General features: G+C 46.6%; 2 protein-coding genes across 4 annotated transcripts; one reads left to right on the top strand and one right to left on the bottom strand.

Moving 5' to 3' along the window:
* The first annotated feature begins 1,375 nt into the window (after positions 1–1,375).
* On the top strand, positions 1,376–27,615 carry Aldh3a2 (aldehyde dehydrogenase 3 family member A2). Of its 3 annotated transcripts, none has more exons than XR_009057395.1 (11): positions 1,376–1,769; positions 3,320–3,551; positions 4,262–4,347; positions 6,282–6,490; positions 8,496–8,613; positions 9,660–9,801; positions 10,597–10,763; positions 12,804–12,903; positions 14,164–14,399; positions 26,890–27,086; positions 27,562–27,615. XR_009057395.1 is itself a non-coding variant. In XM_057774371.1 (11 exons), exons 1-10 carry the CDS (start codon positions 1,617–1,619, stop codon positions 15,334–15,336), a joined length of 1,527 nt encoding a protein of 508 aa, XP_057630354.1. In that variant the 5' UTR covers positions 1,376–1,616; the 3' UTR covers positions 15,337–15,365; positions 17,562–19,097. The 3 variants fall into 3 exon arrangements, 2 of the variants coding, with proteins under 2 accessions (XP_057630354.1, XP_057630355.1); XM_057774371.1 differs by lacking the exons at positions 26,890–27,086; positions 27,562–27,615 and adding exons at positions 15,253–15,365; positions 17,562–19,097; XM_057774372.1 differs by lacking the exons at positions 26,890–27,086; positions 27,562–27,615 and adding an exon at positions 17,562–19,097 and having other exon boundaries at positions 1,377–1,769.
* An 8,425-nt stretch (positions 27,616–36,040) lies between these two features.
* On the bottom strand, positions 36,041–45,626 carry Aldh3a1 (aldehyde dehydrogenase 3 family member A1). Its single transcript, XM_057775135.1, has 11 exons — positions 45,409–45,626; positions 41,839–42,005; positions 40,471–40,702; positions 39,896–39,981; positions 39,428–39,636; positions 38,545–38,662; positions 38,127–38,268; positions 37,169–37,335; positions 36,633–36,732; positions 36,251–36,381; positions 36,041–36,153 (listed from the first exon to the last, which is right to left on the bottom strand). The coding sequence occupies exons 2-11, from the start codon at positions 41,998–42,000 to the stop codon at positions 36,139–36,141; spliced, it is 1,362 nt and encodes a 453-aa protein (XP_057631118.1). The 5' UTR covers positions 42,001–42,005; positions 45,409–45,626; the 3' UTR covers positions 36,041–36,138.
* Positions 45,627–51,706: the final 6,080 nt, after the last annotated feature.

Raw genomic sequence — 51,706 nt, 5'->3', positions numbered from 1 at the left:
GTAAACACCAGCAGCAGGAAGAACCAGGTGGTCTCAAAGACCAGGAACATCGGAAGGTTCTCAGCTGCATCTCATCACTCCTGGAGGCAGGAATACACTTATCTCCCCTTCCACCACAGACATGCCAGCATGTGCCACACTACTGAATACAAAGAGAAACAGAAATTTTGATTTTCCTGGTGGTCCTTCCTTCCGGTAGGACTTCCTGAGAGGTTGAGAAGGGAGGAGAACCTCTTATGGGCCCTACACTACAGAGTAGTGTAGGATTAAGAAGTAACATTATCCAAACAATCAAGCAGGGAGTCTATTAGGATGCTGTTGCTAGACAGACAGACAGACAGATACATAGACACACAGATTGATACATAGAGATAGATAGATATAGTAGATATTGTTAGGAATATTTCCTGACACGAGCTCCCTGCCAACGCAAAAATTCCCAATCGAGCCAAATCAAAACAAGCCGAATTAAGAAATATCCAGGTTTAATGGGAGTTCTGCACTCTCGGGTGGCCCCGAGGGGGAACCGGAAAGCTGGGGAAATGTGACCCTGGGGAAGAAGAAAGGGAGACCTTGTGTTCCTCTTTTGGGAGATCACTTAAATACCCTGGGGAGTGGTCCTGACCCCATCCCTAGGGAGGGGTCAGGACCTGGCCTGCTGGGATTTGGAGTCCAGACCAGGCCTGGGGGCTGGGATAGATGCGAGGGGGTGGGGCCTATGCTCCCAACTTGACATATATATTATGGTTTGAACCATTAATTATTGGATTCAACATATATTCTGAAGTTAAGGTTAAAGAGATAGGGAACACTGAAGGATGTATGTTTGGTGAAGAATAAATCAAAAGTTCTAATGAACTTAACGGTAAGGAAGGCGCCCATTCGAAGTCTAAACAGAGAACAACATTTAGTCATTCTATTAGATGGGAAGGACAACCCTAAATGGCCACCACTGCTGTGCAGCTCCAGACGGGTCCGGATGTCCACCATTACTAATCAGTCCGGAGAGGAAATTTGGGGAAACCTGGGTGTGGGTTCCCTTTCTGGAGCAGTTCTGCCAGACAGGGGAACAGAAACACTGGAGAATTAAAAACCAGCGATGACAAAGCTGGCGTGTGTACACTGGATCCATCTCCGCTGCGTCGCGTCACCCGGGCCAGCCGCCTGGCTTGCTCCACCTTCGCATCCGGCCCGAGACTTTGCCTTTGAGTCTGAGACGCTGGGGGCGGGTGGGGGCGAAAGGAGTCCGCTACCGGCCTGGCGAGCACGCCCCCGGGGCCTCAGTTCCTCCTCCGAGAGGTCGTTCCGCCCTTTTCTGAAGCCAGAGCCCTCCTTCCGCGCGTCGGCCGGTCACAAGACGCACGCCCTCTCCGGGCGCCCGCGGACAGGGTCCAGCGGCTCTGATAGTGGTCGGGGGCGGGGCCTCGCAGTCACGTGCGGCGGCCCGGCCAATGAGCGCGCATCGCGTCGTTAGCGGCGGAACTGTGGGGCTGGCTTACCTGGAGGCCTGGTCTGGGCAGGTAGGTGGGTGGCCAGGGTGAGCCCGGGTGCAGTCCGCGCGTCGCCGGGACTGTGCGGCCACACCTACCCCGCTCCGCGTTCTCAGCAGCCCGGCCATGGAGCGTCAGGTCCAGCGGCTTCGTCAGGCGTTCAGGTCCGGCCGATCGCGGCCGCTACGCTTCCGACAGCAGCAACTCGAGGCCCTGCGGAGGATGGTGCAGGAGCGCGAGGAGGACATCTTGGCAGCCATCGCGGCGGACCTGAGCAAGGTGAGCGTCCGCGGGGTGGGAGGGACCGGGCACGAGCCCTTATTCCCCGTGCTGTAGCAGGTTGTTTTGTTTATCCAGCAGTGAAGAGGGAGCAGAGTTACTCCGGACTCCAACCCTGCTTAGAGCCCTGAACGTTGTGTTTGCACACGTTGAAGTGTTTGCTTTACCTGGTGCTTGCAGTTTCTCTACTGCGAATGCTCTTTATAAGCTTGCCCGTTTCTACTGCATTTATAGGCTCTTTCCTTACAATGTGCTCTTAACTCTCTGGGTATTCTGAGTGTCAGTAGTTTGTTCGCTTGGTAAAGTTCAGATATTTCACTCGCTGTCTTATTTCTTAACTTTTTCTTTAATAGGTTCTTCTTGTAGACAATATTGTTTTTTAAGTAATCTTCAACACTCATATTTTCCTTAATAACTTTGTGTATCATTAGATATATGTTGCTTAAACGCTAGTACACTGACAATCACTCCGGGGACTTTTAAAATACAAATCTTGATTCAGTCCGTCTGAGACAGTGTCTGAGATTTCTAATGAGGTCCCAGGCGATATCACATGGCCTCTTTAGAAGCAAGCTTTGGATACCGAGGTTTTAAGTAGTGTTGGAGGCATAACTATATTCTCCTGTACTCTCTAGTAATATTTTTTTCTTTTTACTTTCTGTATTCCAGGCCTAGTATGACCTTTATTTTTAGATTTATAATCCACCGTTCCCCAAAGACCATTGCAAAAAGTGGTGACTGCTGTAGTAGCTATGAGAGTAGCAGGCACAAGCCCTCCTTCAGAGTACTTTGGTAAAGAGGGGCTGTGGTGGTAAACAAAGATAAGATAATGAACATTAAAGCCCGTGAGTCAGCCCTTCTTCAAGCGTCAGCTATTTTGTGTGTGTTTGTACATACATAGATAGGGCTACTGAAGAAATACAGTAAGTCCAGAATTTTAAACCAGGCTGTGAAGTAGAACATATATAGATAGAGTGGGAACATGGTTACAAACCAGTGTGCTAAGGATGAAGTATTAAGATACAGCTCAAAAGCAGACTTGCCATGGTACTGAAATCGTGACTGAGGAAGCCTGCTATCAATCAGGGAGGCGTTGCTGAAAGAGATCATTTTTTTTTTCCCAGAGGCATTGGCTATCTTAGAGAGGAAGAGCCAGGAAGAGTATCCAGGGTGTGTCTTATTGAGAACTTGGAGGGCTAGAAAAAAATCTGATAGCAAACTGGGGAGGGGGTGTCTAGTAACACAGGTTGTCACTGCAGATACACTGGGTCTGAGCCATGGGACACCCTAAGCCAGTGGTTCTCCACCCTCCTCATGCTGCGACCTTTCAGTACAGTTCCTCATGTTGTGGTGACCCAACCATAAAATTGTTTTCACTGTTACTTCATAAAAGGAATTTTGCTACTGTTACAAATCATAATGTAAATATCTGATATGCAGGTTAGCTGATGTGTGGCACCTGTGTGGGTTGTGACCACAGGTCGAGGACCCTTGTCCTTGGCCAACTATACTGTACTCTTTGTGTAAGAGTGACTGGTTTTCTTTTCCAGAGCAAACTCAATGCCTACAGTCATGAAGTCATTACCATCCTTGGGGAAATTGATTTTATGCTCGCAAATCTTCCTGAATTGGCTTCTGCTAAACCAGCTAAGAAGAATCTGCTTACCATGTTGGATGAGGCCTATGTTCAGCCAGAGCCTCTGGGAGTCGTATTGATTATCGGAGCTTGGAACTACCCTTTTGTTCTTATCATGCAGCCTCTGGTGGGAGCCATCGCTGCAGGTCTGGTGCCCGCTGATGGCTTTATTCCTCTCTTGAGGGTCTAACTGTGTCATGTTGGTTTTAAGTTAAGGATGGTGTCTAGTTAAATACATTTGCTTTAGTGGTTTGCCTTGGCTGACACCAGCAACTTACTAAGCATTCATATGTATCTTGTACTTACGAATGCTGAAGTACCTAGGGGGTGAATCTAAGAGTCAAAGATATTTGAGTTAGTAGTCCCAAGATCTCAGAGTCAGGCGTCCATATTCTAATGTGATTCTTGTTGATGGCTTTGCCTTTAGGGAAAAAAAGCATTTAGTTTCATTTGGCCAGTTTCTTTATTCAAATAATGGTGTAATGTTAGCTCACATGTACAGCAAATCTCAGCAGATTGATTTCTTACTTTGAAAGCTCTGGTTGATATAACCTGTTTGCTCAGTGATTCTAGGGCAGAGAGAGAACCATAGTAGAAGTGCAGAGAAAGAGATAGAAATCTGGGGAGTGTGGGAAGCTAGAGAGCCTGTTGTCAGTGGCCTGGGGATGTGAGAGTCAATGGGTTAGCACTTGGGAAGGAAGACACGAAAGAAAGAGGACACGCGATGTGAGGCAGGACAGACGTAAGCGCTGCAGAAATACATGAACCAGCCTGTGCTCTGTATGAGTGTTGCTTTGGTAGCCGTTAAAGTTACCCTAATATTGGATGATGATGTTTTGCTCTCCACTTTATTCAGGAAATGCTGCGATTGTTAAGCCTTCAGAACTAAGTGAAAACATGGCTAAACTCTTGGCTAAACTCCTCCCTCAGTATTTAGACCAGGTAAGAATATCTTGGTCCATCTTCAACCCATCTGTTTATGGTGGAAAACACAGATTTGACTCTTCTGCCAGTGATGTCATTGCTGGCTGCAGATCAGTGGGGCTTCCTTAAGTCTCCAACAGTTGGTTTAATAAAGGAAGCCAGGTTGCAAAATTCACTGTAGAATGGCCCAGCAACTATGATTGCACAAAGTATTGAGGCCGTGCCTTCATACGTGTTTCTTTTCTACCATCTGGCACTTCCGAGGATACAATTTTAGATATCACTCATGCAGTGAACTTGTTGATGAGAGGCTAGCATGTTTCTGTCACTGTCCATTTTCCTAACAGAACATCATGTGTGCTATTACATGAGTACTCTTGCTTTTTAAAAGCATGCTTGCGGCTGGAAGAAAGTGCCTTCCCGAACCAGCACTCTGAGTTAACTAGTGTGTAGGCCCTGAAGAGCGTCGAAGGCTGACTAGGGAGCGTGAGACCCCAGCTTTTCAGTAGGGGATCAGATCCAGAAGTTCCCGTGACCTCTAGAGAGGAAGTTGATTGCTTTGTGGCTGCTGGGTTCCACATGGAGTTTTGCAGGGGAGATTATTCATTTAACTTTCATTAAAAGGCAGCTTTAAAGCACCCGATTTGTATTGTTTCTTGATTTGCGGTGTCCCCGTGACCAGCTCTAGCTCTTGGAGTAATTTTGTTCTTTATTGTCTTACCACTGTCGTCGTAGCTCTCAGAACAATTGGTTCTGATAGCTTGGTTGTCCAGTCTAAACGGAAGAGAGTGAGTGTCATGGATTCAGTAGGACTTGGAACCAGAAGGTAGAGGATTAAGGTCTCGATTTGTCCCTCCCAGGTGTAAATTCCTTAATAGTTGATGGTCCAAATGGGGAGGATGATAATGTACCCGCTTCAGTTGTCTGGTGGATTAATTTACCTGTGGATTAAAGCACAGAAAAATTAAAATTTAAAGTATGTGAGTCAGTTGAGCTGTAAAGTGACCAGGAACTAATTAGCCTTCTAAGGAGCAAGAGATCAAATGCTGGCCAGAGGTTAACACGCCCGCTTATCCATGGTACAGGTTAGCCGCTCGCACGCCCCTCACGGTTTCCTTGCCAGTTCACGGAGACACTACAAATAATCTCCCCTGTAAAACTGCATGTGGAACCCAGTTCTTGCCAGTTCTTCTCGGCCACTACTTTCTGCCCTTGCTGTTATTATTAAAAGTATTTTCTAAGTAGCTACCTAAAGGCAGCACAGCACCTATGATGGGTGTTGTACAGATGTTATGAGACTTTTCCCGGTAACAAGTTCAGAGATTGCCTAAGGTTTGGCAGCTTGCCTAAAGTCACAGATGATAGCGAGTGGAGAGCCTCGATTCAGTCCAGATCTACTTCAAAAGCAAGTGCCCTCAGCAGTGATGCTCTGGGTCCTGTTCATTGGGCAGATATGGACTTAGGTACCTTGGGCTTAACCCTGCTGTACTTTGTACTGGGCAGAGAGAGAACATTGGGATTCAGACATGAACTGCAGGGCTGGAGATGCAGCTCAGGAGGCAGAGTGGGGGCCTAATATGTACAAGGCTCTGGGCTGGATCCCCAGCTCTGTGCAAAACACAACGGAACAGCAGCAAAAGAACCTCACCATCCCCTCCCCACATCTTGCACATTTCCCCGTGGAATCCAACTGTTTGCTCTCCTTTGTGCTCTCGTTGCCAAGCTCATGGAGGAAATATTGGACTCTGAGGCTTATGTAGGTTGATGGTTCCTGATCACCAGCAGATCCATCATCCTCCCTCTGTCTTGGGCCACCTCCTGATCTGTCCCTCACAGGAGATGATCTTGATCTTTTGGTTTTCCTGACTGCACCTTATCAGTGTTGAAGAATTGCTGACATGAGGCCTTAAGATTAACTCGACAGTGCAAGAATCTGTTTCTCTTTCTTTGAGGACCTGTATGCGGTTGTTAATGGTGGTGTTGCGGAGACCACAGAGCTCCTGAAGCAGCGGTTCGATCACATTCTCTACACAGGCAACACCGCGGTGGGAAAGATTGTCATGGAAGCTGCTGCCAAGCATCTGACCCCTGTGACCCTGGAACTCGGGGGGAAAAGCCCATGCTACATTGACAGAGACTGTGATCTGGATGTCGCTTGCAGGTGAGGCTGGCCTTGCTTTCCTGAGGTTTCCTCCAGCAGATGGAAGTTTTTTCTAATGGCTGTTTTTCTTTACACGTGAACCTCATGACTTACGGCTTCAAGGTTTGTCAACTTTAGTGGCTGGTGTGCCCAAGAGTAGCCAGAGCTTCTCAATTGTCTTCTGATGTCACTGCTGGAATAAGGAGCCACACATAGGTCCTGCCAGCATGTAGTCTTCCTCGGAAGTGTGGAAATATTCTTATGGATAAACCTGGAGAGAAATTTTCCCAGGGTTGCTCTTTTTTCTTTTGCAGTGTTGGGATCAAATTATGGTAAGCCTGTGATCCACATTAAGCTATGCCCTGAGCCTGTGGCAAGAAATTTTAATCTCTTGCCAGTTGAAGAATGATAATCCAAAGGGTTGTGCGTATGAATAAAAATGCTCATTTGAAAGGGTGTCGTGTTCACTTCGTAGCTGAGATCCTTTGTTCACAAGACAGTATGAGAGATATTTTAATAGCATTTTGCAGCTGGGAAACAGAAAATAAGAGTTTTTCTCTATACTAAGATAGGTTTGATGACTAGGAAACAAGTGTGCTCCGGGTAACGTGGTTTCAGAGCTGTGGTACTGGGGAGGTGGGTCAGCCTTGCTGCTTGGCCTCTTTAAATAGAGCGTGACTTCCAGAAAAAGAGACCAGCAGTGAACGCTGAGGTTGTGAGCTTTGTCTGTATGTAGGAAGGGGAAGGGTCCACACAGAGGAGCATGGTAGAGGATGTTGGTTGTGCCCTCTTTATACCCGCACGGCCTGTCAACAGAACTACAGCCTGGGAGAGCCGGAGTCTGAATTGTATGCTCGGCATCGAGTGACCTTTGGCTGGCTCAGATAGGAAGGAATGTTGGGAGGCTGTGCCCATTCTCTGCAGGCTGTGTCTTCATAGCTTGTACTGTTTACCAGGCCGGCTCTGAGAATTTTCTTGCTATTTAGAATATTTTACCTCGGTTGAAAATGTGTGCTAAAGGCTGGTGGCATGGTTCAGTGGTAAAAGTACTCGATGCACAAATCTGGCAGTCTGAGTTTGATGCTTGGAACCTGTGTTTTTAAAAAGTCAGATTCTAGCTGGGAGGTGGTGGCACACGCCTTTAATCCTAGCACTTGGGAGATAGAGGCAGGCGGATCTCTGTGAGTTTCCTGGGCTACATAGTGAGTTCTAGGAAAGCCAAGGTTACATAGTGAAACCCTGTTTTGAAAAACCAAAACCAAAAAAAAAAAAAAAAAACAAAACAAAACAGCCAGAGTTTGAGTAGATGAGATGGAGGGCTTGAGTATGCAGCGAGCACACAGAAGAGAGGCCCCACCTGAGCAAGGCAGAAAGGACCAGCTCCCCAAATCCCCAGATGTGGTCTTCTGCCTCCCCCTACACACACTGTGGCATGCATGCTTATATGTGCACACTCACACACCCCAAATCAAAAAGAAATCTGGAAATGCATTCTAAGTTGATGATCTACAACTAACTAGTTCTAACTAGATGATCTACAGTTCAGAGTTTTCATTTCTTTTGTTTTTGACAATTACTAACTAAATATACAAAACCATATGTTTAGCATGATAGTTAATCTTTGTCACCAGCTTGATGGCGTTTAGAAGCACTATGAAAACAACTCTGTAGACTTGTCTGTGAGGGATTTGTCTAGATTAGGTTAAGTGAGGTGGGAAGACCCAACCTAAACCTGAGTTCTGGGTGGAAAAAAAAGGTGAACTGAGCATAAGTATCGGTTGCTCTCTCCTCCCTGGCTGTGGTGCCATGTGACCGCAGTGCCGTGGTCCTGCTGCCATGACCTCCTTCCTCCGCGATGTAGCATCCTTCAACTGTGAGCCAAAATCACCTCTTCCTTTCTTCAGTTGCTGTTGCCAGATGTTTCATCATAGCAGTATGCACAGTGCCTAATACATTGGGAAGCAAAGTGACAGTGAAAAGATGACTGAATTGCGTAGGTATTCTGGTTTGGGTTTTTTCTCCCCAGACGCATAACCTGGGGAAAGTACATGAACTGTGGTCAAACCTGCATAGCTCCAGACTACGTCCTCTGCGAAGCCTCGCTCCAGGATCAGATCGTACAGAAGATTAAGGAGACGGTGAAGGTCTGTTTTCTGCAGTTCTGGTCCCACTGATGAAAGTCAGAGTGCTTTCAGACAGCATCTCTGTTCACTTTTACCCCCAACCCAGACAATCCCAGAAACATATGTGACTGAACCAACTGGCTAATTAAAACACCGCGCAGCCAGGCAGTGGTGGCACATGCCTTCACACCTTTAATCCCAGCACTCGGGAGGCAGAGGCAGAGGCAGGTGGATCTCTGTGAGTTCAAGACCAGCCTGGTCTACAAGAGCTAGTTCCAGGACAGGCTCCAAAGCTACAGAGAAACCCTGTCTCAAAAAAATAACAAAACAAAAAACCCACACACCCTGCATCTGTGGGAACAAGGCCAAGTTGATGTTAAGTTCACTTAAATGGTGTAGTTGATTTGTTGATTAGTTGAGGCATATACTTAAAAGTCAAAATGTTTTCTGTGGTTTTGAGGGAATATTTCCAAATTACTTGAAGAGAGCCCTTGGCATATTGTGGCACACTGGTTCTCGCTGGAGAAGGTTATCAGTTGTCGTGTGTATAGAGGCCAGATGACCAATAGTTTGAAGGTGTGAAGTAAATACCTACTTAAAGTGCACCCTGTAGAGCAGCGGTCCTCAGCCTTCCTAACGCCGCAACCCTAATACAGTTCCATGGGTTGTGGTAACCGCCAACCATAAAATTATTTTCATTACTACTTCATAACTGTGATTTTGCTACTGCTATGAATCATAATGTAAATCTCTGATATGCAGACCATCTGATATTCGACCCTTGTGAAGGGGTTATGGCCCACAGGTTGAGAATTGTTGCTGGAGCAGGTTCTCCATCATTTAGGGTACATAAAGGAACTAAGGAAGACCGTGTCTGGTAATAAGCTAAGGCTTGAAGAGATGTGGGATTTTCATTGTCAGAGCGTGTTTCACCAGGGGTGCTGAGTTCAGTGGTACGGAGACTAGTAAGCCACCTTGCTGAGATCATTTTCTGTTAATTGAGCACCAGAAAGGAATTGAAGTGTGGGTTTTGTGATATTTAAGTGACTTCCTGTTGCTTTCAATAGGACTTTTATGGGGAAAATATAAAAGAGTCTCCCGATTATGAAAGGATCATCAATCTTCATCACTTTAAGAGGTTGCAAGGTTTGCTTGAAGGACAGAAAATAGCTTTTGGCGGGGAGACTGATGAGGTCACACGCTACATAGGTAAGGAGATTCGCCCTTCCCGTGGGAAGATAGTTCGACATTTTTACTAACATTTACTGATCTTACATAAACTAAATATTGCTTTTCCATGTACTGTTTTTTAGTGTATATACGCACGCACCTTTAATACTTATTCTATTTATTATTGTGTGTGCGTGTGTGTGTGTGTGTGTGTGTGTGTATACACCAAGGTATCTTAATTTCTGTTGCTGTGATAAAGCATGAGCCATCTGTAGTGAGATCTGGCGCCCTCTTCTGGCAGATAGGCAGACATGCAGACAGAACACTACATAATAAATAAATAAATCTTTAAAAAAAAGAAACTGCTCCCAAATTAATTTACTTTTCTTTTTTCATCAGTTGTTTAAAAAAACGTAAAAGAATGAAAATAATTAAGAACTCATAGAAATTCTCCTTGGTTGGATGTTTTAATAATTGTTCAACAAAACAAAACAAAAATCCCAGTTCTTCTGTCTTGCTGCTCTTCCCTTCTCCTAGGTGGGAGCTTGACCCATATCTAGGCCAGTCAAAGACAAAACGAAGGAAGAACTGTCGAGATCAGCTTGGTTTAGGTAGAACTTCTCCCTGAGTTTGACAGTGGATTTGGAAGCATATTTTGTGGGGAGGAAAGGTTGCCGTGAACCAAAGCTAAGTCTGGTGCACTGAGAGAGGACTGACTAGTAGGAGTGCCTCGTGGCGGGCTGTCCCAGGAAATGAAGAGAAGATGAGACTGTTGCTTTTTTTTCTGTCTTCAACTTGACCATTCATGTTATTTTATTTAATTTTATTTTTTAGCCCCAACCATACTTACTGATGTTGATCCTAATTCCAAGGTGATGCAGGAAGAAATTTTTGGGCCAATTCTCCCAATAGTGTCTGTGAAAAATGTAGATGAAGCCATTAGTTTCATAAATGATCGTGAAAAACCCCTGGCGCTCTACGTGTTTTCTCATAACAACAAGGTAAGCTTTGTAGAGAAGAGTTCATTCTCAGGAGCCAGAAAGCGTAGATGGCTCATTTATGTACCGAAGTTGACCAGCTGCATTCATAGCTTGCTTTCTTGGGTAATGGAGCCTTGGTTATCACTGTACCCCTTCCCTTCCTCCCTGGAGTTAGAGCTGAGTTCACAGGGACGAATGTCACAGGCTTTTGAATAACAAACACCTCCTGATTAATGAGAACTCTTCCATGTACTAGCATGTAGTGCTTTTTGTGGCATGAATCCATAGAGCCTGCCCCTGTGATTCAGGTGGCCGTCATAGCCACTCAGGTGGGGCTGGGGAAGTCAGAGACCTCTGGCACATCGTAAAGATGGTCGTGAGAACTTGGACTTCAGGCTCCCAGAGGGAGCAGCTCTGCAGCCTCTTCCTGTGTGCCTGTCCTTTTGTCCTTTGTGTCGCTGGGTGACTTGCAGCTCTTAGCAGATGATGGCTCCACGTGGACAAATAGGTTAAGGGTCCATCTGGAAAGATGAAAATGAGAAAGAGGAAGAAGGGACCGGTTGGCGTGCGGAGGTCATTGGCCCAGTGCCATGTGCAGTTCCTGATGGTGAGGTGCTGTAGTCACGTGGTGGCTTCAGGAGCTGGCAGCACCGTGGAGTTGACATAGCTCCAGGCACTCAAATGAGAGGAGCATGCATGGTTCAGTAAGGCCCACTAGCTGCGTGCAACTGGGTGGGCAGCTCTTTCCCTGTGGTCACTGCAGGCCCATTCGACATCCACCCTGAGTTACCAAGGCTTCTTAGTACCTAAGTGAAATGATGTTTATTGGCTCAGTGTCATTGAGGCTTTTCTAATCTAAGTGAAGTGATGTTTATTAGCTCAGAGTGTCATTGAGGCTTTTCTAATCTTAGGTCAACTAGCTATTTATTTCCTCAGAAAATAGGATCATTCTAACATCTTTATTGTTTTGCATTTCATACCTATTAATCATATGTTATAATTTAGATCAGGGATTGAGAAGTAACTTTTTTGTTGTTTTGTTTTTTAAGACAGGGTTTCTCTGTATAGCCCTGGCTATTCTAGAACTCTGTAGACCAGGCTGGCCTTAAACTCGGAGATCTTCCTGCCTCTGCCTCCCAAGTGCTGGCATTAGAGGCATGCACCATCACCACCCAGCTGAGAAATAATAATTTTAATGTACTATTTTTATTTACCGCAAGACTTTGATGTATGTGTACAATGTATTTTGATCATGGTCATTCCCCAGTCTTGCCCTAATTCTAATTTCCTGCTTATTCAAGGGTGTGGGGTCATCCGCTAGAGCATGGTTGAGATATGAGGGGCATGCCTGTAAGGAAACTGATTCCCTCTCCCAGGAGCTGTCAAACTGCCAGTGTTTCTTCATCGGTGTAGGGCTCAGGAGTCCCTCTCCTGTCCAGGCCGGAGTAGTGACTGGTTTGCCATCTGTGGTCGCCCATAGCTGGCTCGAGTCCAGGAGCATGGCACCTTGAGAGAAGTAGTAATTTCTAAACTGTCTCTGTTGGTACTGCTTTGGAGTATAGATCTTGGAAACAGACCCAAAGGTTCGGGGCCACCCCTCTTGATCTACACACTGATACATTGGGGACCAAAAGTGTTTAATATTTCAGATTTTTTAAAGGCAATATCACTGTGTATCCCAGGCCGACCTTAAACTCGTACTCTGCCTGCTCCAGTTTCTCAAATGCAGAGATTTGAGTATGTGCTATCTTCCACCCAGCTTGACTGCAGATAGTTTTTAGATTTTAGAATATTTGCCTGTAAATGAGCTGCCTTGGAGTTGGGACCCAAGTTTAAGCATTTTCTGTGTTTCACGAGGCAATATACACAAAGTCTGAAGGTAATTTTATACAATATTTTTAGTAATTTTTGGCATGAATTTTATGTCTCTACAAACTTAAATACTTGCACCAGCACACAAAGCCAGGATACATGTCCTTAGAGCCCACAGGGAGTACAGTCAAGGACACGGGGGTGACAGGACATTAGCTCTGACCTGGGTGCCTTTGGTCTGTTCCTCAGCTCATCAAACGGGTGATCGAGGAAACCTCCAGCGGTGGGGTCACAGGCAATGATGTCATCATGCACTTCACTGTCAATTCTTTGCCCTTTGGAGGTGTGGGTAAGTACGACCGTCCAGTGGCTAGTCTATTGCTGTGACCTCTGCAGTCAGGCTGGGTCCCCTGTTCTCCAGAGGTTGGGGCAAAGGCATTTTGTTCTTGGGGAAGCATTGTGGACACGATCTGCCCCTTTCTGCTGGGTCCTTCCTACCATGGTTGTGGCTACAGCTGGCCCTCTTCTCTCCTCCCTCACTGTCCTGGTGTTTTCTCTCTGCTTCATTGTCTTCCCAATGAATCAGTCTTGCCTTCTGAAGTGACCCCGTCCATCAAAACCGTTAAGTCAGCTGTGGCCTGACCTCCTCCAGCTGTCCCCTGGCTTCCAGTCATTCTGCCTTCTGTCATTGCATTGTGCATGTCGTTGCCACTCACAGGACATTTCGCCAGTCTGTTGTACGCATTGTGAATTACGCAGGTGTGACTTCCAGGAAGGCAGGGTTTTACTTGCTATTCTTACCTGTCTGTGCAGCCCTGTTACCCTGTTCTTGGTTTACCTGCTATTCTTACCTGTCTGTGCAGCCCTGTTACCCTGTTCTTGGTTTACTTGCTATTCTTACCTGTCTGTGCAGCCCTGTTACCCTGTTCTTGGTTTACTTGCTATTCTTACCTGTCTGTGCAGCCCTGTTACCCTGTTCTTGGTTTACTTGCTATTCTTACCTGTCTGTGCAGCCCTGTTACCCTGTTCTTGGTTTACTTGCTATTCTTATCTGTCTGTGCAGCCTTGTTACCCTGTTCTTGGTTGCTCTTCAAGGACTTAGAGGAAGCAAGTGAGAGAAGCCATGGATAAATAAGGCCATGTGGACTGATAGAAAAAGCATACACATAGCGTTTAGCATCATGCTAATCTGGGTTCATATTTTAGTTTCCTCCTTTAACAGACATGTGACTTCAGGCAGATCAGCTAGTTCCGTAAACACTTTTTTCCCGTCTGAAAACTGGGTTGGAGGTACAGACCACTGCAGGGCTGGGGTGGGTGTCCCCCACAGAGCTCACCGAAACATCTTAGCACATTTCTGACATAAAGGACAGCACAACCCTAGAAGGCTGCAGATCCTGTCCCTGCTCATGGGAAGCATCCAGGCTGAGAGGGCGGATGACTGTGCTAGGGGACCAAGTTGGGAAGAGATTTTTGAGGAAAAAAAAAAAAAAAACAAACAAATATGTTGGGTTTCTACACCTCAAGCAGCACGCTCAGGCTTTCTCCGTCAGTGTGGAAATGGGAAGCAGCTACACTGAAATTGTTTCATCTGTTCCATTTGTTTCAGGTGCCAGTGGAATGGGGGCTTATCATGGGAAATATAGTTTTGACACCTTTTCTCATCAGCGCCCCTGCTTATTAAAAGGATTAAAGGGAGAGAGTGCCAATAAGCTCAGGTACCCTCCCAACAGCCAGTCCAAGCTCGGCTGGGCCAAGTTCTTGCTGCTGAAAAAGTTCAACAGAGCAGGGCTGCTGATGCTGCTGGTCGCGTGCTTGGCTGTGGTTGCAGCCGTGTTCATCAAGGTGAGTCCCTGTCCCTCCTTCCTGTCCCTTCTTCCTGTCTGTGGGCTGCTTGTAGCTATGTGAATCTATCTGTTGAGACACTCCATCAGCTTCTAAAGTTCCTGCCTGCTGGCTAGCTACTTGTTTTTGTAAACACAGTTATTTACTTCCTGTCTTAGCTGTTTTTTTGCTGCTGAGTCAAAGTTCAATAGTTCTGACCAAGTCTGAATGGACTGCAAAGTCAAAATTATTGTAGGAGTTTACTGAAATTATTGTAGGAGTTTACCGAGATTATTGTAGGAGTTTACTGACGTTTTTAAGAATCTAAACTACCAAAGAGCTTGCTAGAAGGCTCCAGAGCTGCTCAGCCCTCTGCTCCCTTGGATATTGGTCCTCACTATCTGCTTCAGTTCGTTCTTGAATATGCATGAAGTCTTCCTGGCATTAAAAATGACAATAGTGGAAGGAAATAGACAAGGGGCATCATTTTTATTAGGCGTATTTTTCCTCCAAAGTGAATTGCCAGAGAAAGTTTGTCTTGGGCCACAGGTCATCATAGAGGTAGGATTGCAAAAAGGCGCTTGAGATAGCCTCCTCTGGGTGGCGTGCGCATATCTGGTATGGAGGAGGGAATCATCCTTCATGGGATGAGTGTCAAGATGGGATGGGGAAGGGTTTCCTCAGACAGCTGACCAAGAAGTGTGACAATGTCTATGAAGAATGGATGTGGATGAGAGACAGGAAGCATCTAGTGAAAATGCCATGTTTATCTATCGTGTATCTTGGTTAAATGTGAAAAGTCGTTCATCTCACTAGCACCGCACTGGTGGACTGATGATAACAGCTGCATTTGAAATCATTTGGGTTTTCTCAGAAATACCAAGCTCTGTCGAGGGGGAATGCCCTGTTGGCTTCTCTGGCAGTTCACAGACTGTGCTGGCCCAGTAAACACTCATGATCAGATCTCAGCTGTCTGTTGAGAGTGAGGTAGGAGCTTCCTGTTTTCTTTCTCTGTGTGAGGTGGGCCAGGTTGGGTTCTGTTTGGATTTAGTTGTTTCTACAGCTGAAGGTTTAATTTAGACTTACTGACAAAGGATGTTTTACTTAAATTCAATTTAGGAATCATTTTAAAGGGATGGGGAGGGGTACTGGCAGAGGAGCAGATCTCTGGGCTGGGCCTGGTGAAATCTGTGGCCTTTCTAAAAGTGAGTAGCCGCATGTTAAGCTACGCTGTTCCTCTGTCGGTTCAGGAGGGCATGGCAGCAATTCCAGTCCAAGTCACCATTTAGACAGTTAACTTTTTATTTCATAATTTGAGAATATTTTTTAAAAGTCTCAGAATTGTTTCATTTTAATTAAAAATAAAACTCTACAGTTCAGGAATTTACAGTGGCAATTCAGGGTTTTTTCCTCTTCTACATCTTTCCGAGACTGAAGATTTGGTTGGAAGTAGGCTTGGGTCTCTGGTCAATAGTGTTTTTCATTTGACATTGGTCCCTTAGCCTAGTGTGCATATTTTTGGTTGGGGTAGACTTTCTCAACCTCTGGGTGACATGAGGACCGGGCTTGCCTTGTCCCCAAGAAGGCGCACCTACGGCACCACACTCACCACACAAGGATTTGGCAGAGAGGTCTTCCTTAGCCAGGTCTTTGGTGGGAACGAGAGCACGTGGGCTTGATCCTCGACTTGGTTATTGACTTGAGATTTTGGCAAAGCCACTCCTTGAGCTTTTACTTGAATCTCCTCTGCAGAGTGCAAGGAGTTGGCGATTTCCCAGGCCGTTTTCAACTTCTCCCGTCTCATTGCTATTGGCAGTACGTTCATGGCTTCTTTAGCCAGTATAGGCTCAGGCAAAGATCTGGCTTTGGCTCCTTGCTGCCTCCTTGTGCTCTTCCCTGACCTTTTGTCCTCTTTGTATCAAATCTCATTTTAATTCAAACAGTGATTCAGAATGTAGATTGTGTTGCTCATTTGAGTCTCTGAAAACATTTTTGAAGGCTGTTTTCTTTTAAGGACATTTTTGTACATGCTCAGTAAGTGCGACACCTGAACTGTACCACCAAGCAAAATGAGCTTCTTTTGAAAGACACGTAGTGATTGTGCCATGCCACGTGATGGGCAGGCTGGGGTCAATGGCGCATGTCCCATGCTTTCTCAGTACTTATGTGTCCGGTCTTTAGAGACAGACCGTTGCTTGTCTCCACCTGTACATCGAGGAGTCTGTTATAACTACAGACCTTTGTCCTCCTGAACACTTGAGGAGTCTGCTATAACTACAGACCTTTGTCCTCCTGAACACTTGAGGAGTCTGTTATAACTACAGACCTTTGTCCTCCTGAACACTTGAGGAGTCTGCTATAACTACAGACCTTTGCATTAAGTGGCGTTTTTTGCACTTCGTGGTTTACTTACATTGTCAGATGTTTTCATGTTGTTTTGCTAATTTATTGGAGTTAGAGTGAATTTAGAATAAAGTCCACAAAGCAAAGTTCCGTCTAAACCTGTAGGCTACAGGAAGTGTTAGTCTGGCCTGGGTCTTTTAGATTTCTGTATTTTTGTTGTATATGTATGAGTGCTTTCCTGCATGTGTTCCTGGTACCCACAGAGACCAAAAGAGGGTGTCAGATCCCCTGGAACTGGAGTTAAATGTCATTGTGGGTGCTGGGAACTGAACCCTAGTCTTTAGTAAGAGCAGCCAGTGCTCTTAACCATCTCTGTCCCCTGGTCAGAGTTTTAGAAGGTGGAGAAATATCAAGTCCGTTAAAATCAAAGGTCAATGTGCTGTCTTCTGGAGGTTGCTGCGGCTCTCCTCAGCTTAGGCTGGATCAGCTGGATCACTGCTCTTGGACTTTAGGAATAAGCTCGCAGTCTCTAGATTTCATGCCAACCCTTGGGTCTCCTGGTACATGGCTTTGGGTACGTGGCTCGGCTTTTAGCTCTTGGTTTTGGACAGTATACAGTCTGCTCCCTCGCCTTATTGTTATTAATGAGGAAAGGCATGATCCTGTATTTTCAGTTGAAACCGCACTGTGGCTTCTTAGGGACACGTAGCTTTCTTTTCTATTTTGAATTTGGAGTCTCTTAAGAAAGAAAGTGTTTGTGAGAGTCTCAGTCCCCCCAAACTTATGTTCTAAGGCTTTTCTCATAGCAGAATAATATGAACCCCTTTCTCCTCTCTCCAGGAATATCTGTAATGACTTCCTCGTAACCACTACTGAATCGCTCCTCTACTAAATGCTTGACAAACCGATACCTTTAAAATTGTGCCCAAACCAGGAAATTACAGATGTACTGCAATCAAACCTAAGCCGTTGCCACTTACTGCTAACGAAACTCACTGTTTGAGCCAAATTCCAGCATTTGTCAGCAGTGAAGGTACCGGGAGGACATAGACTGTGCCTGGGCAAGAACGTGCCACGTGAAGTCCCAGCTCCGTGGGCGGTGTCAGGGAGAATGGTAGCTGTCCCGTCACTTCTTTGCTCCAGTTCATAGCACTTCCCACTCCTGTGTCTTCTGCTCTCAGGCGTCAGCAAAGCTCTCCAGGTCACCTCAGCCCAGGCTTGCCAGCTGTCTGGAGAGGCGAGGTTAGGTCTTCCCAGCTCATGTTAGGGGTGGAGATCCTAAACTGAGGAAGTGGGTATGTCCACCTCATCCACTGTGCCAAGACTCTGACCTTCAGGAACTGGCTCTCCATTTAAACGTCCTTTCTTGTTCGTTGCACATCACCTGAAGTGTGTGTGTTTGTGACAGTCTGTCGTGACTGTCCACAGTGCCTTTATGATGACATCAGCTACACCGAGCCTCTTGTCAGGAAGCAGTGCTTTCTTTGTGAATGCCAGTGAGAACATCTTGTAGTCACAGCTGTTCCAGAGGCCAAGGTTAGAAGATCCCTGAGCCCAGAAGTTTGGGACCAGCCTAGGCTACATAGTGAGGACCTCCCCACCCCATTCTCCATAAAGACCCTTCGAGATCCTAAAGTTGAATGTCACATAGATCTTCAAGGATAAATCTTTTCTTGTTTTCATAGCACAATGAAGGAAACTTCACTTTTTAAATTTTAGAGGGATCCCTTTCTGAATAAATTTAGCCTACGGATCTTAAAGTATGGTCCAGCTCCTGTCCTGAAAAGGGGATGTTAGGATCTGAGGCTTCAGAAGGCGCGGGACAGACTGTTGGAGAATGCCGTGAGCTGGTGGGACACACTGAAGGGGTGGGGCAATAGGAAGAGCTCCCGGGCACGTGGGGCGTTGTTCTCATTCAGATCCCGATGTGGCCAAGCAGGGAAGTGGCAAGAGAGATCAGTGTGGAGCTCAGCTCTCTGCTGCCAGGGCCTGGCTGCGCCCCAACCCCAAGCTGCAGGGCTCCCGCTGCCTTCCTGGGATCCAGATTAAGACTTGATCCCACTCGATGAGAATGTAGCTTGCTTTACTGACTGTACAGCCATCTTTGCTGAAATACCTGTTCCATCACTGAAGCTGTCTGAAGGGTGTTGTCTCTACAAAAGTATGAGGCATCAAAACAAAAACAAACCATTGTCCTATTTAGCAAGTAGTTACTTATGTGGCAATTGTCATAAACTAATCAGAAAATATTTTGCACAAAATTCCAATGTAGAATTTGCTCTTACTATTATGTTAAATTATAAATCATAACTTCTAGTTAGACTAGAATACTTACATACTATACTAATCTTCAAAATAAATGTTTTTCATAAATTATTGTGAGTGTTATTTTCAACCTCAGCTATGGAGATAAAATTCCTTGGTTACAAAGTTTCCCTATCAATCCATTTTTCACTGTAGCCCCCACAGATGGTAGTGCTAACTCTGGGCATCATGCTTCTCAGACTCCGCAATCTGTTCTCTGAGTGCGGATGAAGGCCGCCGTGCCATGTCTCACCATTGCGCCTGGAGCTGCTCACCAATCACAGGCCCACAGCAACCAAGTGCCATCCGTGGCGGTGTGTGTGACCGGACAAGCTGGGCTTTGCCACTCTGGTGCACACCATTTCACTGCTGAAAGGCAGAGCAAATCTTCTCAGTCTGAGCCCAGTGAGATGAGGGGGGAAGAAGGGCCTGTGGCTACCAGGGTCCCCAGTGCCACCTAGCTAGGGCTTGCTGGCCCTTCTCACAGCTCCACGAAGACTGTCACGGTGTGCCCAGAAAAACACGAATGTTACCAGTGCTTTTGAAATTCTATTTTACTTAACATCTTTTCTACTCTTGAGGAAGACTAGCCATTCCTGGATTCTCACTCTTCTGATAGGCTAATGTTCCAAAGCGCAGTCTGAGTCAGAGAAGGAAAAGCCAGTTTGACCACAGTGTAATTGTCACTCTATGCAGTTGAGATCTCTGAAAGCGTCACTAGCAGATGCCACATAAAGTATCCAGGGTCCACCTGCGCTTTAGCTCATGTGAGTGGAACGCAGGTGTCTGTTGGGGATGGACGGCTGCTTGCTTTGTTTCCCAGCTCCTGTAGTGTCTAGAGGACTCTGTTGACAGTCACTCACCCTGTGGGCTGATGCTACCCCTAAGGCACCCCAATTAAATGTTTTCCTTTTAAGAGTTGCCATGGTCATGGTGTCTCTTCACAGCGATGGAAACCCTAACTAAGACACTAAGAAAAACCCCATTTGTTCCTCCTGCACATGTCTCTTTGGCTCAAGAGTACAACAAGCTTACTTTAAAACACCAGAAGTGGAGATGACCCAAATGTCCATCAATTCATGAAAGAATAAACAAAGTGTTGCCTCTTCACAATGACAGCTCTGCTCAATCAGCTGCTGATGCCTTCTATAGCATAGAAGAATCTGTAAAACATCCCGCAAAGAAAAGACACAAAAGGTTATATCCCCCATGACCCCACACATAAAAGATATCCAGTCTAGGCAAGGCCCTAGACACAGAAGGATATGAGTGATTCCCGGGGGCTGCAGTGGCAGCTGTGAGGGTGACAGCCAAGGAGCTAGGGTTCCTTTCTGAGTAAAGTTGTTCTCCATGCACTGTGTTGTGTATTTGTCAGGTTCTCTACAGGAACAGAATGGATAATGGATGTGTATTAAAAACAGACTGACTTACACAATACAGTCTGTGTAGTCCAACAGTGGCCATCTTTATAATTGGGAGGCTGAGAATGCAGGAATTGCTGGATTCCAGAGACTGGATGCCTTGACATCTGGTGCAGAAGACCTAGAAGATTGCTAGAAAACCATTGGTCTTTGAGATATTTAGAAGGCGGAAGAAGATGGGTTCTGATGCCCAAGAATGATGGCGGCATCAGGATGGATGCGCTCACCAGCAGGGGTGAAGGCACGTAGACGAAAAAGCTTCCCTCTTGAGCTTCCTTATGTCCAGGGCACCTCTGGAAAGTAAGACCCACATTTAGGGTAGACCCTCCCAATTCAATGAACCTAATCAAGAAAGTCCCTCACAGGCATGACCAGAGGCTAACCTAGGTTGATGATTTCTGAAAGTGTGTGCATAAGCTTGTCTCATAGGTGGCTCTGGCTCCTATCCAATGCCAGTCAGTATTAACCACCATGAATCTATGACTACACTAAAAGCCATTCACTGTATGCCTGGAAAAGGTAATTGCCGTGTATGAATTCTATCCCAATAGTACTCTAAGGAATTGGGGTGGGGCTTACTTCCCAGGTTGTGTGCACAACCACGAAGGACAGTGTTGGGACAATGCCAGGCCCAGCAGGTTCAGTGGGTAAGCTGAGGCAACCTTACTCATTGTGGGGTCAGGACAGTCATCCTTCTGCCCTTGCTGAGTCAGATTCAGAGTCACAGGGACCAGCAAGTCTGTGGGGAAGCCACAGAAGATGGCGAGGAAATACCTCCCAGACCAACCAACCAGGAGGATTCAAGAACCAACCAGCAGGGGGCTTGTGGGTGGCAGGAAGATTTTATTTACTTAGGGGCCACAGGAGGCCCTGTACCTGTAGGGGTCCTAGAGGCCAGACCCAAGCCTTGGAATGTTCTAGGGCCTAGAAGCCCAGAGTGGTCCTCTCAGGCTAATTCTGCAGCATTGGCCTTAGGCCAGTTGCCTTTAGGAGAAAGAGGGGACAGGAAGGAGAGAAATCTCTGTAGAGATTAGGTTAGATGTAATGAAAAATTGGTCTTCTCACAGTTAGGAAAGTTGGGGGTCCTCTGGCTTGTCACACCATGATGGATAGTCAGAGGGGGAGAGGAAGAGAGTGAAAGGGGCGGGGCAAGTTCCCCTTTCCTAAGGAGCCCACTTCTGTGGTAACAAGCCCAGAGCCCTGAAGGTCACACCAGTCCATTCATTAGAAGAGTTCTCACGACCTAATTGCCCTATAAAATCCTCCTCTTTGCACTGCTGACTGCAGTTAAGTTTCCACAGCGCCCTAGCCAGTCAGACGGTAGATGGGGTTTCTCCAGCCCAGCCAGCTCTATCTAGTTGGCCACAGTGGTCGGTGATACAATATAGCCTTACATAGACCTCAGACAACTCAGCAGAAAAGTATATGGAGAGCAACTAGGGATGCCTGCTATGAAAGTGGGGTATGGAGTACGGGGGTGTGTGCTATGTAGGGGATGCTCTACCTGCCTTAGAGAGCTTAGTTAGGAGCAAAAAAGAAAATGTTTGTTCTGCCTTCCTAGAAGCTGTTGGCCTGAAAAAGAACTCAGTGTCAAGACACTATAAGGCCAACTCTTCTGCCGAAACTGCTAGCTGAGGCCAGAACTTCCCTGGTATACACCCTTGGCCTTCCCATGATAGGTGACTGGAATGTCTCCCAGTTTCCAGTCAGTTAAGTCTCCAGCAGGCACATGAGCCTTTGGAAGCAGAGCCGTGTTTCTCAAGCCAAACAGTTACCAGCACCGACATTCACTTCCTAGAAGGTAGCATGAGGACGTGTTAGATCACATCTGGCACCTGCTCCCAGAACAGCACTCTGTGCTGATAGTGACTGGGATGGGACCTGACAACATTCCCAGGACAAGAGCACTGACTCTGGGGAATTTTGATGCTCAATCCAGCCATGTCAATGTGAGGGACAAAGAAGCTGCAAGTGTCCTCCCCCTCCTCCTCCTCCTTCTTCTCCTCCTCTACTTAGAAGCTCAAGTCAGAGTAGAGGCAGCCACCTCCCCGCCCACCCCATCCTCTCTCAGCTCCAGGTGCCTCTACTCTTATTCTTCTAGGAGAACAGAAGTAGCAACCCCACGCCTACAGTGGGTATGCCTGGATGCTGCCCATGCTCTACACAGCTCAGCCACGCCAGAGCATGGGTCTTGGAGAGAAAGTGGCCGAGTGAGAGACTGTCAGAACCATCCATCCTGCCGGCCTGGCTACGGGCCTGGGCAGATGTTTTGCTTGTGGCTGCTTGGCTTGCCCAGACAATACTGCTGCCTTGAGAATTTAAGCAGCTTAGGCCAAGCCCAGTTGATGTTTTCAGAACTTCCCGTAAACAAAGGGGAAGATGCAGCTTATGTAACACTCTTGCTGGATGGCTCCCTTGGCACAGGACAGCAGCCTGTCCAGGTATTGCAAGCAGACATGCTGGGGAGGGGGTGTCTCAAGCTGTCCCCAGCCTGCCACTGAGCTACCCTCTCAGGGCCATTCTTTCTAAGTCTTCTGCAAGCTTTCTACCAACTGAGCGACCTTGGATCCCATTCCAGAACAAGAGAAGCTTCAGGCATATCTAAAGTAATTGCTAACAAATGCCCCTTGCTGAGGCAGGAATCAACAATGAGCTCATCTGATCCACGGGGCAGCACTAGGAGGCAGGCATGAGCACTGTAAGCAGTTGTGGAAGACAGAGTTGAGCAACATTCCCTGCTCCCCCAGTGCTGAACATGGCCCAAACAGCCCCCCACACACACACAGCTGTTCTCACTTCTGCTTATAGCTTTCGCAGCATCATTGGCCAGAAATGCTAACATTCCCCTTCTCCCTTGGAGCCAGTGCTTTATGTAAGGATTAAGGTCTGCTCTTTAGAGTCATGCGAAACCTGGCGACTTTGATTGATAGGGAATGGAGGTGAGCCAGTAAACCTGCCTCCTCTTTGTTAGGAGTCAAAGGCAACTGCTCCAATTCCCCAGACCGTGGTCTGATCCTCTGGATGAGACCAGGGCAGCGAGCTCTTGAGTACCACAGTTCCTGTGATGCCTCCCCAGGACTCCTCCCAGAAGCCTGTGCAAGGGCTTGCCCCACCAGCTGAAAATTCAGATGGGTTTACTTCAGGTGCTGTCCTGGCTGATACAGTTCCAGAACAAACAGTTCTGCCTCCAAACCTTCCCTGCCACCTCTCCGATTAGATCTTCGAAGAGAAGACACACCCAGTCACACCTAGGGAAAGCTAGCTCATCTTCCCTGTCTTATTCGTGAGACAGGGTTTCTAGCCCAGGTTGGCTTTAACTCTCCCTGTGGCTGCGGATGATCCTGAACATCCCATCTTCCTGCCTCCATCTCTCTAGCGCTAGGATTATTGGTGTGCACCATCGTGAGGGTTTTACACGGTGCTGGGGATGGAACTCAGGGTTTCATGCTAAGCAAATGCTCTGCCAATTGAGCTGAGCTCCCCAATCGTTTCTTTTTACACGTCTGTTTTCCCGGATGCTGTGCATTTCATTCTCTTCACAGACCTGCTGTCTTGGGTTTTCTTCCCTGTAATTTGTGCTTGTCCTTCTCTGTCCGTATGGTAGACACCCTTGTTGCTCACCAATAACTGTTGCTTCCCCATGCTTCCAGCATCATGTCCGTTCCAGGAATCCTGGCTCTGGCCGGTTGAGCGTGAGTGAGGCTGGTCTAGGGGCATTTCCCTGCTTCCTCCTCCCTCTGCTGGGGTGAAAGTGGAGCTCCCACTTCCCCACCTCCTCACCCCACCCCTGCCAACTTAACCACCAGGATTTTGGGGTAAGCTTTCTTTGGTAGCAAAAATTAGTCTCTTCAGAACACATACACCGTGACTCCCTTAAAAGCACAGACCAGCTTCTTCCACCATGATCTCTGGCACCTGGGACATTCCACCCAATAAATACGAGTGAGCAAGCAAACAGGGAATGAACTCTTCCTTTCTGTCCTGTAATAAGACAGCAAATGAGACAAAGACAGAAGCTGACACGAGCCAAGCTGTACAGCACAGACAGTAACTTGGGAGTGACCCCCGAGTGTGGGGTCATCACAGCCAGCAGGGAAGTGATCTACATGAGGTTAAAAATGAAACTTGAGTCAGCACAACAGTACCTAGTGCTGGGCCCCAAACTCCTAGAGTCTGACCAAGCAGTTTACTTTCCTTACACATTTAAATACAGTAAAACGTTAGGAAAGCTTCCCATGTGACAATGAGCACAACAAAGCGTTGGGCGTGGCTACGTGGAGACTCCCTCGCAAGCACAGGTCTCTAGAGAAGCACCTGTGTACGTGAATGTGTTCTTATTCACAGAGAGACAGTGTTCAGGGCGAGGACCTAAGGAGGGGGGATTTATAATAAGCATAAGGATAGTTTCTGTTCATCGAGAATGCAAAGCACCTGGAACCTCTTTCATAGGAATGGGTTCTATTCACAGAGACAAAGTCCAGGATTAAGGCCTGAACAATGCTCAGGATTTGGGGGGATCCAGCTGAAGGCTGGCTCTATAGATAGCAAGATCACCAGTCTTAGGCAACATCCACTCCAGCCTTCTGGGTGAATAAGCATCGTTCATTCCCTTCTCTTGAAGGAAAAAAAAGCCTGTGTATTTAACAGTTCTGGGTTTTCTAATACATCTGTGAGCTGTGCCTTCTACACACAATTACAAAGACAAAACAAACTAGAAGAAATGTAATCTGAGTGTCCAGACACCAATGGGCTGAGGGAGATGTGCTAAGACTGTGGCTCCCGGCCAAGGGCTTGCGTGTGTCATGGTGGACCACTTTGGAGAGCCCAGGGATGTAGCTTGTGCTCCCTGGTAACGCATGAGCTTTGGCTGTTAATGTGCTGGATAAGACAATAGTTGGAAACATTGACTCATGATTGTGTAACTGTTTTTAGATTAGTACCTAACCCATGTAATGGAAAAACTAGATTGAATTAAGATGCTGGACCTAGACTGGGGTGTGTGTGTGTTGTGTTCTTCAGTTGGTTTGCATTTAGATATACTCTAAAAATACTTTTACTCAAGACCTGGTCAGCTTTGGGGCTTTATAACAAAACAAATTACATTACAAAATTTCTTAAACTTCTGGGCATGTCACAAAAGAAATCTAGGTCAGCATCTCACAGAGGCGTTAGCAAATATAACATGTCACAGAGATACCAGAATATATAGCATGTCACAGAGACCCAGCATATATAGCATAATAGCCAAGATAAGGAACCAGCCTAGCTGCCCGTCAACACATTAATGGGTTTACATATACACAGTGGAATTCTATTCAACCATGAAGAAGAAAAGAATTTATGCCATTTGCAGGAAAACAGATAAACTGGAGATCACCATGTTGAGAGAAAGAGGGCAGACTCTCATATGCAAAATCTAGATTCATTTTAATTGCCTTAATTGTAGATTTAATGAGACTAGGGTGTACACATGCATGCTTAACTAAGTACACGTGCGTGAGTGCATAAATGCAGGTCAGAGGGCATCTTGCAGAGGTCAGCTTTCTTCTTCCATCACGCGGGATCTGGAGATGGAAATCAGGTCGTTGACTTCTGAGGCATGTGCCTTTACCCGCTGAGTTGAACGTCTCGCTAGCCCAAGAAGCTAGGTTAAATATATATATATATATATATATATATATATATATATATATATATATATATATATAGTGAAAGAGAGCAGGCAGAGACTCTGCATGTGGAGGAACAGGTCTAAAGGAGGGCGAGCAATGGCGGGGGAAGACAAACACAGCAAGTTTTCTCTCCTATGTGGAACCTAGGCTACTATACATCCTGTTTTCTCAAATGAAAGCCCAAGGGAGGAAGGCACCCAGTGAGTGGGAGGGACACAGGAAGAGGGATAGAGATGCATATTAACAAAATGTAAGTATGGAGTTGCCATAGTGAAACATTTTGTATGCTAAACTTTTTTAAATTTTATTAAAATAATAGCCGTAAAATAATAGGAAAAAGAGAAGAGAAGGCAACTATGATCGCCACCTGTTTGCTCTCATGCATCCCTTCAGAATACACGTGTGACGCCTCTGGGGTCCCATACCTCCAGAACACATGGGTGACGCCTCTGGGGTCCCCACACTGCCAGAACACATGGGTGACGCCTCTGGGGTCCCCACACCTCCAGAACACATGGGTGACACCTCTGGGGTCCCCACACCTCCTTTTCTCGGCCATGTGTTTCCACCTCTGTTAATAGCTGGTCATGTACAGGGCTGAGGATCCAACAAGAGGCAGAAGCCCTGTAGCTGACACAGTGACAAGTGACATTTCTTGCCCAGCCTCCCTCTATTTCTTCATGGAGAGATGGCTTCATGCCCATACTGCATATGGCAGAAAGCCATCTGCTGAGAGTGTACAAAGATGACAAGAAATTTCATCTCTTACAGCCACCTGATGTAACCTGACACATTTCCTTATGAAAGCTAACTAGTCCTCAGGGGAGAGGACTCCGAAACATCATCGTCAGAGCTCACTCTGACTGGCATGGAGTGAATGGCCTGTCTGTCCACCAAAAAGTAATGAAGTCTTTAACTGCCAGCAAATCAGAATGTTCCTGGTCTTGGAATCTTCTGAAACTAGTAAGGTAAAATGAGGTCATATGATCCCAGGTGGTGGCGGTGGCACATGCCTTAATCTCAGCACTCAGGAGGCAGAGGCAGGCATATCTCTATGCGTTCAAGGCCAGTTTGGTACATGGAGCAAGTTCCAGAACAGCCAGGGATATAACAGAGAAACTCTCTCAAAAAACAAACAACAGCCATCAAAAAGAGGCCATATGGGTGGCCTTAACCTAGTCTAATGGGTGTCCTTAAAATAGAGGATTTTGCTCTGATGACATCTACGCCGCTATTGCGCCAGTGGGCATGTCTAGCCAGGCTGGTTGTCACTGCAGCTTGCAGAGTGCAGGGCTGGGCAGGACTGACGATCGCTTTTCTCACATAGTGGTTGTCTTGCTTTCCCACACTATGAAAGCTAGCGATAGGCATGAAGCCCCAGGTCAGTACCAGCTCAGTTTCTCCACGTTCTGTGACTCAAGCATGTGGTGTTTTCAACAACAGGCTCTTACCATGAAGTTCTGGAGGGAAACCAACGGCAATGACAATGAATAGCCTGTAATGGCTGCCGTCTCTGGAGCTTCACCAGCCAACACTAACAAAGAGGTAACCCGTTCCTGGCCTTGGGCATTTTGTTAGATAGCCTGTGGTGTGTAGTAAGCATTGTCACCCCATTATAGAACAACTTCACCTTGATTCATCCTTGTTCCATTAATCCTCTTTTTAAAAGAGAGAGAGAATAGATTTTGAAATGTGTTTAATGACCTCTAATTACACCCTAATCAGTTCAATATCAAAACACAATATGCTGAGTCATTTCAGTATTCCAGTACTTGAATAATACAACTTTGTAGGTGCTTGACAAAACAAGAAGTACAGTATCCATTGCCACACAAGTTCAAGCCAATTCTAGGGAAGTCTTTAGATCTTGAATCAAGTACAAAGGAATATCCCATATTCTAAAATCCATTAAGTGTACAGTTGGAGAGCTTCCACCTTGCTATCACTTGGAATTAATTAATGTACAATGTAATGAAGTGCTAGATTGCAACTAGCATAGAATAATTTGCTATAATTCTATAACAGCCTTCCAATTGTTACATATCAGTTAATACCATCTGCTCTTGACTGACATCAGTTTTTGGTAGTTCCTGTTTAAAAGAAAATTTCAAAGAGTAAATATGTAAATCTCACTCCAGATCAGCTTTAACTGATGTACCTTTAAAATTATTTTTGATAATAGACAGTACTAACATTGTACCTCCTATTTAAACAAGATGTTATCTGTACAATTTTCTGTTATTGACAGGCTTCCATTTATAAAAATGCGTTAAATTATTTTAATATGCTTTGAATTTCATCAACAAAGAGTTGCAGAGTATTGTGTCTGTTTCGTTATGCCCTTCCCTAAGTCTCCCTTGTTTCTAAGAAGAGAAACCTTTCTGAGCTCCTGCTGTGAATTGGTTTTATTTTATGTTCCCTCTCAGCATAGGCTTTCCATTTGCTCTCCTTGGTAGCTCATACTGAAGTGAACACAATATGGAGGACTAGAAATGTAGCTCAGTGCTGTAGAGCTTGCTTAACATGCACAAGGCACTAGATTTGCTCCCCAGTACTGCATAACCCAGTTGGGGCTGTTCCTGCCTGTAATCCCAGCACTAGGGAGGATCAGAAGTACAAGTTCATCCTCAACTACAAAAGGACTTCTAGACCAGCCTTAGATCCATGAGACTCCTGTAGAAAAATGCACAAAAATTAGATATACATTAATCAAACTTAAAAAGAAAACACTTTTCAGATCAGTAGACATATGATGTATCAGATGACATGTTAACTTTGAGTAGTAAAGGAACCAGTCCAATGCAAAGCTTTCTAGGGCTACCGTTTAGGTTACGTTACTGTAATTCATCACCTTCTGCCATCGCTACTCCATTTTTGTAGGACTCTGTGATGTCATGTATCTACCGTGTACTTATTAGTGCTCCAAAGAAGCAGAGCCAATAAGCTGTTTTTTTTTGTTTTTTTGTTTTTTTTTTCGAGACAGGGTTTCTCTGTAGCTTTGGTGCCTGTCCCGGAACTAGCTCTTGTAGACCAGGCTGGCCTCGAACTCCCAGAGATCTGCCTGCCTCTGCCTCCCAAGTGCTGGGATTAAAGGCGTGCACCACCACCGCCCGGCCGATAAGCTGTTTTTATGGAGGTAAAAAGACTCACTTTAAGGAATTGTCTCATACAACTGTGGAGACTTGACCAGTATGGAGTCTGACGGGGATGCCTTGCAAGCTAGGGACACAGCAAAGTGTTGAAGTTTGAGGCCAAGAAGAACCCACTAGAATCAGAGTAAAAGTGACTGATGATACCAAAAGCGATTTGATGAATTCTTTCTTGCTTGGAGGAAATCGAGGGGACATCTCTCCAAGCCTGTTATCTATTGCATGAAGCCTGTCTACATTACAGAAGGTAATATTATGCTCTATAAGAGCCCACAAATTTCAATAGAGATCTCATCTAAAACTACTGGCAGAGATATCCAAAACTAACCAGAAGCATTATGGGTCAGGAAAACTGACAAAGAAAATTAACCCGATCTTCTCTCTGTTCCTTAACTTTTTAAAAGATATGACTGAGCTTTGTATATCCTCCCCTAGGGATTCCATACTTAAAAATAACTTTTCTGTCTTGCCAGTGGATATGGTAATGCATAGAACTTTGCTATATATGACACCTTTGGTTCCATAGGTCAGGGAACCAATGTGAGAGGTCTTCAAACTCCTAACGTATCTATTTTGATTTCTTTATCTAGAAGCAGGGGAGCTCACCCCTGAGTGAGTCTCTGACCACAGTGTATTTGCTCTTGAAATATGCTTGGGTTAGTATACTTTCTATTATCTGACGAACTTATGTGGTGACTAAGGTATTTTTTTATGAAATGTTTTTATTTATTTTGCTATGAAAATGACTCAGAGATAAAATTCTTTGACTTTTACACTTAAAAATCTCTTTAATTTTGTGCATGTGTGTGTGTGTGCACCACAGGAGTACAGGAGTTGTTAGAGGTTAGGATAGGGGTTCATCTCCTGGAACTGGAATTACAGATGGTTGTGAGCCGCCATGTGGGTGCTGGGAACTGAACCTGGATCCTCTGCAAGAGCCATGAGTGCTTTTTTTTTCTTATTGATTCTTTGTGGATTTCACATTATGCATCCCGATCCCATTTGTCTCCTTGTCCCTTCATACTCACCCTCTGTCCTTGCAACCTCCACCCCACCCCCAAATAAGATAAAACAAAATTAAAAGAAAAAAATCTCCTCGAGGAAGTTGCATTGTGACACAGTGAGTCACACAGTGTACCCTTCAGTCCATGCATCCTTATCTGCAAGTGTTCATTGCAATGAGTCATTGGTCTGGTTCAAGGCCCCTGGCCTCTGTTACACGATCAATACTGGGCCCTCACTGGGACTCCTCTTGGATGTCCTGTTGTTGCCCTGTGTCTTGGAGATCGTGTAGCTTTGGATCTGCAGGACCAGCCCCTTCACATGTTCCGGCAATTATTAAATGAAATGGATATTAGGGTGCGGCTATTCATAGCCCTGGTTCTGGGCCTGCATGGTAACTGGGTTGATCAGCCTGACAGCTTTCCTCATCATCACCACCAAGGCAAGCTCTCCAGCACGGCCCTGGCCAGCTCACCCAATGCCTTAGGCAGCAAGGGTGGGGCCCATTCTCCTGCTCTCACACGCTGACCTGCACCCACACCACCCGGGCCAGCTCCACTGTGCTGCCCCAGTGAGGTACAGGGCCCTCTCTTCTGAGTGCTGCAGCTGGTTAGGGGCAAGACCTGCTCTCCTGCTCTGGTGACCCTAAGATTAGCTCTCCCTTCTGCCACAGGTGCCAAGGGGCAAGCAGGGTTGGGGGTGGGTGGAGCGTGCACTTTTCCCTCAACCACACCAACACATGGCATTAATCCTCTTTAAGCCTTGAAACCACTGTATTCTGTCTTTCCACTTTTGAAAACCTCCTCCCCATGATCTCTTGGGTCTCTCTTGAAAGCTTCCCTGACCTCCATGGGTATTTCAAATGAGGCATGCTTATCTGAAGATTAAAGCTACATCCACAAATGAGAGGAAACACGTGATGCTTGTCTTCCTGGGTCTGTGTTACCACACTCAGAACAAGTGTTTCTAGATCCATTCATTTACCTATGAATCTCATAATTTCAATTTTTATTATCTTATAAATGTTATCATTTTAAAACCTTGCAAGTAAATGAAAGTTCCACACACAGAAACAGACCAGACCTGAAGTCTCTACACTCAATGAACTTCTGTAGTTAGAATAAGCATTTCAAATGTACGCGCATCACATTAAATTTTACACTTGTAGTATCGAGTATATTTTCTGCACCTACCCACCACCAAAACAAACAACAAAACATACATGATAGAACTGGAACTGGAAAAACAGTTTGCTTAATATCTTCTTTCATAACCTGTGTTCATCATCTGCACCCACCAGCATCCAGCCTCTCTTTTCTTCATGTTACACTGCACCCACATGTACATCTGTTTACGTGTGCACATCTGTTATTGGCTAGAATCCATCTTTCTGAAACTGTGTGGCCTTGCTTAATAAATATTCTAAGTCTGTCCATTTTTGTGAAAATATTTTACCTTCATTTTTCTTTAGAGATGAGTAGTATTCCCTTTTGTATATACATCAGATTCCCATTAACAATTCATCTTTTGATGGGAAACTAGATTGATTCCAATTCTTCGCTACAGTAAATTAAGCAGCAATTAATATGGGGTGCAAATATCTCTATGGTAAGGTATGAAGTTCTCTGGGCATATGCCCAAGAGTTAAATAGCTGGGTCATATGGAAGTTCTATTTTTAATTTTTTGAGAAATCTCTAAATTAATTTCCATAATGCCTGTATTAATGTGTACCCATACCAACATTCAAAAGCAGATATCTCTCCACATCCTCTCCAACATTTGTTGGCAGACTTATTGATGATAGACAGTCTCACTGGGGTAAGGTGGGAGCTCAAACTCATTTAAAATTGTGTTTCCCTAGCAAAGAATAAAATTGCTAGGAATATTGGACACTTTTAAAAATGGTTATTAACTATTTCTGGTTTGTTTGTTTGGTTTATTTATTTATTTAGTTCATTTACTTGTCTGTTGATTGGCTGGTTTATTCCCTTGGTATTTAATTTCTGCAGTTCTTTGTGAGTTCTGTACATTAGCTCCTGTCTGAAGTGTAACTAGTTAAGATTCCCGCCCCCTCTCTGGGCTGTCTGTCAGCTCTGCTGATCATTTCCTTTGCTGTACGGGAACGTTTGCTTTTCACACCGTTCATTGTTAATACTGGGGTTCGTTTCTGTGCTGTTGGTGTTCTGTTTAAAAAGTTCCTTGTTCCGCTTGTTTACTGATTAGACCCTGAGGACATGAACTTCCGAACCCTGTGTTTTTCCACAGTGCTGCAAGCCCGTACATATAGAACATGTTCTCCCTTCAATAAATGGCATTCTCTTAGCACGAATGACCTGCTGTGTGGTGTTTCTCTAAATCCTCAGCTCCTTGCTCACAACTCAGTACTGTGTTAGCGGTAGTGCTGGCACTACAAGTGGAGTCCCACCAAGATAGAGAGAGAAAGAAGGTCATTGAAGGATCACCCCAGGGAATAGCTGGCAAGTTAAGCTCCACAGAGAGGTAAGGAATAGGGGTGAACTGGAAATGGGTGCTGGAAGTTCCATGAGTGTTCTTACGGACCAATTGATGAAACTCTCAAAAGAAAATGGCCCCAGAGTTAAGTCATGAACAACCAATGAATTCATGAAAATGCTTGAACAGGCCAGTCCCTGGTTTCTCATTTGGGGGGGGGGTAAATATTCCTGATTGGGAACAGGTGAAGACATATTTATAAATCTACATGATAAGGGACCTGATCAAATCCCCATTGCTGCCTTCTCCTTGTGGAAGTTGGTTAAGGATGCATTGTTAAGTCAGAAGGTGAACATGAAAGAGCAATGTGCTGAGGGAGGTCCAGGAGGAGGAATCCTCAAGTCACTAAAGGTTTCAGAAGCCTCTAGTTCAGACACCCCTCGGGATACAGATAGCGAGGAAAATAACTAACTCAAGAGATTAAAGTCCTCTGGAAGAAAATAAAAGGATGTTCTATAAAGAACTGTCCTCCTTCAAGAAATTCTGACTTTCAGGGTCACTTGTCACTTCTTGAGCCTTCGGTGCCCCTAGGCAGGTTTTCCCTGCCTGTAGTCGAAATGTCTGATCCAAACAATCCAGATCAGGTTATATGAGTACACAATCCTCTACAATATAAGGACATTCAGCAATTGAAGGAAGTTGTCACTGCTTACGGGTTCTATGCCCCTTTTACTCTTCCTATTTTTGAGTCTTTTGGTGCCCTCAATTTTATGCTCCAGGACTGGCACAGCAAGTATCAGGAACATTGCACACAGATGTCAGGCAGGTCGCAACACCATGGCTGGGTTCCTTGGGAGAAATGTTGACATGCTTACTGGAGCCAGAGCTTATGCAGGAAATGCTGGTTGAACCTCCAGGGATGTGCTGGAAGATATGGGAGCAGTGCTCACCATTCAGCCAGCGAGACAGATGCTAAAAGATCAGGGATTTTGCCCCAGCAAAGCCCTAGGGAGGAGATTACAAGGGGATCCTCAATCTGTGGCTGAAAAGACTCACATTACATGCCAGTATGGAAATCATGTGGGACTGGGGCATTTTTAGCAGGGGCCATTGCTGAGCAGCCTTCGATCATTCCACCCATTCCTATCTCTTGGCAGAGTGAGTAACCCATCTGGGTTGAGCAATAACCCCTTAATAAGGAAAAAAATCAGAGGCTGCCCAGACGCTAGTACTAGAGCAATTGGCCACAGGGCATATAGTACCATCAACATCTCCCTGGAACACTCATATATTTGTTATAAAGAAGAAATCTGGCAAAAGGCACCTTTTTCAGGGCTTAAGAGCTGTTAAAACTATGATTCCTATGGGAGCTACTTAGCCGGGATTGCCCACACCCATAGCAATATCAAAGGATTGGCATTTAATTATTATTGGTTTAAATGATTGCTTTTTTACTATCCCTCTGCATCCCACTGATTGCCATCACTTTGCTTTTAGTGTTCCATCTACTAACCTAAAAGAACCTTATGAGATATTATTGGGTGATCTTGCCACAAGGGATGGCAAATAGCCCTACTATTTGCCAGATATATGTCGGCCTGACCATTGAAAGAGTTAGGCTTAAGCACCCTCAGCTGTATATCATTACATGGATGATATTCTGCTGGCAGGACCCACCAAAGCCTCTGTGCTAGATGCCTTTGGTGACTTGCAAAATCAGTTGAGCCTAGCAAATTTACAGATTACTCCTGAGAAGGTTCAGACCCAATTTCCTTATCAATATCTCAGGCATTATTGGCAGTGGATAGGTGCTGGGGGAGCGAGTCAGTTTTCTTGAAGAGTTATCCCTAGTGAGTCAACTATGGTCCAGTAGGAGGTCACATATCTAGGAATATACGAGCAGAACAATTGGACTTGTGAATCATAGACCCTTTGGAGCAAGACTCTACCATCATCTGCAAATAACTATTCTCCCTTTGAAAGACACCTCTTGGCCTACTATTGGGCCCTGGTGGAGACTGAACATTTGGCGAAGGACCACAAAGGTACCTCATACAACCTGAGTCACCAATCCTGAGTATTATCTGACCCACCAAGTCATAATACAGTAGATACATAGCAGCAATCCATTATTGAAGGGAAATGGTGTATATATGATTGGGTTTGTGCAAGTCCTGAGGTTACAGGCAAGTTACATGAAGAAGTTGCCCAAATGCCTATCGTTTCTACGCCCATTACAAGGCTGTCTGCTGCTACGTATGCACTGATAGCTTCATGGGATGTGCCTTTATCATCAGTTGACTGAGGAAGAGAAGACCAGGGCCTGGCACTGATGGTTCTGCATGATATCCCTGCACCACACAGAAGTGGACAGCAGCAGTGTTACAGCTTCTTTCTGGGACAACCTTGAGGGATGCCAGAGAAGAGAAGTCTTCACAGCGGGCAGAAATTTGGGCAGGGCACGTGGTCATACATTTTACTTGAAAGGAGAAATGGCCAGGTGTGCAATTGTTCACTGATTCATGGTCTGTAGTCAATGGATTGGTTGGATGGTCAGGGGCTAGGAAAAAGCAGAATTGGAAAATCAAGGAGAAAGACCTTTGGAGAAGAAGTATGTGGAGAGATCTCTCAAAAGGGGCAAAGGCTGTGAAGCTGTTTGTGTCCCATGTAAATGTTATCAAAAGGTTGTGGGGAGCAAAGAATGTCTTGAGAGTGTGTAAGAAGCAGATGAAGGGAATGTGTATTGTTGACGTGCCCAGGTCACAGCCCCAAAGCCTCAGACTCGGATTGAAGGCCAGCCCTCTCTAGGAATCTTTGGACTCCACAACAGATTGGAACTGGAAATTAGTGACTGGAGGACTGGGTGGTGGGTAGGACAAGCCTGGTTCTGTGACAGTGGGGGCTGTTGGCACTGACCACTGTGCTGTCTCACAGAAAGACCCCTCCCATAGATCAATTCTCAGATCAAATGTGATTTGAGAAGAGTATTGCTAGTTCCAGAGCCACTTTGTCATCAAGGCTCAGTCTCCTTTATGTCTTTTCACGCAGACACCAGGAGGAGCTGGCATCCCAAACATGACACGGGGAAGCTGACCATCATCCCCAGCCCATGGCCTCCTACCTCCCATGAGTTAATGTCAGGGGAGAGAGTTTTCTCTGTAGGCTTCTCAGAGTGATTAACCCTTGAAGGACTTGGGGTCAGGGTTATAAAAAGAAGCACTGCACACATGACTTTCCTTCAGAAGGCTTTATTGATCTCTGCACCCAGCAAACAGCAGAATGTGCAGGGGTGAGGTGAGCCAACTGGGAGTTGAGCACATGCAGGTAGCAGGTGGGTGAGAAGCCAAAATGAGGTTCCAAGAGCAATTCTCCAAGGACAGGACAGCCAGCATAAACGAGTCGGTTATAACAGTCGTCTCAGTGCCGGGGCATCTGTGAGGACAGGAAGCCCACATGAGACCCAAGGTCCCGTGCCCTTGTCCTTTGTAGTCCTCCATATTCTTCCATGCCCCAGGGCCTTGCCTCTCACCTTGACTGGGCTTGGGGGGTATCTGCCTTTGTGGGCTTCTTCGTTCATTAGAGACCTCAGCAGGCAGGAGCGGCGGTGGGAGAAGGTCTCGAAGCTTTTCTTGCCATGGTAGGCTCCCATGCCACTGTTCCCTAAATGAGAGGCCTGTTCAGGGCCAGAATCCCAGCCCAGCTTGTCCTCACGACCCTCATGAACTCCCTTGTCTGAGCCTCACGGGAAGTAGTCAAACCTTAGAGTGCCCCCTAGGCACCTAGGCCAGGCAGAAGAGTGCCCAGAAAGAGTCTCATTCCAGGCATACCACTAAATGGTGGTGTGACCCCAGGCTTGGGATCCCTACGGAAGACCAGAGTGATCAGGACTAAGAACCCAGCACCAGACTTACCCACACCCCCGAAGGGCAAAGTGGGCACAGTGATGTGAACAATGACGTCATTGGCCGTCACACCGCCACTTGATGTCTCTGCAATCATTTTCTTGATCACCTGTGTGAAGACCCAAGCAGCCACCTTGCAGTCCTGCATCCTCGCCACCCTTTCTTTCTGAACATGTCCTGGAGCCTCAAGAGTAGGGACTAGTGGAAGCAGAGCCCCAGCCACCAGCTCCGCCATCCTTAGCCCCTGCAGCATCTCCAGCCCTCTGTAAATATCACACAACCTTCAGCGCTGTATGGGGAAACAGCCCAGTTCCACAGCCCTGTAGCAATGACTACAATCCACAGCTCTAGGAAGGTGGAACAGTCCTAATCTTAGAGCTAAGGCCAACGAGGTCCAGCTAGGCTAACTGATTTGCCCATGGTTGCATGTCTAATGAATGAGGAAGCTGCAAACTTGAACCCAGGCCTGTGGATCTCTGGCTCCCCTTGCATGTGAATGTCATGCCTAAGAGGCCAGGAAACTGGGAAGGGGACCCTAGGCCTACCTTGTTGTTGTTGGAGAACACGTAGAGTGCCAGGGGTTTTTCACGCTGGTTAATGAATTTAATGGCCTCCTCCAAGCTTCGAACACACACAATGGGCATCACCGGCCCAAAGATCTCCTCCTGCATCACCTTGGCCTGGGGGTCCACGTCCACGAGAATGGTGGGAGCTGAGGCAGGATGTGAGCTAGAGTCTGTTTGTGCTGATTCACCCCCCCATCCCCAACACACACATACAGTATAATACACACACATGCACATACAATACATACATATGCACGTACAATACACACACATGCACATACAATACATACACATGCACGTACAATACACACACATGCACATACAATACACACACATGCACATACAATACACACATGCCAGTGCCAACATCTAGTTCCTGCTTCCATTCTTTTGCAAATGAAACTGCCAAACTTATGTGAAGACTTGAAGTGCTCCCCTCATACCCACTTCCTCCCTACCCCCAGTCCCACACTCCACCATGGCAGACCATGGGGAGATCTATAGACTAACCTACATGGTGGAGCAAGAGCTAAACACTGAAGGGACAGTCATTGCATCTGCTGGCCCCATGTATCCATCCCAGAACTCTCCAGCCTCCTTGATAATTGGGGACCAAAGGGACACCAACTGATGTTGCCTCCAGCCAGGACACTGGGAGCTCCTCCCAGCCTGGCCTGCCTTGAACTCTTGGGGCCTCTGCTATCTCCATTCCCTGCTCCCTTGTGCAGACTGGAGATGAAGATGGAGCCTTTGTGTCTGCCTTGTGGGAGAGGTCTCTGGGGCTCCAGAGAAGGCAGATTCTGAGCACCACTCTTCTGAGGCCCCCAGAGCTTTCTGCAGGCCCACTTGGGAAAGACTTCTTGTTGAGTATCTGTGCCCACTTTCTGTAAACGTGCTGTAGACGCTGGTAGTCCCGGAGAGCAGGCAGGACACACACCTATGTATCGTGAAGCCGCATCCCAGGTGCCTCCATGGGCTACTTTCTGGCCCTCAATTAGGCCTACGACCCGCTGGAAGTGACGGTCATTGATGATTCTCCCATAATCACGGGCCTGCTTAGCATCTTCCCCATAGAAATCCTGAGAAGAGATGAGGCCTCAAGGAAGTCTTGGTCCTGCCATGACCCTGACCTCCCAGCCTCTAGGCAGTGACTGTGGGTGGTGGAATCAGAGTTGTGCCCCTCACCCACCCCGTGATGCTCTGCACCCTTCCCAGTTGTCTGCGGTGTGTGAGCACATTTCTTCCGTGAGTAGAAGAGAAGTACCTAGTATCTCTCAAAGTCCTAGAAGTTGATTGAGGCAAAATACATCCCCTGTGGCTACAGCTCCCGACTCGCATCTGCGGGTCATGCTCACCTTCAGCGACTTTTTGAGCTTCTCCACGATTTGGTTCTGAATGGAGGGGTCGCAGAGGATGTAGTCTGGGGCCACACAAGTCTGGCCACTGTTCATAAATTTCCCCCAGGCAATCCGCCTGTGGACATGCAGTCTGTTAATCATGGGTGCTCCCTTGAGACTAGCCACAGGCTCAGGACCAAGGCACTGAAGGGCGAGCGATGGAGGACAGCCCATGGGCTGCGCGCTACCACGGTGGGTCTCCCTAAGCAACCACTCACTTGCAGAGGCACTGAGAAACCCCACCACCACTACCACAGGGGTTCCTCAGCCAGCGTGTTTAATGTCATGGGTGTCAGGGAGGAAATTCTGAGGCTATCCTGGGGTGAGAGCTCCATGCCTTTGACCACATTCTCAGAGTCTTGCATAGCCTCTTCCCTTCTAATGGGGTACAGAGATGGCCAGAGGCCTAGCTAGTACAGACATGAATCCCATCCTGGACTCTGAGGTGTGAGTCCCATCCTGGACTCTGAGCAAGTGGCCCTGCATTCCTGGGCCTGCTTTCCAGATCTCAGTTGGGGATCTCCTGCCGAGGGGCAACGGGTCTTGGTAAAGGTCTCCAAACCCTGAATATCCCACATTTGCTTTCCTTGAAGCTTCTCCTTGGAGTACCACCCTTAGTGATGCTCACAGAGTCAGTGATCTCTCTGGAGGCCCCTCTAGGAAGACTTCTATGAATGGTGTCCCCCCATTCAACTTCTCCCATCCCCAAACCATAGGCTCCTTAGAGGCAGGGGCCATTTTTATTACTCGGTGCAGAGACATAGATCTTTGGCACCATCATGTGTTGAAAGGTGGATAGGAGCTCAAGCCTCTACAGCCATCCGAGCCCAAGTCTCCTCACCGGCAGGCCACATCTAGATCACAGTCCTTGTCCACGTAGCAAGGGCTCTTTCCTCCAAGCTCCAGGGTAACAGGGGTCAGGTGCTTGGCCGCGGCGGCCATAACGATCTTCCCCACAGCTGTGCTCCCAGTGTACATGATGTGGTCAAACTTCTGTGTAAGCACCTCCGTGGTCTCGGGGACACCCCCATTGATCACTGGACACAGATCCTTCCCGCAAAGAGACAGGAGGCTCAGCAAAAATCAAGCCTCTCCTCACTCCGCGCACAGAGTGGGCACTAAGAGACTGGCCCTTCAGCTCTGAACTTATTTGGGTACCCAAGCAGGTAAGTCATTCTCCTAGCTCAAGGGCTCCATTTTCCCTGCTGTTAGAAGCTGGGCTCCTCCCACCTGCTCTAATAACCTCCTGTCTCCCAAGCTTTAAACAACTGACCCCCATCACAGTCATCCTTGAACTCTAGAGCCTCACCTTATCCAGGTACTGAGGTATAAGGGTGGCTAGCAGGTCTGCTGTATTCTCACTCACTTCTGAGGGCTTGAGGACTACTGCATTTCCTGCAGAATGCAAGGTCAGGGTCATCCTTGGGAGACCGCCTCCCAGACTCTTCCTACCCAATGACCAGGCCTCGAGATTCCATTACATCAGCTGTACTCTTGGAAGGCAGTGGGAGAGACTAGACACGGGGGCATGCCGTGAGAACACACAGGCACACGCTGAGAAACACAGGTACACACGAAGGAACACAATGCAGGGAGCACACACAGGTGACACAGGAGCATCTGCTATAGGTACACACACTGGCACACGCTTTCAGGGGTGGTACCACCTGCCCCTCAGCAGTGCTGGGAGACTAGGAAAGAAGAAAGGACACTCAGAGAGATGCCCACGCTAGAGAGCGAGCAGCTCTGACCTCTCCTGTCACACACTAACAGAAAATCCTTACCCCCACGCCCACCCTGACCCCACAGGTATATGGAGAGGTCATCCTGGAGGCCTGGCTACATGGTTTAGCCACCACAACTTCCTGTAGCAGTCACTCTTACCTGCAGCAATGGCACCCACCATGGGCTGGATGGTGAGGTTGAAGGGGTAGTTCCAAGCACCTATGACAAGGACCGTGCCCAGGGGCTCCGAGTGGATGTAGGACTCATCCTGCTGGGTATGGGGAGTCTTTGCCACAGGCTCATCCTCAGCCCACTCTGGGAGTTTCTTAATTGTGGTGTCAATCTCCTCCAGCACATGCACAATCTCCTCATTGTAGGCGGTCCACTCATTCTAGGGAGAGGTGCCACGGGAACGTGAGCCGCAGAGCCAAGGCTCTGCTGCCCTGGTAAGTTGGCTGTTCAACATGGGGTCCGTACCAAGGGATACAGAGCTGAAGAGTGGCCATTGGGCTATTAGGACTGAAAGGTCCCTTCTTCCCAAGGTTTGTATGATGGGGGTGCCCCAGGACCCAGAGCTGGTAAAGGAATGAATGAAACTACGTATGGCCAGAGGAATGGGTTTGAGGGTCATTGGTGAGGGAGAAAATGTATTGTCTAGAAGATTTACAGACCACACTGAGACCTGAACCTGAGAAAGAGCTTGGGAGATCACAGTGTTGAGTAGACATGGGTACAAATCCCACCCAGGGAAGAAGTGCCCGAGAGTGGCAGGCTAGAAGCCAGAGCTACAGCATGGGGAGACAGGAACTGGGGACACCAGAGCCTCCTGGCATGGTAGGGGTACAAGAAAGAGGGAGCACGGGGGACAAATACATATATCTTTCCTGAATTTTGGGAAGCCAAGAGTGAGTTTTTTCCTTCCTGTCTTTTATGGTGGGAAGCCTTAAGGTGAATGAGCCCTGACGCGGCAGAGTGTGGGCACCTCAGGGAAGGTGGAAGCAGTCGCAACTGAGTCCTGGCCTCAAAGTAAAAGGCTTGTGGATCTGGAGGTTCCTAGCTTACTCAACCCAAGGGAATAAGGAGGAAGGAGGAAACCACGGGAAGCCGGATCCCTCTGGAGAGCATGGCCTTGCTGGTCCTTGGTGTGCCAAACCAGGTAGAACAGGGAGGGACCGAGGACAGAGGGATAAAGCAAGTGGCTGTGGCAAGGTGGGGGAGAGGGTAGGGTGGGAGTGGAAATGGGTTGATGAAGAAGCCAGACCCTAGGGGAAAAGCAACAGGTGAAGGGAAGAAGACCCTGTCTAAAGGTGGTGGAAGGAGAGGGCGACCCTGAAATCTTTGCCAATCCTTTCCGAGCCTCCCTTTCCCCTCTATAACATTGCCTCTACACGCGCAGCGTTTGGGAATCAGTGCAGTCTCAGTGAAGTGCTGGGCGGCGTGTAACTGACGCCCTACACTGTCCCCGTGGCTGTTACATCTGTTAGTCTCTTTTTGTGGCCGCCTCCTCCCCCCCCCCCGACGCTGCACCTTGTGTAGGTCTGCGGCCAGCGCAGCAATGATGTCCGCTTGGTGCTCAGTGATCATGCGCCGCAGCGCCTCCAGTTGCTGGATTCGGAACTGCAGCGGGCGAGTCTTGCCCGAGTAAAAGGCATCCCGCGCCCGGTTCACAGTGTCACTGATCTTGCTCATAGCACCTGGAGATACAGAGAGAGCATTTTGCAGAAGGCCACATCCACGGCTCTGGGTTGTGCTTTGGACCAGCTCCCTGGCACTGGCTCGACCCTCAGTGCTCTGCCACTATGTTAATTTTATTTGGATAAAGACCTCTCCTAGAGACTGGAAAATGCATTCCTGCTGGAAGGTCCCTTTTTCTGACTCAGATGGCTAGGCCTTTCTGATGTCTTTAGACATCCTAGGTTGGATGACAATAATCCGCAGTGAACTATACCCATCCGAAGCAGAACCTGTCATAGGGTGGAAGGGGACACCCTTCTTGGCATCTCTCCGGTCCGACCACTTGCAAATTGGGACAGCTTCCTTCCCTGTAAACACTCAAGGAGCCTTGCGACCAACTTCTTAGATTAGGTTGAATGCATACAGACCACGATTCCACCTCTTACCCATTTAAAGGAAAACTAACACCAAAATTCCTACATACCCTTCCTGGCTACATCATTGTGCTTGAATGTGCTGGTTGCCTTGCTAAGCTGAGCCAGGCTTAGCTTTTAGATCAACACATCATATGTCATAGGTCACTGCCAACAAAGGTCTTTCAGTATTTCAGGTTCTTGTGCAAAATTGCAGAGGTGATTCCTGCTTCCAGTACAATAAAGAAACTGGCAAATTGGTGTGGCTCTTGGGGGCGGGAAGATTTGACCACATCCAGCAAAGGCCTCTTGAAAATATTTGTAGGGGTTGGGGAAATGGCTCAGCAGTTAAGAGCATGCAGTGCTCACCCAAAACTCACATATGATTCCCAGTCCCCTCCCTCACCTGTAACTCCAGTTCCAGGGTGTTCTAATACCTTTGTAAGCATTCACACACACACACACACACACACATGCACGCACGCACGCGCACACACACACACAGACCCATACACATAATAAAAAATAATAAAAATAAATCTTTACAGAGCAAAAGAGATAATTAAAGATTTTAAAAAGTAAGTATTTGTAACATTGAAGATCTGTGCAGGAGATTCTAGTAACCGCAGCTCCCTAAGCAACAAGAAAGTAAGTACCTACTGTTTGCATGTGACAGACATACTGGGAACAGCCTAGCACCGGTGGCATCACGTGGTGGATTATTTAGACATAAGATAGAAAACTACCAAGCACATTCACCAAGGCTCTGCCTGTCACACATGTGTCATGAGGAAAAAAGAAACATGTTTCCCAAACAACAGGTGTAGTATGTATGCATGCATGAGAGAAAGAAAAGTGAGGATAGCCCAGAGTGGGGGAGGGGAGCTACTGAGGGAGTGAAATAATTGGTCATCTCCTCTCTCTCCCTCCCTCTCTCTCTCTCTCTCTCTCTCTCTCTCTCTCTCTCTCTCTCTCTCTCTCTATTTCTCTCTCCCCCTGTCCGGGAGATTATGGCACTTGACATTTTGCAGTGAGCTTGTTTTCCTGAACGTTGGTCGCATCTTTGAGTGGAGAATACACGGTCACGGCGCAAAACCGAACAAGAGAGGACACAGATTAAAGCACTTTGCCTTCTCCTCCCAAGAAGCTGTCATTTCTGCCAATCCCTCACCCTCCTTCCAGAGATATTTGGCCCATCACTGTATAACATTTAACACTGGGATGTGGAGGAAGTTATTCTCATTGTACATACAGCAAGTTCCCCTGCTAAGCCCTTCCCCGATATACTATTTTTTTTTTTTTTTTTTTGGTTTTTCGAGACAGGGTTTCTCTGTGGTTTTGGAGCCTGTCCTGGAACTAGCTCTTGTAGACCAGGCTGGTCTCGAACTCACAGAGATCCGCCTGCCTCTGCCTCCCGAGTGCTGGGATTAAAGGCGTGCGCCACCACCGCCCAGCCCCCGATATACTATTACATAAATACACTATTTAATGATGTTGGATATGGGTGCATGAACCTGCCTGATTTTGCATTCAGATTCCTCCCACCATCCTCACCCATAAGTGTTGACCCTTATACTTCTTCCCTAGGGAGAGGCAACCTGTTGACACCCAGGCTTCAGATCTGGACATGCCATGCTCTGTTCCTTCTCCACCAGGAGGCCAGGTAACTCCTTCGTTGGGACCCCTGGGTAGGGATCTGTAGACCCAGCCTGTAGACCAGTTCTTCCTACTGGCCACAGCTTCAGCCAAGCAACCCTGCAGCAAGATTGTACTTTTCTTCTTACCCTTGTGGTCTAACCAGGGTCACATGGCCTCTGCCACAAATCACCAAGGTAGGGGACCCAGGAGGGGAAGAGCCTCATGTGAATGGGCTGGGCTGAGATCACCCCTCAATGTCATCTCCCCAAATTAAGTGGTCTTTAAGAAGCTAGGTCCCTGGGTCTCCTCTGTGAGCCAGTTAATCCCGGGGCTATTCAGAGTTACTGACAGATATGTGAAAGCACATTTGATGCTGCACCTGGCACCTGAGTGGGACACGAACTAGGTTTCCTCTCTCAGAAACACCCCACTTTGGGGGTTACACCTTCCTTCTAGACACACCCCACTCTCAGCAATCCTTCGCTCTCCCCTCAGTTCTCATAAAACCTCCATAGCAGAGCTGCTGAGATGGCTCAGTGGGTAAAGGACTTGCTTTGAAGGCATCAGGACCTGAGTTTGGATGCCAAGAACCCATAGAAAGCCAGATGTTGTAGCACATTTCTGAAATATCACAACCCCTGCTGAAAAATGGGAGACAGACAGGAGAATCCTTGGAATCTCACAGACCAGCTATCTGGTATACCTGGATAGCAGTCAACAACAAAGAGTAGAGACCCTGCCTTGAACAAGGTAGAAGGTGGGGACCAAGCAATCAGAGCTGTCTACTGGCCCACACATATGCCATGGCGCACACACACACACACACACACATACACACACACACACACACGAGGAAAAGGGAGAAAAAGAGACACAGGGAGAGACAAAGAGAGGGAGAGATTGATTTTTAAATGCACCATAATAGCACTCACAAAGAAAGGTCAGTTAGGCATTTGTTCCACAGCTGAGGACAGTAAGACTGAAGACGTTTCAACACGCCACCTCTGTCCTCACAGGTAACAGGCACTGAAGTCAGCCTTTGACCTCACAAGCATCTCTCTCCAAGACATGTACTCAGCTATGCAGCCCTGCCACCTTTCTAGGAAGCCGAGAAGCTTGACTGTGCGCACCAAGATCTCTCACCCAAAGGCCACCTCTCTTTCTGTGTTCTGTGGGTCTCTGGGACTTTCTTGGCCCAGTGTTGCAGATGATAGAGCTCCAGGAATCTTATGCTGGACATTCAATGCACCCAATCAGGAAATGTTGGCCTGGCAGGGTCTGGACCCGTTGTCCTCAAAATAGATGAAAGCCTTGGATTCTCAAGGCCCATGCTCCCACCTAGAGACGAAGTAAGAATGATGGGGAGGATTACCTTCTACACAGCCTTCTGCAGCAGCTGGGTTTCCTAGAGTGAGCAAGAGCCAAGAGAGGACACATTTAAGTACCCTCCTTCCTTCCCACTTGGTCCCGCTAGTCCTTGCCCAGGAAGTTTGCGTGATGAGCTAAAACAATATTCAAATGTGGGTGCAGCATAATCCGGATCTCTCCTCCATAGAGGTTTTGAAGATTAGGTCTCAGGCTGTTTGTTTTGTTCTGTTCTGAACTGCAAGATGGGCCTGTGAAAGCTTGTGTAGGCTTTTAGCCAACCCTCAAAAGAGCCTGTTTGCCCTGGGCGTGGGGGCCACTGAGTGATTCAGCCTGGCACAAAGCTCATGCTTTTGCCAGATGCTGTTCCATGAGTTCCCTGTTATGTAAGGTCTACAGCGGATGAGCTACAGTCTCGCAGTGTGTGCTCAGCACCAGAGAATACATGTCAAAAACACATTCCTCTGTCACTGCCATATGCAAGGGACGAGGATTCCACTGAGGCACAGACTCACAACAGGCTGATTGGAGATTTCTACAGGAGTCCCTACTCGTATGTGGGACTCAAAGACTAGAGGAAAATGTGGCCAGGGCCTGTCAGAACCACCAGGAATTTCCTCTCTGTGGTCCCCCAGGGAGGATAGAAGCTGAAAGTCCCTTCCTCTGCGTTTAAGCAGTGTTCTCTGAGCCCCTGGCCTGCACCACACTGCGGGGGTATAGGTTCACACAGACCACCACAGTCAGCCACATCCCAGACCTGCACTGTGACCAGGGCTTCTCAGTGCCCCTCACTACCAGGCTACCTTGCCCCCTTTTGCACCTGGTGTTCATTCAGAGGAAAACAGGTCCCCACCATGTCTGTGAGACACAAAGGCTGTGCTCTTGGTCTCTCCCGAATCTGCACACTCCATGACTCTGCTACAATGTCATATCAAATAGCACCACTTTGTCCTCTGACAAAGTATTCCCCTCTGTATGCTGTGATTGCCATTAATGAATAAAGAACTTCTTTGAGCATATAGCAGAGCAGGAAAGAACAGAGCTAGGTGGGGAAAATATAAAATAATGGAGATGGATTAAATTAATATGTAAGAGTTAGCCAATAAGAAGCTAGAGCTAATGGGCCAAGCAGTGACTTAAATAATATAGTTTCTGTGTGAATATTTCAGGGGTGAGCAGCCAGGAACTAGCCAGTGACCTCCTTACTACAAATTGGCACCCACATGGCCAACTAAAATCCACTTAAAACCTGAGAGGCCTTGCAAAGAAATTCTAGACACTAAAAAACAAAGTTTAGCTGCATTTTTTTTCTGAATGGGCTTTGCCTGCTGGTGGCACACTGCAGTTCTTTTAAGAAAGGTTTTCCTGATTCAGCAGTAGCAGAAAAAAAGCTGCACTGTTTTGAAATGCTAGCTTCCTGGGCCATGCTGCCAATGCAACCTCTGACTCTTTCAGAAGACCGAGAATTTAAATGGGGTTTATAAGCAATGTGCTATGGCTGATTGGTGGCAATATGAACTGGCTGTGTGCCTAGAGATGGGACAATTTGCATGGCTCTTGGGGGTGGCGAGCAACTCTGCCATGCTGGACTGGGTGGGGCAAGCAGGCAGGGCAAGCATTGCTATTTCCCCTAGCAATGGCACCATTAAGTTCATAAGAAGGGTTTAGCATTTTCAAAAGCACTTCTGGTCAGATATGCAATAAAGACAAATACAGATGTAAAAGACCTCTAAATGGGTCACAGTGTTGGATAAATGTATGTAGGCTTGAGAGAGAAAAATGGTTTTAAAAAAAAGGTAAACTCTTTATTGAGACAGAGTACAGACAGTCATAGTTTAAAAGAGTAAAGATAATAAAATAAATATTAAAATGTAATAGAGTAAAAACAAGCCACTTAAAGATGAAAAATACACAGAGTCTGGATTATGTATATTATTGTGTTTTCTTTGAATTTTTTGACTGTGAAAGAGCTAAGTACAGAGAGGCATTTCATTGTATGGGCTGCTAAACTAAGCTAACATATATATTTTAAAGGTATCTTGAATTCAAAATATGGGTCTAAAGATATGTTGCTTTGGAAAAGGGGTTCTTCTTTTGTTTCCAGAGAAGATGAGAACCTGTGGATTGCTTCTAGACTAATGTGGTTTGATGGACCAAGACTGCCTGGAAGATCACTGTGAACACCCCCAAAATATTTTGCCCAATAAACAGCAGGAAGTAGTTTGGAGAAGAACTACTCCCATATTTCCAAATATTGTTTTAAAATGTTTCTTTACACTTAAAGGGGGATATGCTATAGAGATTTGCATTGGTATGGATCTTGCTCTATTGATACAAATTTTAGGTCAATTTTGTTATATGTATATTTCTACTCTTAATTAAGATATTGTTTTTGTACAGCTCATCTAAAAATGTAATGTATAATTAAGAAATATAGGTAAACAGAGAATCTTCTATAATAGTCAAGCTTGTAGTCATGTTAGTTAGATTTTCTAGATGTATTCCAGATGGATTGGGATTCCTCAAATCTTTCAAAGACTACAGAATATGGCATTTAAAAATTTTTAAGAACTTAGAACTTTTCATGACAATGAGACACATGTGCTCTTAGCAGCACCAAGCTACTTGAAGAGGAAGATGGGCATTGAAGAGGCTCCTTATGGAGTTGGTTAGCCATTTGGGCAAGAAACTGCTCTTGCCTGTACTGCTTGATGAACTGGACATGCAGGACCCACAGAGAAATGACTGCTGAACTTGCCTAAAGGTGAGCCCATCCTTCAGGGTTCCTGCTTCATGAAAGAGTTTAGTGGACATTCTGAAGGACACAGAAGATAGTGACTGACAAATTGCCAATATAGGCAGAACTGTCTTTGAAATTTCCTACTTCATGGAAATGTCTGCTGGATACTATGGGCCTGTAGGCTGCAGATGGATGCCACAATGGTGAAGAAGAACTTTGGGTGACTATCCAGGCAGCAAGATGTCTCTGTCAATTCTAGAGATTTGGAAGTTGCTTACAATGTACCTCCTGTTTTCTTAGTTAATATTATATCTTTCTGAAAGTCTCTAATGGTGTTGAAGAATATATAGTTTTCCTTAGTTATTATAAAAGATAAAATAGATATAAATATTGTAACTGTAATTCTTGCTTAACAACTGTTTTGTTATATGTAATCTTACTATGCTAAAGTTAAAACCTTCTTTTTTATTTAAACAGAAACAGGGAGGTGATTTGGGAGTCCCCTCTGTATACTGTGATTACCACTAATGAATAAAGAACTGCTTTGAGTCTATAGTAGAGCAGGGAAGCACAGAGCTAGGTGGGGAAAACTAAACTGAATGCTGGGAAAAAGAATGGCAAGATCAGAGAGAAGCTGTGTAGCCCCACCAGAGATGTTGGGACCTTGCTGGTAGACCACGAGCCTCATGGTAAAATATAAAATAGTGGAGATGGGTTAAATTAATATGTAAGAGTTAGTCAATAAGAAGCTAGAGCTAATGGACCAAGCAGTAAGTTAAATAATATAGTTTTTGTGTGAATATTTCAGGGGCGAGCAGTTGGGAACTAACTAGCAGCCTCTCCACAACTATCCTCTTCAGTCTTTTCCTCCAGGAATGCTGTGTCTACAGTTATGGGTAATAAGATTATAATGGAGTTGGAAATTTCTATTGTCTGGCGGCCTTGTGCCATAGCAGCAGCTGTACCAAATCATAACACAGGCATTACAGTCCCTAAGATCTGATGCTCACCAATGACTGTTAATGGCTATTGTACTTTCTATACACTTTATCATTATTTCAAAGTGCTTTCCTTTGAAATAACAAGAAAAGAAAAGGGAGACGTAAAACTGTATGCTACGTGAGGCCAGCAGCTGCCCCATGCAGATCACAGTTCCTAGGTCACTTCCTCTTCTTGACCTTGCTTGTGTTGTTTTGTTTGTGGTGGCCCTGGGAGCAGTGGCTAAGTCGTGTAGTAGGTCTGCACCAGCTGTGTCTGTTTGAGTGTGTTGTAAGATGCCCACACAAAGGCAAAACTGCCTGCTGAAAACACATCCTCATTGTTAATTGACACACAGCAGAACTTCCACTAACCGCTACCTGTCTCCCTCTCTGTCCCACCCCCACCAAACAGAGCTGGAGCCAATAGCCATTGGAAATCCATGAAACGGATGCTCAGTAAACATCTGTTGAATGGTGAAATAAATAAAATATTTCAAAATAATACGAAATAGTGATGGGGTGTGCCTAGGAATCTGAGATGACAGACTCCCTGGGTGGAGAGGGGCTTTCAGGCAGAAGAGCAGGCCAAGGCAAGATGCAGGAGACAAAGTAGTGAGTGTGTCTTCTGAAGATTGTCACTGATATAGGGTGATGTGTCTGTGGCCTTGAGGAGGTGAGGAGCGGGACCACACTCCAAGCCCCAGAACCCTGTGGACTGGGCTAGGCCACAATATAGGGACCAGCAAGTGTCTTGTCAGGCAGACACATCTGGCCATTGTTTTTGCTTCTGTTGTGAGTAAAGGCAGTGATACCTTGCTACTCTTTGGCATAGGTCAGGTTGTCTTGGAGGCCTTTAAATCAGTGAAGAACAAAGTCTCCAAGGCTGTTTCATATTCTTTTTGGTTAAGACTTTTGTCTTAGGGCTGGAGTGTGGCTCAACAGCAGAGCACTTTCCTAGTCTCTAGCATTACAGAGAAGGACACTTCAGTTCTGGGATAACTCGGGGTGTAACCCCTGCCCTTCAGTGTTAGCGTTTGCAAACCCTGATAATCCATTCTCAATACCTGGTTCCAGCTTGGCCTGTCCTGCTCTGGCTCCTGGGCCACCACCTGCCTGATCTTCCTGATCACTCTCACTTCCCATGACACCTCTTCCAACCACGCTAGATGGACTTTTGTTGGCGAAGGCTTGAGTACGCTTCTCCTCCACTTGGCATTAATTGCCGTCCTTTTGTTGCTCTCTGGGAGAAAATCCAATCTGGGAGCTCTTGAAGGCTTGACCCCTGGCTACCGCTCATGGCAAACACCAATCCCTAGGTTACACCCCCCAGACCTGACTTGTAATGTTTTCAGCTCATGTTGGTTTGTTAACCTGCTATATCCAGAGGACCATCTGTATATATGGCCATCAGCCATGAGTTAGAAAAACCCTGGAATCAGAAAAAGTAAGTAAGACCTGTGACAAAAATCCAAGGCACCCCGCAGACATTTGATGCTTCGAGGCAGACAGGAAAGCATCTCTGATGCACCAGGAGAGGCAGAGAGTATCTGTGAACAATGGGGCCACTGCTAATTCTAGCCACCCATATACAGTGGCTTGGCAGGCACCCAGCTAAGTGAAAACTCAGCTACTGCTTGTTTGAGGGAAAACCACAAGTACATCAGCAGCTGCCAGCCAGACAAGCCATCGCAGAGGCCAGTGTTGGCAAGGCCCCAGCGGGCAGCCACCTTGGCATTGCTCCTCCCCTGGCTTCATGGGTAAGGGACCCATGGTTTTCAAAATTAGTGGGATGCAGTAGCCCCCATTCTGGGTCTGCTGCTGTGGTTTGAGTGCGAAAGCCCCCCACAGGTTCATGTGTTTTAATATTTGGCCTTCATCACACTTTGGGGAGATTATGGGCGTTTTAGGACCTGCAGGCTATCTGACAGATGTAAGCCACAAGGGACCACCCTTTGAAGGTTGTACTCACCTCCGGTCCTGTCTAGTTCTCGTCTTCCAGGTCTAACCACATGTGACTATACCACCTTCCCTGACCACAGACGATGTCATTCCCACCACCCCACCTTCTCTTCAAGGATGAGGCAAAATCCCTCTATCACTGAGGCAAAATTCATCCTTCTCCCTCGAGTTTCTTAGGAACTTTGCACCAGCAATGAGAAAGGTAACTCTGTCCATGCAGAGATCCACTGGCTGTCCCTTCACAGACAAGCAGGGTGAGAGGCTCTGGTACCAAAGACTCAGCAGCCAGAGTGCAGAAGGGTAGAGTGGGAAGTGTGGGTGAGAATGTGGGCAGATGGGAGCCCCTTGCATTGTGGCGGGGAATGTAAGGTGGTACAGACCCTCTGGAAAATGATGTGGCTGTTCCTCTGAGCATAGCATAGGCAGTTATCTGACGACCCACCTATCCCATTACTGAGATACACACCAGAGAAATGAGAACACATGTCCACAGACAACCTACACAGGAAAGTTCACAGGACAGTTACTCCTGATTCCCAAAGTGGGAACCACCCAAATGCTTGACAGTCAATAAGCAAACAGCATTAACACAGCCCTGAAATGAACACACAGCCACAAAAGGGAAT

This window comes from Chionomys nivalis, chromosome 7 (genome assembly GCF_950005125.1).
Source record: "Chionomys nivalis chromosome 7, mChiNiv1.1, whole genome shotgun sequence".
In the NCBI taxonomy this organism is placed as follows: domain Eukaryota; kingdom Metazoa; phylum Chordata; class Mammalia; order Rodentia; family Cricetidae; genus Chionomys; species Chionomys nivalis.
This window is presented reverse-complemented; position numbering and strand designations above follow the sequence as displayed.

Excerpts from the sequence above, each read along its gene's own strand:
- Aldh3a2 (XM_057774371.1), top strand. The coding sequence starts at position 1,617 with ATGGAGCGTCAGGTCCAGCGGCTTCGTCAGGCGTTCAGGTCCGGCCGA. Across the intron at positions 8,614-9,659 it reads AGATTAAGGAGACGGTGAAG|GACTTTTATGGGGAAAATAT; the intron begins GTCTGTTTTCTG and ends TGCTTTCAATAG. Across the intron at positions 12,904-14,163 it reads TTTGCCCTTTGGAGGTGTGG|GTGCCAGTGGAATGGGGGCT; the intron begins GTAAGTACGACC and ends CATTTGTTTCAG.
- Aldh3a1 (XM_057775135.1), bottom strand. The coding sequence starts at position 42,000 with ATGAGCAAGATCAGTGACACTGTGAACCGGGCGCGGGATGCCTTTTAC. Across the intron at positions 39,982-40,470 it reads GGTGGGTGCCATTGCTGCAG|GAAATGCAGTAGTCCTCAAG; the intron begins GTAAGAGTGACT and ends TGCATTCTGCAG. Across the intron at positions 39,637-39,895 it reads TACCTCAGTACCTGGATAAG|GATCTGTGTCCAGTGATCAA; the intron begins GTGAGGCTCTAG and ends CTTTGCGGGAAG.